This window comes from Triticum dicoccoides, chromosome 5A (assembly GCF_002162155.2).
Source record: "Triticum dicoccoides isolate Atlit2015 ecotype Zavitan chromosome 5A, WEW_v2.0, whole genome shotgun sequence".
Taxonomy (NCBI): Eukaryota; Viridiplantae; Streptophyta; class Magnoliopsida; order Poales; family Poaceae; genus Triticum; species Triticum dicoccoides.
The window spans coordinates 376,126,835-376,198,923 of NC_041388.1; the positions used below are offsets into that span (position 1 = coordinate 376,126,835).

At 47.3% G+C, this 72,089-nt stretch overlaps 1 protein-coding gene and 1 long non-coding RNA gene across 7 annotated transcripts; one reads left to right on the top strand and one right to left on the bottom strand.

Moving 5' to 3' along the window:
* The first annotated feature begins 11,225 nt into the window (after positions 1–11,225).
* On the top strand, positions 11,226–16,705 carry LOC119301619. Of its 5 annotated transcripts, none has more exons than XR_005147104.1 (8): positions 11,226–11,600; positions 11,702–11,742; positions 12,480–12,577; positions 12,644–12,740; positions 14,055–14,131; positions 15,087–15,130; positions 15,247–16,152; positions 16,252–16,705. It is a non-coding gene; the product is annotated as an uncharacterized LOC119301619 (long non-coding RNA). The 5 variants fall into 5 exon arrangements; XR_005147108.1 differs by having other exon boundaries at positions 14,055–14,103; XR_005147103.1 differs by having other exon boundaries at positions 15,087–16,152.
* An 18,086-nt stretch (positions 16,706–34,791) lies between these two features.
* LOC119301620 (putative serine protease HtrA) lies at positions 34,792–45,416 on the bottom strand. 2 transcript variants are annotated; one of them, XM_037578614.1, is made up of 14 exons: positions 45,072–45,416; positions 44,621–44,726; positions 44,499–44,519; positions 44,098–44,163; positions 43,862–43,993; positions 43,656–43,783; positions 43,280–43,564; positions 42,780–42,910; positions 41,843–41,960; positions 39,319–39,411; positions 35,833–35,898; positions 35,633–35,745; positions 35,461–35,561; positions 34,792–35,127 (listed from the first exon to the last, which is right to left on the bottom strand). In XM_037578614.1, the coding sequence occupies exons 1-14, from the start codon at positions 45,189–45,191 to the stop codon at positions 35,084–35,086; spliced, it is 1,524 nt and encodes a 507-aa protein (XP_037434511.1). In that variant the 5' UTR covers positions 45,192–45,416; the 3' UTR covers positions 34,792–35,083. The 2 variants fall into 2 exon arrangements, with proteins under 2 accessions (XP_037434511.1, XP_037434510.1); XM_037578613.1 differs by having other exon boundaries at positions 35,461–35,567.
* Positions 45,417–72,089: the final 26,673 nt, after the last annotated feature.

The following is a 72,089-nucleotide window of genomic DNA, read 5'->3' on the forward strand; positions in this document are numbered from 1 at the left end:
TCTAGTAGAATAAAGTTTTTAGTATGATCTAGTTTTGAGTTTTGCTTTATGATCCCTCTATGTAATCGAGTCCGTGAGCTATATAATAAAGACTAGTGTTGAGTCAAGGGCTTGATGATTTTGCTATGATCTTGAGGGAATAAAATAAAAGAGAAAGAAACAAAAAGAAATAAAAGAGATCATAAGGATCTTATGGAGAGTAATGAGCTCACATATAAAGAGTATTATGAATAAAAGTTGTTGAGAGTTGACAAACATAGTTTTGGTCATCGTTGCAATTAATTGGAAGTAATAAAGAAAGAGAGGTCTTCACATATAAATATACTATCTTGGACATCTTTTATGATTGTGAGCACTCATTAAAATATGATATGCTAAAGAGTTGAAGTTGGACAAGGAAGACAACGTAATGGGTTATGTTTTCTTACATCTAAGATAAATTATATTGCCATGGATCATCCAACATGGTTGAGCTTGCCTTTCCCCCTCATGCTAGCCAAACTCTTTGCACCAAGTAGAGATACTACTTGTGCTTCCAAATACCCTTAAACCCAGTTTTGCCATGAGAGTCCACCATATCTACCTATGGATTGAGTAAGATCCTTCAAGTAAGTTGTCATCGATGCAAGCAATAAAAATTGCTCTCTAAATATGTATGACTTATTAGTGTGGGAGAAAATAAGCTTTATACGATCTTGTGATGTGGAAGAAATAAAAGCGATGGACTGCATAATAAAGGTCCATATCATAAGTGGCAATATAAAGTGACGTTCTTTCGCATTAAGATTTTGTGCATCTAACCATAAAAGCGCATGACAACCTCTGCTTCCCTCTGTGAAGGGCCTATCTTTTACTTTTATCTCCCACCTTACATAAGAGTCATGGTGATCTTCACCTTTCCTTTTTACATTTTATCTTTTGGCAAGCACAATATGTTGGAAAGATCCTGGTATATATGGCTAATTGGATGTGAGTTTTCATGACTATTATTGTTGACATTACCCTTGAGGTAAAACGTTGGGAGGCAAAACTATAAGCCCCTATCTTTCTTTGTGTCCGATTAAGACTTCATACCCATAAATATTGTGTGAGTGTTAGCAATTGTGAAAGACTAAAAGATGGTTGACTATGTGGACTTGCTGAACAGCTCTTATATTGACTCTTTCCTATGTTATGATAAATTGCAATTGCTCCAATGACTGAGATTATAGTTTGTTAGTTTTCAATGAAGTTTATGATTCATACTTGAAATTGTGATTGAATTATTACTCTAGCATAAGAGATCATATGACAATAATTATATATGTTGCTGTTCTAAGAATGATCATGATGCCCTCATGTCCGTATTTTATTTTTATCGACACCTCTATCTCTAAACATGTGGACATATTTTTTGATTTCGGCTTTCGCTTGAGGACAAGCGAGGTCTAAGCTTGGAGGAGTTGATACGTCCATTTTGCATCATGCTTTTATATCGATATTTATTACATTATGGGTTGTTATTACACATTATGTCACAATACTTATGCCTATTCTCTCTTATTTTACAAGGTTAACATAAAGAGGGAGAATGCCAGCAGCTGGGATTCTGGGCTGGAAAATGAGCAAATATTAGAGACCTATTCTGCATAGCTCCAAAAGTCCTGAAACTTCACGGAAGTTATTTTCAGAATATATAAAAGATACTGAGCGCAAGAAGTACGAGAGGGGGCCACTCACCAGCCACGAGGGTGGGGGGCGCGCCCTACCCCTCTGGGCGCGCCCCCTGCCTCGTGGGCCCCCTGGTGGCCCTCCGATGCCCATCTTTTGCTATATGGAGTCTTTCATTGAGGAAAAAATCATAAGAAAGATTTCGGGACGAGACTCCGCCGCCACGAGGCGGAACCTTGGCGGAACCAATCTAGGGCTCTGGCGGAGCTGTTCTGTCGGGGAAACTTCCCTCCGGGAGGGGGAAATCATCACCAACGATCTTCTCGTCGGGAGGGGGTCAATCTCCATCAACATCTTCACCAGCACCATCTCCTCTCAAACCCTAGTTCATCTCTTGTATCCAATTCTTGTCTCTAAGTCTGGGATTGGTACATGTTGGTTGCTAGTAGTGTTGATTACTCCTTGTAGTTGATGCTAGTTGGTTTACTTGGTGGAAGATCATATGTTCAGATCCTATATGCATATTAATACCCCTCTTATTATGAACATGAATATGCTTTGTGAATAGTTACGTTTGTTCCTGAGGACATGGGAGAAGTCTTGCTATTAGTAGTCATGTGAATTTGGTATTCGTTCGATATTTTGATGAGATGTATGTTGTCTCTCCTCTAGTGGTGTTATGTGAACGTCGACTACATGACACTTCACCATTATTTGGGCCTAGAGGAAGGCATTGGGAAGTAATAAGTAGATGATGGGTTGCTAGAGTGACAGAAGCTTAAACCCTAGTTTATGCGTTGCTTCGTAAGGGGCTGATTTGGATCCATATGTTTCATGCTATGGTTAGGTTTACCTTAATACTTTTGTTGTAGTTGCGGATGCTTGCAATAGAGGTTAATCATAAGTGGGATGCTTGTCCAAGTAAGGACAGTATCCAAGCACCGGTCCACCCACATACCAAATTATCAAAGTACCGAACGCGAATCATATGAACGTGATGAAAACTAGCTTGACAATAATTCTCATGTGTCCTCGGGAGCGCTTTTCTCTATATAAGAGTTTGTCCAAGCTTGTCCTTTGCTACAAAAATGATTGGGCCACCTTGCTACACTTTATTTACTTTTGTTACTTGTTGCTCGTTATAAATTATCTTATCACAAAACTATCTATTACCTATAATTTCAATGCTTGCAGAGAATACCTTGCTGAAAACTGCTTATCATTTCCTTCTACTCCTCGTTGGGTTCGACACTCTTACTTATCGAAAGGACTACGATAGATCCCCTATACTTGTGGGTCATCATACATCACGTTCTGAAATACAAAGTACTCTGCAGAAATCAGTATTTAAGACAAATACTGGAAATAACAGAGTCTAAAAACATGTGAATATTAATAAATAGTACTACTGTTAATAAAAACCGAGAAAAAATATACAAAAAAATCCTGGCCGGCCCATAGCCGGGCGGAGGAGGCAGCCGGGTGCCTGGGCCTGGGCCGCCACGGCCTTTGGCCGGCCCACCCCAACCTGCACCACATAAGAGAGAGAGGGAGAGGGGCGGTTACGGGGTAAGGTAAGAGACCCGACCCGTACCACATCCGCTCGATCCCCACCTCTACCCAGCGGAGCGACGAAGGAGAGGTCGCCGGCGTTGGCGAGGCCGACGTCGCATCCCCATCTCGCGTCACCGGTGCACCACCTAGGAGATCGCCTCGTCCGACGAAGAGGCGACGATGACGGGGTCGCGAGGATCTCCCTGCAGCGGGGCGGCGGCAAATCCTAGGCGCGCCAGAGCCCACGAGCCGGAGCGGCGGTCGAGGGCGGCCACCGCGCGCCCGAACAGACGGTTGATACCGGAGGTGCCGGTGGGTACCGAGATGAAGCCGAGCGCGGCCTCCTCGTCCACAACAACGCACATCGGGACGGGCGCGTAGCCAGGAGGGCCATGGCTCGGGCCAACAGTTGCGGGCGTCGACGTCGTCGTCGCGAACCACCCAGCCAGCGGGGGTGGAGGCGGGGATCCAGGGAGCAGTGCAGGCGCGGCGGCGGCCTCCATCCTCGTACCGAGATGGAGGACACCGGAGGAGCCGGTTGTCACGGAGCGCATCTACATCAACGCGTAGCCAGGAGGGCCACGGCTGGGGCCAGCGGCCTTGGCATCGACGGCGCAAGCCAATCCTCAGACGGAGGAGAGGGTGGAGGCGGAGACCAGGGGCCGACCACAAGCCAGGGATCGAACCCCACGCATACTGGTGGTGCGTGTCCAGCGGCACCAAGGTTGTTGCTAGGGGCACGACGAGTACCGCGGGGGTCGCGCTCGGTGGTGCAGCCGCCGCCCTCCAGGGGCGTGGTGACTGCCATGCGTGCTTTTCCAAACGGCACGGTGACCGCCATGTCCAGCGGCGCGAGAGTTATTTACCCAAAACCACCACATTATGGGCTAGGGTAACAGATCAGTACCATATTTGAGTCAAAGCACAAAAAACCACCAACAGTGAGGCTAATCTGTAACGCCGAGCACTGATAGTCGAATTTACTCACGAAAACAGCGAAACCGACAGGTAGGGCCCACATGTCGGGACAATGTGGCACGCCTATCTGGACAATTTGCTGAGGTGGACGTAGGTCCCATCTGTCATCCTCACGCACCTCCTCCTTCCTCCTCTCTGTCTTTTTTCTCTCTTCAACCGGCGAACACAGAGGACCTCGCCAGTGGCCATGCTCAGGCTGGACCCATGCCTCCGCCGCCATGGTCGGCCGCCACGGTCGTCCCCGCCGGCAGCCCAACGCCTGACGAGACGCCGCGTCCCCCGCCATCAACCTCCTTCTCTCTTCCAGGCCGCTCCGGCGATGCGCGCCTCGCCCCGAGTAGCACCACTCGGGCCGGTTGCCTTGCCGGCCGCCGCTCGCTCCGGATGTGGACGCCCGCAACCCTGCTTCCATGGATCTGGTGCCCAGGACCCGTACGGCGTCCGCATCGGCCGCCGGAGTCCACACCCCCACGGAGCCCATAGCAGCTCCTCCCCGATCCGCGGTCGCCGCCGGCCACCATTCTCATGGCGAGAGACCACTCCAAGCCCCACCACCTTGTCTGGGAGCACCGGAATGCCTCCCTGAGCACCCCTACTGGAGTTCTTGGACCCGGACGTCCAAAATTGGCCACGCCGCGGTCGTCTTCTTCACGTCCGACCACCAACGTGCCCCAATCTCCTGCTCCGGTGAATCCCTGTGCCTCGCAACTAGTCCCTAGGCTTCGACACGTCCTCTTGATGCCTTCGCCGCCAACACCGGCAAGCTGCGAGTCCCCAAGCCGTCTTCCTCGCCTCACCATGCTTCGTCGGCCGCTGCCGCTCACAAGGATGTTGCTCCAGTGCTACCTCCCCGCGTCCGAGCACGCATACATGCTGAAGGTGAGCACCGCGCCCCTTCCCCGCGCCATGGCATGATGTGCCTTCGTCAGTGACCAGAGGATGAACGCACGGAAGGTGGTCGATGGAATGCCTGATAAAAAGAATGTTGTGAAGAAGATGACCCTCTAGTCATTGACAGGTGGGGCCCAAGTCTCATTTGCCACATCAGTCGGTCAAAGTTTTTGGTCTTCGCCACGTCAGCCCGACAAGTGGGGCCAACCTGTCAGTTTCACTGTTTTCGTGAGCTTATCGGAGAATTAGTGCTCGGAGTTATAGGTTAGGCGCAGAGTTGGTGGTTTTTTGTGCCTTGACTCAAATGTGGTACCAAGTTGTTACCCTAGCCCATAATGTGGTGGTTTTGGGTAAATAACTCGCGGCGCGACGACCGAAGTGGCGGCTGGCGTGCATGTGCCGGTGGAAGCGACAGAGTCCACCGACTCGATGGCGGCGATGAGCAACGAGGCGGCGACGACGGCGCCCTCGCGGATGAGGCGGAGGAGTAAGGAAATACGGCCGGTCGTCTCACCGTGGGCGAGTTGCTCGCTCCCTTTCTCTCGTTTCTCTGTTTCACTCTGGTAGTTCTACGTGCTGATAACATGTTGTGAGTCGACTTCTAGAGCGAGAGACAAAATGAATCGAACTCTTGATCTCTTTTATTAATGATTAGGCTTGTATATAATTTGAGAGGTCGCAACAGAGGGACACGTCCGTTCCCGAATAGCGCATCGAGGGATGCGGTTGTTGCGGAGGGACAGTTAGGACATTGGGAGATTTCCCTTCAATTAAGTGTCTTAATTAAATCCTAACAGATCTGCTGGTGTTGTGCTGTCAATATGTATTTAATTTTCTAGGATTTATTACCTGACCACTAAAAAGAGAAAATCCGTGTGGACAATTGCAGACCAAGTGGCTCTGCGTCTTCCTGTTTTTGTCCGCCCAAAGCGTGAGTTCAAGGAGAAGCACTCCTGCGAAGATGGGACTGCACCCTGATGAATCTATTAGCTGTGATGTGATGGGGTTTGACGATAAAATGAAGCGCTGCTCTAGCCTTGATAAATTAAGGTATGGACACAGAAAAAACGAGTATATTAGATTGTGCATTCACAAAATGTGAAAATGGTTATGCACATTAAATAGAAATGCCGTGGGTGTTTTTCATGAAATAGTATTGCCATACACAGTTCAGACTACCCACAATAAAAGTAACATAGGTGGTAATATCACATTTATCTAGGCAATATAGATGATGTGTCATGTAATTAATGAAGAAAGAGAGGCATGTAATAACATAGCTAGTTACTATAACATCACACATATCAAAAAAAGATGGATCTATAACCTAATAAATAAAGTGATGCATGACACAACACATATATTACTACCCACTGTGGAGTTAGTAATATAGACTAATAATATATGCATGTTACTACTTTAAGTTACTTCCCGCTGTGACTAGTCTTAGCTCACAGGCAGCCAAATCGAGGCGTGCTTTGATCGTGAGGGTGACCGAGAAGTGGACCATATGATTACAATGTGGCAATTGGTGTGGAAAGAGGAGGCAAAACTGTTTCGAGGAATGCTAGAATGCTTTAGGGTGATCCCGGACATCAGGCTTGGGGTTTGCAACATACTCCATTCATCTAGGTGTATAAGTTACCTTACGAAAATCAAATAGTCCCAAAACACATAGGCATGATGCATTAACCCTCACGTTGTTTCTTCTTTTTTGACACAAATAAAGGAATCAACCAATAATGCAGGCTGCAGAGGCTCAAGCGGCACGAGTTGCTGCCCTTGGTTGATAAGCTCTCGAACAAGATGAAGGGCTGGAAACCGAAGATGTTGGCAGATGCAGTCCGGCTCACGCTCACCTCTTCGGTCCTCATGGCACTGCCCATGCACATCATGGCAGCGCTCCCGCTGCCGGCCTGGGCTATCAAGACTATCAACCGCTGCTGCCGTGGATTTATTTGGAAGGGGGAGGAGGAGACTAGTGGTGGCCATTGTCTTATGCCTTGGAGCAGGGTGTGCATGCCGCGGGAGCTCGGAGGATTGGGTGTTTTGAATATCAAATGGTTTGGGTTCGCGCTGCGCTGCAGATGGCCTTGGTTGCGTTGGAGTGCAGAGGAGCGGCCGTGGCATGGTCTGACTGATACTACGGAGAAGGAGGTCCACGCAATCTTCAATGCAGCCTGCCGCATCACGCTCGGGTTAGGAGAGGTAGCCAAGTTATGGACTGATAAGTGGTTGGATACCGACTGCTCAATTGCTCAAACAGCACCGCAACTCTACTCCTTTGTCAAGGACAGGGGGAGATCTGTCAAGGAGGCGCTGACCGGGCAGGCTTGGGTACATGACATTGCGGGTGGGCTCTCCCTCCCTGCCATTGCTCAGTACCTCTCGGTCTGGGATATTGCACACGCCACTGTGTTAAATCCTGAGGCGAGAGACACGCCGCGATGGCTCCTGACGGAAAATCAGCAATTCTCTGTCCAAAGTGCATACCGCCTGTTCTTTCTGGGCAATGTTCGCTTCGACTGTTACAAGCCTATTTGGAAATCCAAGGCGCCCCCCCCCCCCTGCGGCAAATTCTTCATGTGGCTCGTGGTGCACCGTCGTTGCCTTACGGCGGACAATCTGCAGATAAGGAATTGGCCTTCCAACGGAGTCTGCCCCTTGTGTCTTCAAGCGCCGGAAGACTGCACCCACTTGTTTCTCCACTGCCGTTTTACACAACAAGTTTGGGCGCGCTTTAGATCTTGGACCGGCGCCGAATTCCTTATCCCCGATAACACCTTTGCCTCCACTCGGGAGTGGTGTTTACAGACTAGGGCTGTCATTCCCAAGCACATCCGAAGGAATTTTGACACAGTGGTGATCTTGATGCATTGGAGGATATGGAAAGAGAGAAACTCCAGGATCTTTGACCAGGTGGCAGCTTCACCGTCCGGCGTTCTGGAGCGGGTAGTAGAAGATGTGGCCATGTGGAGGGCCGCCGGATGCATCGTTGATCTGCCAACTTAGTTGTTGTGGGGGTGTTCATGTTTTGCAAGACCGGCCCTCACCTGGGTGGTCCGAGTTCGTTGCTGTAGCGGGAGCGCCTCTGTGGCAGGGCTGTTTGTAAACTCTGGGTTCAGTCTAAGTTTCCTAGACTGTCCTTGTTGTACTCTCTTTTCTATCTAATAAAGTTCGGCCAATGGCCTTTCGAAATAAAAGATGTGAGGCGTGTATGCTTTTAGTGACTTGAGACTATCAAACATGTTAATGCAGTGGTCAGTTCGTTGCATGTAATGATATTAATGGCAAATAAACATTAAATTCTCTCATTTTCCTCTCCATCTTGGCCGCGGTGCACAACCGAAGATAACTTAAAGCATCTCCAGCCATTGGCCCCCCAGACGGCGATTTTACGCGCCCCCTGGGGGCGAGCGGGTGCTAAAATCGGCGCGGGGGCAAGCGGGTTCTCAGCCGCTCGCCCCAGGGTTGCCCCCAGACGCCCCCAGACGCAGGGTTTCGTTTTAAAAATACTGAATTCGGCAAAGTTCGGCAAATTGGACAAAACGTTCGGCTAAATTCGGCAAACTTGACATATATTCGACATGTTCGACGTTACATAAGTTATTTTAAAAACCCAACTAAGGGATGAAGAAGTCGTTGAGCGCGGCAAAGTCGCCGACGTCACTGCCATCCTCGTCGTCGGCGGCGGCCTTCTCCTTCTTAATGGCGCGGCCGCCCCTGCTGGACCCCTACTCGGCGTCGCCATGGCGGACCGATGGTGACGACGCGTCGTCATCGCTGTCGTCGAGGACGAGGACGCCTCCCTCGTCCCGGCCACGCGCCGAGCTTCGAAGCGCTCGAAGGCGAGGCGCTGGCGCTCCAGCTCCGTGCGTGCCCAGTCATCGCGCGCCCATTTAAGGGCTGCCGCGTCGTCGAGGTCCTCCTCCTTGACGCCGCCGGCGAGCCCGGGCTCCTCTTCACGATGGGGAGCCTCGGCTCCGTCTTGATGGCGGCGATCCCTAACTCTGTTTTTGGCTTGACATAGCGCGGAGGAGCCGAGGAGGAGGCGCGCCTGCCGCCATCGTTGATGACGATGCCGGCGCTGCGGGTGCGCTGGCCGAGCGGCGTCTCCATGGCGGGCTCGGCCTTGACGGCGAACAGCGCCGGCGAGCCGGAAGAGTGGGAGGAGGAGCGGGAGGAAGACGAGGAAGAACCGAACCTCTTGGGCGCCCATGGCCCGGTGCTCCGGCGGGGGGTGTGGGCAGGACGGCCGCCGCGGCAGGGTATGCCAGCGGCGGGTCATTGCCGCCCTCAAGGTACACCAACACATCGTGGAGTGTGCGGCCGGGGACGCCCCACCAGACACAGCGCCCGTCGCTGTTCTTGATGCGCCCACCACCGGCACCCCGTTCGTGGACGCCAGCCGCTGCGCCTGTCGGCGCTGGAAGTACTCCACCCACGACGCGTGGTTGTCGGCGGCGTACTGGGGGTGGGCGCGCTGCTCCTTCGTCAGGGACGAACGCACGCGGTCGACCTTGGCGGCAAAGATGCCGGGGCGCGCGTCGACGTTGGACACCGGGGGGATGGGGACGCCCCTGTTGCTGAGCCTCCACCCCGTCGGCCCGGAGCGCATGTCCGGCGGCGCCGGGATGTTCGCCTCGAACAGGAGGTACGCCTCCCACTCCTGGAGCGAGCGGCGGCCGAAGCCGTTGGCCGCCGCAGCATCGCCGGGGAAACGTTCAGTATCGGGTGAATGGCCGGGTGCTGCGTATGGTGGCATCCACATTCATGATGATAAACTAAGTCAAATTCGTAGTGAAGTTAGTGCTGAATTGCGCGTGTGTATATTCAGGTTTAGTATGTGTTACAGTTGTCAAGTCATTCATGATGATGAACTGAATCAAATTCGTAGTGAAGTTAGTGCTTAATCGCATGTGTGTATATTCAGGTTCAGTACGTGTTATAGTTGTGAAGTCATGTGTAAGCTCTTGAGCAGTTTGATTTAGTAAGACAGGAAAATTACTTGAAAGAAATAGGTACAGCCACTGTGATAAATATCAGTAGCATTCACTATATATGTATGTAGAACATACCATAGTGATGATTTTGTATTGCTCGGGACAAGATTTGCATGCACCGATCATCGATTCAGTCTTTAAGGGTTACAGGAAAATGACATATTTCAGCCAGTAATAGTACAATCATATATTTGGAGAAAGAAAGCGCGTTAACCACTTAGTATTAGAGTAAGATGCTACATGTAGAAGTACCATCTAAAAAGGACAGCAGTTAGCTCGTCAGTTTGCTAGTGGCAATGAATTTCAGAGATGACTTCATTTTCCCAAAAAAATTGCTACACATTTGGATGACCTAATGATTTTATTTCTTTGCATTAGCTCATTCAGGTTGCGGGGTCTGAGATATTACGCATTCAGGTTGCAGAATCTGAAACAGATTGGCGAGTTTTCTTCTCACACATCAGAATCTATCTTAAATACACATGATCCTCTTCTCTCATTGGTTCGGATCAAATGTGGAGATCATTTTTTTGCTGTGACTATATATTATTTTCACCTTGGTGACAGCCAGATACATGCTATTTGCTTGCTTATGTCGATTTCTTGCCTTCCTATATATTGATAGATGCATGTCTTGGATGAGAGAAATATGATTGTCCCTATTTTTTGTGTCTTTCCTTATCATCCTTTTCGTAAAGATCCAAAATGTGTGTATAATCAGTAGACCAGATAGTGCATTCACTGAAAGTTATGAATGCATTTGTTTTCTTACTCGTCCTTGGGCCTTAAGATTGCAGCTCAAATTTCACGTGGGGCTGTAACACAGAAGATCCATGTTTTCTGTTACCTAAGAAATCTTTTCACCTAAATGTACTTATGGATCTCAACTGTGACTTGTGAAAATGTAATTTGAGAAAGAACTACTTGACAATCGTGCTTGATAGAAGGTAGGATAGACAAACTCCCAGTTGTTCTACTGGAATACATATTTTCATTTTTATTTCAGAGTGATGCATAGTTTACCATAAGATATTCCAGGTTTTGGACTTAGAATTGTTGTTGCATTTGAGTTTTTTTGCCAGATCTGCTTTCTCTCTTCCGGCCATCTCTTATGCACAGAATAACTAACACTATATATTCTTACATAGATTTGTTCATCACACCAAACAAGCAACTGAGACGGCAAGGCGTTTGGATGAAGCTCTCTGCTTGATATGGTTAACTGGATGGTTTAGTGATCTGCTGTGGAGGGCTTGCACCCGCCGCCTCTTCTTCCTCTCTCTGCTTCCTTGCCCACCCCTCGTGGCACACACGAGCGGCGGCGGCAGCGGATCTGCGAGAAACATGGGAAGGCAGGACGTGGGACGGAGCAGATTGGCGGCGGGAAGCTCCGGAAGGAGCACGAGGCAGAGCAGATTCGTGCGACATCACGTCGTGGAAGGAGGCGGGACGACTCGCCTCCTCGCCATAATCGCAGCTCCCGTCCGTCCTCTCCACGTCTCCGTCGGTTCCCCCAATTTTGAGGTACGATGTCCTCTCCGGTCCCACTGTTTTCGCCGTTTCGTATGATGATTCCCGCAGATCTGTGGGTTTCTCATGTGTGCATTTTCCCTTGATTCTTGCAGCCACCAAGGCCATGGACCGGGACCTGTGTGTTCATTTGAAGGTGAGCTCCCGGGTCTAATCCTGATAACCCTTTGCAGTGGATCTTGCAGTGAATGGCTTATCGTCAGAAGGATTAGTTGTTCTCCCATGTGGTGTGCATTTAACTGTTGTAGTCTTAACTTTACTGCATTAGTTCTTGTATAGGTTTTGGGCAATAAGCTTTAGCGTAGTACTTAAAGATTTGTTGGAAGCAAAAACTAACCTATTTGGCTGCAGCCATGAATTCACATAATCCTATTGTTTGCTATGTAATGAACTAGCTGGTGCTTGATAGGTTCAATTCTTTGAATGTACTACTTGGTACTGTTTTTTTCAGTGATTAATGCACCTAAGCAGGATGTTGTATCTTATATAAATAGTATCCTGTAGATTTTGGAAAATTTAAACATCTAAAGTTGAAAATAATTCAGCTTCTGTGGTAGTGGCAGTGTGTATCGGTTTTTCTGGGTGGAAATCTTTGTCCTGGCGTGTACAAATATAGATACTCCTATTTATTTGTATTGAGCTTAGTTGCATTTATAGTGCTGGAGCTTCTTTTATTTGCATCAGTGGTGAATCCATTGTGTTTCCTGCAGGTATTGTTTCCTTTTACTCAAGTGCCTTCATACAAGATACTAAGTATTTTTCAGTTTTACCTCATTCCTTCTTATTAAACCACAGCAGTACTATGAACTTGCATGTACCAGTGCTTCATATTGTTGTCTTTTGAATCTGACAAAATAACATCACGTAGTACAGACAAGAAAGTGAAAGGGGCGCTTACCTACTTGGCACTGCCGAGCTTCCGCCAGCAATGGAGGTGATTGTCTGCTCTCGGTTTCGTGGCGCCAATGGAGGTGATTGTCTCAGCGACCTTCTTGTTGTTCCTCTTCCTTCTGACATAATGTGACCCGTTCTTGTAGGTGGGTGTGAAGTGAGCACACAATTGTTCAATGTTGCTGGATAGGTTCTTCCTGGTCGTCTTCTTTTGTTGAGGCCTGACGTTACAATCGCGTTAAGGTATGTCTCCTGACGCGAACATCTATGGATGTGGTTTCTTGTTCCTGTTCGTTTGGTTGGTTTATTGTGTGCATGAGGTAGCGCCCATCAGGTGCTCGTGCTTATGTCATAAGAGCAATGAGTCATAGTTCAGGGAAACCCATCTGGATGTTTCATAGATATTCAGCCAAAGATCAACTAATATAAGTTCATAAATCAGAGGCAAAGAAATGCTTATCACTCATTTGTCGAACAGATACTAACAGAACAATGGTAAGGTGAATGAATAATAACCTTGGAGGTGAATAATAACAAGAAAGAAAAACGTGAAGGGTGAATAAATGAAGGTGTTTGTATGCAAATTTCACTGTCCATGTGCTTCCTTGGTGTGCCTTTGTCACATTGGCAGTACCAAGTCACTTCAAAGCACCGTGACGTGGCAAAGAACTTAATCAGGATTTATGCCAAACCACATGCTAGGGAACAATGATCAATTTGATTTGATTAATAAATTTAGTTACCCAAGATCATATTTACTCTGTTAGTAATATAATAGATTCCAGATTCCGGTTATGCAGGCCTTCCCTTCCATTCCTTTTGGAATCTGCTCTCTCTCCCTCTCCACATCCCACTCCCACTACCAAACATGCATCAGAAAACACATAAAGAATAATGAAGTAGTTGTATTCAGTGTAGTTCTGAACTTATGATCCTTCATAGGAAAAACGAAAACGGCTTCAGGTTTTAATCGCTCCAAATTCAGGGTTTAACTGCTGCAAATTCTTAGGTAAATGTCGGTTTTTAGCACACTTTTTCAGTTTTTTAACTTCTGCAAAATATAATATTAACTGTTACAGAACCAATTTGGAACTTCCTATTTCAATGCATAACTTCTGAGACTAACCGGGACACAAAAAATGTGGATTGAAGAGAAGGGGGGCCAAATCGTCGCCCTCTTGGTTCGATCTGAACGGCGGGTGCGCCGTATCTCCTAGGCTTTCGCGTCCGTGCGCTTATATCCCTGTTCCCGCCAGTCGCAAGGAAGACGGCGAGCTCTCCCCCGCCCTCCTCCACTAGAGACAGCTCACCGGCAGAGGAGGCGAGCGTCTTTGTTTGTTCAGTATTGTGTTGAGTCCCCAAGGGAACATGGTGCTGTGTAAACAATATTGGGAAGCACATGGCTGTTGAGATTTAGGATTTGTTGGTTTCAGTTTGTTTCAAGTTTTACTCCTGAATACTTTGAGATTAGTTTGTCTGCTGAGAACAATATAGGGTTAGTATAAAGTATGGAGATACATGGAGCCAATGGTGAAATGTGCAAAGCATTTTTCACAGGTAATTTCCCTCGGAAATCTTGCTTGCCGGCCTCGTCTTTTTCCTTCAGGTTGGTCGTTTGTTGTCTAAGTGGCAAGGTGAGCTAATTACTTTGTTCAATCTAGGGTCAAGATTCATCTCCCCTTCACCATTATTCACTTTCTATGCAATTATTCCATTGATCCATAAGTTTGGCATCCTCTGTTTGAGCATTTAGCTTGATTTTGCTGCCAATTACAAATTGTTTGCATCTGAACACACTGGCTCATTTCACCAAGGAAATTCCCTTGCTATGCTAAAGTAAACCTGTTATCAATTGCATTTTTTAACAAAACTTATCATTACTTACTATACTTAGTTTCTACTGATTTTCACTGAGAAATATTGGAGGCTAGGTAGTTGAATTCAAAATCGGTCCTATAAGCCCTATGTAGTTCCCATTCACTTTATAAAGGTAGGCGAAGCACGCACGAACCAATAGCAACTACATGATGCAGCCGCTCAACGCCCAATCCAATTTTTCTGCATCACAAACCTTTAAAAAGACACTTCATCGTTTAATCCGCATTTTTTGGTACTTGGTACATCCGGAAAATGATTGACTCCGGACTTCTTAAGAAGGCTATAGGAAGAGGGTTTAGAGATCCTTCTTCGCAAAACCGAGAAATTTCAGGGAGATTGTTTTAAAGGCACCTAGCTATTTCAGTACTCTCTCTAATAGTCGGTTCGGTGTCCTATTGCTCAGTCAATTTTGTGAACCCGCAGAAAAGCAGTACTTGTTTATCGAAACAGAATAATGTTATGATCATCCAGAAGTTCCTTTGGAGTTTCCATGATCAATTTAACTTATAAACCTTTTTTGTTATGTACTATTCATGTTTTTTTGGAAAACAGAATAATATTATGAGTATCCAAAAGTTCCTTTGGAGTTTCATGATCAAATGAACTTAAAACTTCTTTCATTATGCACACATGTTTTTTTGGTCAGTACATATAAGATCTTGCCAAATAATTTTCCGAAATTTTCACCAAGCAACTGTTTTTTTTCTTCAGGATTGTGGGAAATAGGAGCTCAGCTGCTAGGCCATTCTATTGGTGTACCAATTCTGGATTATTCATTATGTTCTCTTTATTTCTAATGATAAACGTCCTTCCAGTATGACAATCTTAAATTTCGCCATTCTATTGGTGATTTTTTGGTATTTCATTGCAGGAGACATCAAATGTAGAGTCGTCATATCTAACTTTTACTTTGACATGGCTGGGTGTTCGTCTTCTACATATCTGGTTTATGCTCTATTGTCTACTTACCAACAAGAAGATAAGTTGAATGCTTCACCTTGGCAAAGTGCAGCTGTCAACGTTTTGGTTCTTCTGGATCTTAATTTGTTAAATGGTTCTGTTGTGATATACTATACTTATTCAGACAGGGGGCACTAATTTATCTTCCAGCAGGTTAATAAAAAATTATTTAGAAGGTCTCTTATCTGATTTCCAAATTAGATCCTTGCAACTAAACTGTTTAATTTGCTTGCCATCTCTTTGTTTACCGCATCAAACCTTGAAGTCATCTTATTCTTATGGCGTTTCTAGGCCATGTTGTACTTCTGACCTATTGCATTACACATGATTCGGTGGTTGATCTTAGTTGACCATGAAAAACTGTAGAGCATGCACAGTATTTTCTAACCAGGAACTTTTCCCAACTTGAGTATTGAAACTTGAACTAAGATTTTGTTCATAAATTGGAAACAAGCAGGAATTAACCAATCTTGTTTGTAATTACCACTGTATAAAATAATGTAAAAATCTACATGCAGTCTAACACAATTGCCTGTAAGCAATGGAGCCAAATAAATTCATTTTCCCAGCACCAAGATGCTCATGTCAGCTTCTAAGCTTGATCTATTTTATGTATGTGCACTGCGTGTAACGGGGTTTTGTTGTTGTATCATCTGTGCTGCCTGTCTTCTCACTAAACTAAATCTATTGTCAGACAGACACGTTAACAAATACGACAGCAAGATTAGTGCGCACAAGCCCGCCTCAAGAGGCGCCACCGGGTGGCGCCCCAACCACTAGTTTGTACAAAGGATGGAAGGTTCTGACCCTATCGGATGTAAGTGTATCTACAAATCCTGATGTGTCGTTTTTTCATTTAAAAATTACTGTATGTTGGTAGTTGGACTGACAAAACCTGTGTGACCTTGTATTGCAGAGCCAGATGAAGTTCATGACCAAGTCGTTTGTCTATGAAACTGGTAACCAAGCAGGAGAACATGGCGGTCCTGTCGTACTGTATGATGGACGAAGCAGTAGAGGAGTCGAGCATCGTGCTAGCTGGACTAATCATTCCATTGCACGGGGATGGTAAGCAAAAAGTTGTTTTTTGCTTTCCTGTAATATTTATGTAGGGATCTATGCAAAGACCGATGACCGTATCGAGTTTGTTGATGAAGTTTGGCTCATAGCCTAACTGAGTCGGCATGCGTATGAATCAGTGTCGAGCTGAAAATGAAATAGAGGTTCAGATTGTGTTGCTCTTTTATTTTGAGAAGAATAAAAATGGTATCCCGGGTGCCTTGACGACATCTTGTGTAAATAGTGCCAGGGAACGATTGTGGAGTTGACAGACAGGCAAACGTGAATAAATGGCATCATCGATTAAATTAGAAGCATACGCACGCTTTGCCGCGTCGTTTTCTTCTTTATTTTTGTGTATGAAGCATCTTTTCCTATGATTGTTATATTATATGTATTGTTCTTATAAATTATTATGTCAATAGCATGAAAAATATAATGAGAATTTTGTTATCTAAAGAGAAATCATATTGGCTTGCTACCATTATCATTTTCATATTCGTATATTATTATGGGTGAGCTAATCTCTGGAACCATTCTAAGAAATTGAAAAGCAACGCAGGTCCTTACCATCGTCCTCACCGCGCCACAAGAACATCAACGACACAACCAAATCAAATAACCCCGCCCCCAAACAAAATAGTGCCACCAAAACTGACCACAAAAGGAACTGCGACACACACAAATGACCCGATCAACCACACTCACATCGACCAAGCACTCAACCAAGCATTCCCCGTCGCTCGAAATCAAAAACCACTCCCCCCTCCCACACAAAATCATAGCCCCTAATCCCCCACAACCATACCCTATCACACAATTAAACAGACCAATTAGAAAACCATGAAATAAAAACAAAGAAAAGCAAATCCAAACCTTTAGACGGAGCACACGAAGGCGAGCAGACCGACGCGGGCTATCAGCTGAAAGCCGCGCCGAACCCACCCATCCACCGGGCAGACCGGAGGAGACCAATGCAGAAGACGGGGACCACGGGGGCAAGCAGAGCCGCCTCCCAAGATGCCCCCAACTTAACCTGCTACTCACTCTCTCTCGGTTTACAGGGCATGCACGTATCCCTAGGTCATCAATTTAACCAACCTAATACAAGTCGTATATTACAAAAAAATATACCAATATAAACTTCAGATGTTTTATTTTTAAATGGTATAATTTTTGTGTTATATAGTTTATATTAGAGTGATAAAATTGACAATCTAGGTATAGGCGCAGGACTTGTAAACTGAAACGGAGGGAGTATGTATTACAGAACATAAGTAAATGCTCACGGTGATGCACACCTTTAGATGCAAAATTATGTGATTTAAGATATTGTGGATTGACTATTAGATTACCTTCATTGACATCGTGGCTGAAGGCTTAAAAGTTCATCCATGTCTTTGGTTTAGATTAGGTCTACCAACATAGAAATGCTTTCTAAATTCTACACTCAAGTGAAACATTCGAATATTCGAAGGGCGAATAATACTGAAGACATTCGAAGGGTGAATAATACTGAAGACACTCAACTGAAGGAACAGCATTTTTGCTTCACTAAACAACATTCATAAGAAATCATTCTAAGCAATTCTTCCTCCAACGATACTCCACACAGCGTTTTTATTTTGCAAATATGATTCAGATCCTAAAAAGAAAAATCACAAGAAAAACATACAGTAGCTGATAAGTAGGAAGAACTATAAGTACCTCTTTCCCCAACCCGCTCACAAGCACAGTACAAATCAAATACATTGGCTGACATGCATGGGTGCGAGAAGTGAAAAAAGGAAATACATCTAAATCTAGTGCACTCAATTTGAGCTGACAAAGATCGCTCATCTCCTTCTGATTGTGAGGGAGTGGCTGATTGTGGTGGCTGGTTGTAGATCGTCAGTGGTCTGGCAGGAGGTGCGATCGATCGGCAAGGGCTACAAGACGAAAGGAGCAGGGGTATGGTAAATAGGAAATCTGGAGGGAAGTCCTCCCGGACAACGATGTACACGGAGGTAGCGACACTGCACGGCCTGAGTAGCCGGCGTCTCCATTGCCTGAGCATGCAGCTCCGGAGGGTGGAAGAGTGAGGCGCTGCTGCTGGGCCGGCAAGAGAAGAAGGCGCTGACATGGTGAGCATGGAGCTAGGGGAAACCAGAAGGCTAGGGATGGGGGGCAGCGCCTCGGAAGCAGAGCGGGCTGACGACATGCAAGATCCAACTCGACAACCGGACTGCCACCAGCGTCGGTGTGCGGTGCCAAACCCTCTAACAACCGGAAACATGGGGAACAACTCAGCGGAACCTTTGACCCCCTCCGCGGCCGCCTATACCCCAAATACCACCTAATTGTGCAAGGTCGCACAACTCCAGTCATGAACGATTGAGCCACGCTACTTTTACCGAGCCGAACACTAAAAAAATTTCGTGCCGCAGGGAACCAACAGGGAAAAGAAGCAAACTTGGAACTTGCAGCTTCTCACGTCGTAGCATTTTTTGGGAGCTTAGTAATGTTGGAACACAAACACGAGGCTACACACGCGAGCTCAGTAGAGAGGAACGAAGGAGGGAGGAAGACGAACACAGGAATTTTTAAGGCCCAACTGCTTGCCTCTTTTCTTGCTTTCTTCTCTCCTTATTCTCCTCGGGAGCCAAGCTCACCGTTACATGCATAACAAGCCCACCTAGCGCAGCTCGATCTGATCATGCCATCCCACAATCCGAGTCTGACGGGTGACCAAAACAACCATCAGGAGAAGATGCCTCGACATGAACTCGCACGTCTCAGGCTCTACATGCAAACAGACCTCAGCATGCATGACTCTACTTGAGCACTATGACCCAACATGCACACGTCCATCCCCATGCGCAGCTAGCCCACTAGTACTTTGCTAACTTACTTCCATGATAAACGTAACACCATGTGCATGACACGAGTAAACAAACCACTGACTAAACCTATAACAAGATTAGAACTAACATTCACCTCCCTAATCTTGTTACTCAACTTGCTTTCTTACGCACTGATCTTCATGGCTCGGCGTCGGCGGCGCCGTCTCGTGCTGGATGAGCCTCCACGCCTGGTCTTTGTTTCATCCGCCACCATGGGAGCTCCCTCATGCAGCTTCTCCATATTACACAACATGCTCATGGATTTCTTCAGATTCAGAGGATAGAGCCGATTCTTGGATCTGGGTGCTCTGGCTACTAGCTTTCGGGAGCCATCAAACACGCTCAAGATCCCTCGGTGTAGTACTGACTTGTACCCTTCTTCATCAAGCTGGCCCAGACTTACTATATTGCTTCTGAGCTTTGGAATGAAATACACATTCTTGAGCACATGTTGCTTGCCAGCACAACAACTGAACAAAAAACTTCCACGGCCACAAACTTCAACAATAGACCCATCTCTAAACCGCACAGTCCCCTTAATGCCAGTGTCAAGATAGCTGAACATCTTCACATTACCAGACATGTGATTACTTCCACCTGTGTCAAGATACCAAAGCTCACCGTTGTACTCCTGTCGGGCACCTAGTTTAGGACTGATTTTTTCTTCATTCAGCTCGACGACACCAGTGTGGTTCTCCTTGCAGTTCAATGCTGGCAGCTTCATGGCCAGTTTTCACACATCCGGTGAGTTCACGTCCGTCATCGCAGCTACCGACACCGTTGCCGCTGTCACTGCACTGGCTTGCATGGCTCTTGTCGTTGCCTTCTTCATGAGATCACGCAATCTGCTGTTCTCTTCAGGAGCACACACTGCACCTCCAGCAGCTTTGCATTGTCCTCATGTGCTAGCTTGGCAGCTTCCTCTGACACACGCATATTCTCAAGCAGGAGCACGTCACCACTTGCAGCTGATCTCTCCTCCGCCTCTGTCCTGTACTCGTCAAACACGGGGCACAGCTTTCCATTGGCCGCAGCTAGCTCGCTGCGCAGCTGCTCAACCTCCGCCTTTGCAGCTTCCAAGTCAGCCTCGACGGCCAAGGGGCGAAGCACCTCCTTCACCTCCATATCTTCTGCGGCGCGCTCCACCATTGGCGGGAGCTCACATGCCACATCCATCAGCAGCCCCGGCTCATCGTCAAAATCGGCAGCAGGTAGGAGTGCCTTCTCTTTCTTCAGCACCTCGCACTCGGACTTGAAGTGGCCTTTCTCCCCGCACTCGAGACAGATAATCTTCGACTTGTCGAACTGGCAACGCTCCTTCTTCTTGCCGTCATCTTGGCCACGGCCAGCGCCATTCCCGTCGCCGTCCTGCTTGCTGCTGCTAGAGCCCTCTCCCTTCTTCTTCTCTTTCAGGATCAGTGCCTCCAGATGTGCTCGCGAGACCAACAGCAGCTTCTCACCATCATCGCCACGGTCCTGGCGCCGACCAGACTCATTCTCCTCGAACGCGCGCAGGCGGCCCACGGCTTCAGCCATGGACATGGTCTTCATGTCGCCCCACTGCTCGATGGTCCCAATTATCTGGGAGAAGCAATCTGGAACAACGGCGAACAGCCGCTTGACAATCGCCTTCTCCTTCAAGTCTTCACCAAGCGCCCGGATCTCGCCGACAAGTGATGTCAGCCGGCGAGAGAACGTGGCGATCGTCTCGCTGTCCTCCATGAGCATGCAATCGAACCGCCGCATCGGCTGGTTTATGCGTGGCTCCGTAACACGCGCCTCGCCAACCCGCATTGTGCGGATCGCAGACCAAGCCTCCCTCGCCGTGTCGTACTCGACGATGGCCATCATCACATCATCCGGCACAGCTTGCGAGATCGCCATCATGGCGCCTTGGTCTTTCTCTTCGTCGAACTCGGCGTCTCCATCAACCGCCGGCCACACACCGAGGGGGCGCATGATGATCTTCATCTTCGCTGTTCAAAGATGATAGTTCGTCTCTGTCAGCTGCGGGTACTGAACAGGGACGGATGCCCTCGACATGGTCCTCACCATGACGGCGCCCTCATCAGAGACACCGGCTCCGAGCCTCTTGCTCGGCGACGTGTACTTTCTGCCGCCGCTGCCGCCGCCCTTGCCAGCATCGTTGTTCTTCGTGGGCGACGTGTCCCCCATCTCACCGCTGCCAAACGCCTCGCGAGCTAGCTCTGTATAGCAATTGTTGGAACACAAACGCGAGGCTACACACGCGAGCTCGGTGGAGAGGAACGAATGAGGGAGGAAGACGAACACAGGAATTTTCGAGGCCCAACTGCTTGCCTCTTTTCTTGCTTTCTTCTCTCCTTATTCTCCTCAGGAGCCAAGCTCACCGTTACATGCATAACAAACCCACCTAGCGCAGCTCGATCTGATCGTGCCATCCCACGATCCGAGTCTGGCAGGTGACCAAAACAACCATCAGGAAAAGATGCCTCGACGTGAACTCGCACGTCTCAGGCTCTACATGCAAACAGACCTCAACATGCATGACTCCACTTGAGCACTATGACCTAACATGCACACGTCCATCCCCATGCGCAGCTAGCCCACTAGTACTTTGCTAACTTACTTCCATGCTAAACGTAACACCATGTGCATGATTCGACTAAACAAACCACTCACTAAACCTACAACAAAATTAGAACTAACATTCACCTCCCTAATCTTGTTACTCAACTTGCTTTCTTACGCATTGATCTTCATGGCTCGGCGTCAGCCGCGCCGTCTCGTGTTGGATGAGCCTCCACGCCTGGTCTTTGTTTCATCCGCCACCATGGGAGCTGCCTCATGCAGCTTCTCCATATTACACAACAGGCTCATGGATTTCTTCAGATTCAGAGGATAGAGCCGATTCTTGGATCTTGGTGCTCTGGCTACTAGCTTCCTTTTTACTTATTCTTCCTTTACTGTTTTCTATTTATTTTAGCTGCCAAATGATTTTTGTTAACTATGAAACTTTGCACATAATTCCTAGCCAACACTATAAGGTTGCATAAAAAGTTTGAGGCCAATTGGAACGGTTCAAATTTATAGTTGAATTAAAATGCTTTTATTTAATCTTGTTGTTCCACTAAATTAATTCCATGGGCAAATTGGGAAACCAAATGAGGTTAGTTCCAACATGTTCATTACTTGGTGAATATTTGCCGCCCATCGAACATTTTTATTTGATAGTTTGAAGAAATAATAATTTGGCTTGTTATTTGAAATTTGAATTTGACTCGGTTTTGGACTAACACGAGATTAATCAACAGTGACAACGGTGACTTGGCATCATTAGTAAGTGATTACTGTAGCCCAATTATCCGGGCGTGACACCAGGAAAGTACTCTGCGCAAGAAGAAAAAATAAGCATGAAGTCAGAAGCCGGCTTGTAGGACAAGTCGGCAAACAGGAGAAAGGAAAGAGCGACATACCATCGAGCATGTCCTCGATCTCGCCGTACCCGTCGGTCAGAGCTTTCTCCTTGTCCGCCCATTTCGAGCGCTCAGTCTCAAATTCGGCCTCAAGGGCCTCCTCCGCCTCCTTGGGCTTTTGGAGCTCCGCCTTGTGCTTGTCCGCCTGTCGGAAAGCTCCTTGGCCAGACGGTCGCGCTTGATACGTCTCCAACGTATCTATAATTTTTGATTGTTCCATGCTATTATATTATCTGTTTTGGATGTTTATGGGCTTAATTATACACTTTTATATTATTTTTGGGACTAACATATTAACCGCTGGCCCAGCCCAAATTGATGTTTTCTTGCCTATTTCAGTGTTTCGAAGAAAAGGAATATCAAACGGAGTCCAAACAGAATGAAACCTTCGAGAAAGTTATTTTTGGAACGAAAACAATCCAGGGGACCTGGAGTTTACGTCAGGGAAGCTTCGAGGTGGCCACGAGGCAGGGAGGCGCGCCCCCCACCCTCGTGGGCCCCTCGTGGCTCCCTTGACCGACTTCTTTCGCCTATATATGTCCATATATCATAAAAACATCAAGGAACAGAATAGATCGGGAGTTCCGCCGCCAGAAGCCTCCGTAGCCACCGAAAACCAATCTAGACCCGTTCTGGCACCCTGCCGGAGGGGGGGAATCCCTCTCCGGTGGCCATCTTCATCATCCCGACGCTCTCCATGACAAGGAGGGAGTAGTTCTCCCTCGGGACTGAGGGTATGTACCAGTAGCTATGTGTTTGATCTCTCTCTCTCGTGTTCTTAAGGTGGTACGATCTTGATGTATCGCGAGCTTTGCTATTATAGTTGGATCTTATGATGTTTCTCCCCCTCTACTCTCTTGTGATGAATTGAGTTTTCCCTTCGAAGTTATCTTATCGGATTGAGTCTTTAAGGATTTGAGAACACTTGATGTATGTCTTGCATGTGCTTATCTGTGGTGACAATGGGATATCACGTGATCCACTTGATGTATGTTTTGGTGATCAACTTGCAAGTTCCGTGAACTTATGCATAGGGGTTGGCACACGTTTTCGTCTTGACTCTCCGGTAGAAACTTTGGGGCACTCTTTGAAGTTCTTTGTGTTGGTTGAATAGATGAATCTGAGATTGTGTGATGCATATCGTATAATCATACCCACGGATACGTGAGGTGACATTGGAGTATTTAGGTGACATTAGGGTTTTTGGTTGATTTGTGTCTTAAGGTGTTATTCTAGTACGAACTCTATGACAGATTGAACGGAAAGAATAGCTTCGTGTTATTTTACTATGGACTCTTGAATAGATCGATCAGAAAGAATAACTTTGAGGTGGTTTCGTACCCTATCATAATCTCTTCGTTTGTTCTCCGCTATTAGTGACTTTGGAGTGACTCTTTATTGCATGTTGAGGGATAGTTATATGATCCAATTATGTTATTATTGTTGAGAGAACTTGCACTAGTGAAATTATGAACCCTAGGCCTTGTTTCAAAGCATTGCAATACCGTTTACGCTCACTTTTATCATTAGTTACCTTGCTATTTTTATATTTTTAGATTACAAAAACCTTTATCGATCATCCGTATTACACTTGTATCACCATCTCTTCACCGAACTAGTGCACCTATACAATTTACCATTGTATTGCATGTGTTGGGGATACAAGAGACTCTTTGTTATTTGGTTGCAGGGTTGTTTGAGAGAGACCATCTTCATCCTACGCCTCCCATGGATTGATAAACCTTAGGTCATCCACTTGAGGGAAATTTGCTACTGTCCTACAAACCTCTCTACTTGGAGGCCCAACAACGTCTACAAGAAGAAGGTTATGTAGTAGACATCAAGCTCTTTTCTGGCGCCGTTTCCGGGGAGGTTAGTGCATGAAGGTATATCTTTAGATCTTGCAATTGAATCTTTTAGTTTCTTGTTTTATCACTAGTTTAGTTTATAAAAGAAAACTACAAAAAATGGAATTAAGAATACCTCATATGCTTCATCTTTTTAATGCATGAAAATAAGGATTCCGATAATTGTGCCAAATTGTTAGAAGAAGAATGCATTAGAATGTTTGGCACTAAATCTTTGTATGATGAGCCTGATTGCAATGTTGTTAGTATTAATTCTTTGAATACCCATGATGCTAATGATATGCAAAGCCACAAGCTTGGCGATGCTATGTTTGATGAAGATGATATTTGATGAGCAAATTTATTATGATGAAAGCATCCCTCCTATCTATGATGATTATTGCAATGACACGTATGCTATAAAGAATAATGATATCCATGAAACTTGTCATCTTGATTTCAATTTTCAATCACACGATAGTTATTTTGTTGATTTTACTCCCACTATTCCCAATGAGAAGAATTTTGCTTATATGGAGAGTAATAAGATTTATATGCTTGGGGATCATGAAAATAATGCTTTATGTGATGGTTATATTGTTGAATTCATTCATGATGCTACTGAAAATTATTATGAGGGAGGAATATATGCTTGTAGGGATTGCAATAATATCAAGTTAACTCTCTATGTGCTTAAAGTTTTAAAGTTATCCTTGTTTTACCTTCCTATGCAAGTTGATTCTTGTTCCCACAAGTTGTTTGCTCGCAAAATCCCTATGCATAGGAAGTGGGTTAGACTTAAATGTGCTAGTCATATTCTTCATGTTGCTCTCTTTATGATTGTTATTTGATCTTGCTGTAAAAAACAGAAAATATGCGCTCACGAGAATAATTTTCATTTCTTACCAGAGAGCGATAAAATACCAATTACACTTGCAGTAGATTAATAAACAAATTTACTAGGACTTCCTAATTTCTCAGGATTTTTGGAGTTACAGAAGTATTCGAATGATACAGATTACTACAGACTGTTCTGTTTTTGACAGATTCTATTTTCATTGTGTTGTTTGCTTATTTTGATGAATCTATTAGTAGTATCGGAGGGTATGAACCATAGAGAAGTTGGAATACAGTAGATATTACACCAATATGAATTTAGAATGAGTTCACAACAGTACGTAAGTGGTGATTTGTTTTCTTAGACTAACGGAGCTTACGAGTTTTCTGTTAAGTTTTGTGTTGTGAAGTTTTCAAGTTTTGGGTAAAGATTCGATGGACTATGGAATAAGGAGTGGCAAGAGCCTAAGATTGGGGATGCCCAAGGCACCCCAAGGTAATATTCAAGGACAACCAAGATCCTAAGCTTGGGGATGTCCCAGAAGGCATCCCCTCTTTCGTCTTCGTTCATCGGTAACTTTACTTGGAGCTATATTTTTATTCGCCACATGATATGTGTTTTGCTTGGAGCGTCATTTTATTTTATTTTGTTTTGCTTGCTGTTTGAATAAAATACCAAGATCTGAAATTCTTAAATGTTAAAGAGTCTTCACATAGTTGCATAATTATTCGACTACTCATTGATCTTCACTTATATCTTTTGGAGTAGTTTTTTATTTGCTCTAGTGTTTCACTTATATCTTTTTAGAGCACGGCAGTGGTTTTATTTTGAAGAAATTGTTGAACTCTCATGCTTCACTTATATTATTTTGGGAGTCTTTTAGAACAGCATGGTACTTTGCTTTGGTTATGAATTTAGTCCTAATATGATAGGCATCCAAGAGGGATATAATAAAAACTTTCATATAAAGTGCATTGAATACTATGAGAAGTTTGATACATGATGATTGTTTTGAGATATGGAGATGGTGATATTAGAGTCATGCTAGTTGAGTAGTTGTGAATTTGAGAGATATGTGTGTTAAAGTATGTGATTCCCATAGCATGCACGTATGGTGAACCGTTATGTGACGAAGTCGGAGTATGATTTATTTATTGATTTGTCTTCCTTATGAGTGGCGGTCGAGGACGAGCGATGGTCTTTTCCTACCAATCTGTCCCCCTAGGAGCATGCGCGTAATACTTTGTTTTGATAACTAATAGATTTTTGCAATAAGTATATGAGTTCTTTATGACTAATGTTGAGTCCATGGATTATACACACTTTCATCCTTCCACCATTGCTAGCCTCTCTAATACCGCGCACTTTTCGCCAGTATCATACACCCATCATATACCTTCCTCAAAACAGTCACCATACCTACCTATTATGGCATTTCCATAGCCATTCCGAGATATATTGCCATGCAACTTTCCACCGTTCCGTTTATTATGACACGCTCCATCTTTGTCATGTCGCTTTGCATGATCATGTAGTTGACATCGTATTTGTGGCAAAGCCACCGTTCATAATTATTTCATACATGTCACTCTTGATTCATCGCTCATCCCGGTACACTGCCGGAGGCATTCATATAGAGTCATATTTTGTTCTAAGTATCGAGTTATAATTCTTGAGTTGTAAGTAAATAAAAGTGTGATGATCATCATTATTAGAGCATTGTCCCAGTGAGGAAATGATGATGGAGACTATGATTCCCCCACAAGTCGGGATGAGACTATGGACGAAAAAAGAGAAAAAAGAGGCCGTAAAAAAAGAAGGCCCAAAAAAAACAAAAAAATGAGAGAAAAAGAGAGAAGGGGCAATGCTACTATCCTTTTACCACACTTGTGCTTCAAAGTAGCACCATGATCTTCATGATAAAGAGTCTCCTATGTTGTCACTTTCATATACTAGTGGGAATTTTTCATTATAGAACTTGGCTTGTATATTCCAATGATGGGTTTTCTCAAAATGCCTTAGGTCTTTGTGAGCAAGCGAGTTGGATGCACACCCACTAGTTTCTTTTGTTGAGCTTTCATACAGTTATAGCTCTAGTGCATCCGTTGCATGGCAATCCCTACTCACTCACATTGATATCTATTGATGGGCATCTCCATAGCCTGTTGATACGCCTAGTTGATGTGAGACTATCTTCTTCCTTTTTGTCTTCTCCATAACCACCATTCTATTCCACCATAGTGCTACATCCATGGCTCACGCTCATATAATGCGTGAAGATTGAAAAAGTTTGAGAACACCAAAAGTATGAAACAATTGCTTGGCTTCTCATTGGGGTTGTGCATGATTTAAATATTTTGTGCGATGAAGATAGAGCATAGCCAGACTATATGATTTTGTAGGGATAGCTTTCTTTGGCCATGTTATTTTGACAAGACATAATTGCTTGGTTAGTATGCTTGAAGTATTATTATTTTTATGTCAATATTAAACTTTTGTCTTGAATCTTATGGATCTGAATATTCTTGCCACAATAAAGAGAATTACATGGATAAATATGTTAGGTAGCATTCCACATCAAAAATTCTGTTTTTATCATTTACCTACTCGAGGACGAGCAGGAATTAAGCTTGGGGATGTTGATACGTCTCCAACGTATCTCTAATTTTTTGATTGTTCTGTGCTACTATATTATCTGTTTTGGATGTTTATGAGCTTTATTATACACTTTTATAATATTTTTGGGACTAACCTATTAACCGGAGGCCCAGCCCAAATTGTTGTTTTCTTGCCTATTTTAGTGTTTCGAAGAAAAGGAATATCAAACGGAGTCCAAACGGAATGAAACCTTCGGGAAAGTTATTTTTGGAACGGAAGCAATCCAGGAGACTTGGAGTTTACGTTAGGGAAGCTTCGAGGTGGCCACGAGGCAGGGAGGCGCGCATGCCCCCCTGGGCGCGCCCCCCACCCTCATGGGCCCCTCGTGGCTCCCTTGACCGACTTCTTTCGCCTATATATGTCTATATACCATAAAAACATCAGGGAACAGAATAGATCGGGAGTTCCGCTGCCAGAAGCCTTCGTAGCCACCCAAAACCAATCTAGACCCGTTCTGACACCCTGCCGAAGGGGGGAATCCCTCTCCGGTGGCCATCTTCATCATCCCGGCGCTCTCCATGACAAGGAGGGAGTAGTTCTCCCTTGGGGCTGAGGGTATGTACTAGTAGCTATGTGTTTGATCTCTCTCTCTCTCGTGTTCTTGAGGTGGTACGATCTTGATGTATCGCGAGCTTTGCTATTATAGTTGGATCTTATGATGTTTCTCCCCCTCTACTCTCTTGTGATGAATTGAGTTTTTCCTTCGAAGTTATCTTATCGGATTGAGTCTTTAAGGATTTGAGAACACTCGATGTATGTCTTGCATGTGCTTATCTGTGGTGACAATGGGATATCACGTGATCCACTTGATGTATGTTTTGGTGATCAACTTGCGAGTTTCGTGAACTTATGCATAGGGGTTGGCACACGTTTTCGTCTTGACTCTCCGGTAGAAACTTTGGGGCACTCTTTGAAGTTCTTTGTGTTGGTTGAATAGATGAATCTGAGATTGTGTGATGCATATCGTATAATCATACCCACGGATACTTGAGGTGACATTGGAGTATTTAGGTGACATTAGGGTTTTTGTTGATTTGTGTCTTACGGTATTATTCTAGTATGAACTCTATGATAGATTGAATGGAAAGAATAGCTTCGTGTTATTTTACTAGACTCTTGAATAGATCGATCAGAAAGAATAACTTTGTGATGGTTTCGTACCCTACCATAATCTCTTCGTTTGTTCTCCGCTATTAGTGACTTTGGAGTGACTCTTTGTTGCATGTTGAGGGATAGTTATATGATCCAATTATTTTATTATTATTGAGAGAACTTGCACTAGTGAAAGTATGAACCCTAGGCCTTGTTTCAAAGCATTGCAATACCGTTTACGCTTACTTTTATCATTAGTTACCTTACTATTTTTATATTTTCATATTGCAAAAACCTTTATCTACCATCCATATTACACTTGTATCACCATCTCTTCGCCGAACTAGTGCACCTATACAATTTATTATTGTATTGGGTGTGTTGAGGACACAAGAGACTCTTTGTTATTTGGTTGCAGGGTTGTTTGAGAGAGACCATCTTCATCCTACGCCTCCCATGGATTGATAAACCTTAGGTCATCCACTTGAGGGAAATTTGCTACTGTCCTACAAACCTCTGCACTTTGAGGCCCAACAACATCTACAAGAAGAAGGTTGTGTAGTAGACATCAGCGCTCCTCCTCCTTGGCGCGCAGCGCAGTCTGAGCTTCGCCCAGCTGCTGCTGCAAGGCAGCGTTGGCTCCTGCGGAGGGCAAAGAAGAGAAGATGGTCAAGAAGACATCAAAGGAAAAGCGTAGCTGCTGGAGCTACATCCCGCGGGTGCGCTGGCGCGCCCCCGCGTGAATAAGGAACGAGGTACTTACTCCGGCTTTCGGACAGCTCAGTATTCCGCCTGGCCAGCTCCCGGACCTGGGAGTTGTGGGTGGCCGCGCAGATATTGTGATAGTCCTGCAATGGAGACCACAAAAGAAAGAAGGTTAGCACTCAGAACTTGCTTTTAAGTTCTGAGCCGCCTGCTCAGCAGTCGGCCCGGAACTCGGGGGCTACACCCAGTAGGGACGCTGGCGTGCCCCCACGAAAGATTTTCAAAGAAGGTTTTCGAAGAAGATTACAAGAGTCAAAGCAAGCGGTCAGCAGACGTACCCGGATGGTCGCGCGCGTCGACACGAATGCCTTTGTGTACTGCTGAAGAGCTTCACCCTGGGCTTGGAGCTGGGCCTGGATGTCTTGCGACGCCATGTTCAGCACGCCAGACCCGCCTCCTAGCGTCCACTCCGGCGGAACGGCGTTGGTGGCTTCTGCTTCTAGGGCTGACGAGCTCGCGGCCTCGATCATCTGCGGCCATGGCACCGATGTTGCCTTCGCCACGCGTCGGCGCATCGGAGTATGGGCCGCGGGGGTGGATCCCACCACCAGCTCATTGCCGGCTGGCGACTCCTGCGACGCGTCCGACTGGCGGCTTTGTGACGGGGCAGCCGGCGCTGGCTGAGGCGCCTCCGCTCTCAGCATGACATCGCCGCCTTCTCTGCTCCCATGGGCCGACTGGTCGTCGTCGGCTCCTCCAGCTGGCACCTGGACCTCGGTGCCGGTAAAGCGGCGCGCAGAGGGATGATAAGTTGTGGCGCCTGGCTGTGCGTGGCCTTTTCTGCCCGGGCCTTGGCGATCGCCTCTGCCCGCTCCCTAGCTACGACGTCAGCCTAGGCCTTAGCGACCGCATCGGCTTCTTTTCGCGTTGCCTCGGCCGCTGCCGCCTTCTGCCGCTCCGTCTCCTCCCGCTCCTCACGCGTCTCCTGTGCGTTTCGCTCCATCGCCGCCTGGAGTTCGGCGAGCGGGTCCACGCGGCGGGGTTCGGCCGAGCCCTTCGTCCCCCTGACGATGGAGGCGGAGGCCGACCTCTCAAGAGAGAGCAGGGCTCTGCTCAAGCAAGATGAATTTAGAAGGAGTTTTGCAAAAAGAAGTTCGGAAGAAAATTTGTAAGAAAAGAGACAAAGAAGAAACTCGATGGGGGATTGAGCACTTACGCGGACACCACTGGGGGCTGCTTCGGGGCCCTTTGAAATTGGGCCGCCTTCATGGCGGCCTCTCGCCTCTTGGTCGCAGTAGCCGGGTTCTTCGGCTTCTTGGGCCGGCTGCCCAAAAGTGGCACGACGGCCCGAAGCTTCTGTGCACCACCTGGCGCGGCTGGCACAGCTGACGAGCTCGCGCCCGCCTTGTCAGCTCCGCGGGGACGGCGCGCTTCGGGCTCCACATCGTCATCGTCTGGCCACGTCTCGATGCCGCCTCCTCCAGACCCGCCTGCTCCACTGCCGCCGCCTGCGGTGTCGTCCTCCAGGGGGGCCGCTCCCAAATCAGGGTCGTCCACGTCGCTCTCGGACCTTTCCGGCAGGTACTCCTGGCCTTCTTCCAGGGCATCGGCCACTTGTTGGGACGAGAGAATCTACACAAGTGGCCGGCTGATCAGCCGGCGAAAGCAGAACCCTGCAAAGGAGAAAGAAGAAGAAAGAAAGAGAAAGACTTACAGCAAGCGAAGGGTCTGCTCAAGAGTACGGTCGTTTTCCGAACTGTGACTCCCCCTCCGAGAGCTTGCAGTTTGAAATGTAGTTGACCAGACGGGCCACCTTCGCGTCTGGCATCTCCTTTGTGCACATCTGGCACGGATCTCGGTGCCTGCTCATCCGGCTGATCAGATGAGGCCGGCTTTGAAGGGGGAGAACCCGGCGCGCCACGAAGGCGGTCAGCAGATCCGAGGCCTGTAGGCCTTCTGACTCTGTCATCTCCTCAAGCCAGGCGATGGCGGCTGCGGAGGCGGCCGACAGCTTCTTCGGCTTGAAAGTCCAGTTGTGGCGGGGCTCAGCCGGCGGGCCGGCTCGATAGGCCGGCAGGTTGACGAAGTCGTGCTCCGGGTGCACGTTCTTCACATAGAAGTAGGATTTTTGCCACAGCTTGACAGACGATGGCAAGCTGATGGTTGGGAAGGAGCCGCCGGTCCCCGGGCGCCTTACCGTGATGAAGGCGCCGCACTGGGCCGCCTCGTTCTTGGTTGTGATTCCAAGCTTGGTGTAGAAGAATTTCCCCCACAGCTCAATGGTGGGGGAATGCCAAGATATCCCTCGCAGAGGGTGACAAATGCCGACAGCAGCACCACCGTATTCGGCGTCAGGTGGTGCGGCTGGAGGCGGTAGAAGCGAAGGAAGGAGCGGAAGAAATCGCTCGCAGGCAAGCCGAGGCCACGGATGAAGTGCGAGCGGAAGACGACCTGCCCGCCTTCCCGCGGCGACGGCGAGATCTCCGTCTCGGGCGGAGGACGCGCCTCAACGAAGCCTTTGCCGGGCAGAGGCCGCATCTGGCAAAGGAACGCGATGTGGTCCTCATGGACGTTGGAGCCGTCCCAAGCCCCGGCTAGCGCCATGAGGATTCGCGACGACGATGAGTTGGCAAGCCTACGGCGGAGCAGCGACGCTGTGGGAAGGATGCACTAGACGGCGGTGGGCTGCTGCAGCACTCAGGCGAGAGGCAAGGGTGCGGCGACAGCAGCAAGGAGAGAAAGGAAGAAGGGAGAGGGCGCGCGTGCGTCTGCCACTCCCCTCCTCCCCCTACCTATAGCCCCAGGCGGCGAAGCCGAGGGGGCAAGAACGTGGGGGTCGTGGGATTAACTACGCCCACGACCCCGCGTTTACCGTGCAATAACTACGTATAGTTACTGTGCCTTGGAATAGCAACCGACTGCCTAGGCCGCACCGGATCCGCACGCGTGCCGAGGCCCAGTAGTGGCGGGCCCAGCCTGCAGCGATGTCCCGTCGCGCACATGGGATGGCAGGCAGGCCTAGAATGATGCCGCCGCGTGGCGCACGTGCAGCAGGCGGCCATCCTGGTGCCCGGCTGGCGCGCCATCCGGCTCCTCCCATGACGCTTCAAATTTTCCGGATGGTCTGCCCGGTCGCAGTTGGCACTTCAGAAGCCGGACGAAGTAAGACGACCACATCACTCGGAGTAGGAAGCTGCTGCGGCTTCTCGTCTTCCCAGCAGCGACGCCCCACTAGCTTCGGGGACTATCGTCGGAGTAAATGACCACGGGTAGTGTCGGTGTCAAAACCGGCGGATCTCGGGTAGGGGGTCCCGAACTGCGCGTCTAAGGTGGATGGTAACAGGAGGCAGGGGACACGATGTTTTACCCAGGTTCGGGCCCTCTTGATGGAGGTAAAACCCTACGTCCTGCTTGATTTTTTTTAATGATATAAGTATTACAAGAGTTGATCTACCACGAGATCGGAGAGGCTAAACCCTAGAAGCTAGCCTATGGTCTGATTGTATGTTGTCCTACGGACTAAAACCCTCCGATTTATATAGACACCGGAGAGGGTTAGGGTTACACAAGGTCGGTTACAAAGGAGATATCCATATCCGTACTGCCTAGCTTGCCTTCCACGCCAAGTAGAGTCCTATCCGGACACGGGACGAAGTCTTCAATCTTGTATCTTTATAGTCCAACAGTCCGGCCAAAGGATATAGTCTGGCTGTCCGGAGACCCCTAATCCCGGACTCCCTCAGGTAGCCTCATCAGCCTCCCATGATGTTTCAAGACATCAGGGTCGGCTGTGCCCCTCAAGAATCAAAGACCCAAGCGCCGCTCTCTTTACGGTCGACTGGTCCAAGCGGCCGGCCACCAGAAGATGGCAAGGCTCAGAATGCGGCCCCGCAGTGGGCCGGCTCCTAGCAGACGGCCTTCAGAGTTGACGATCCTAGCAGGCGGCCTCCAAAAAAAGGCTGGCTCCTAGCAGGCAGCCACAATCGCCCTCAAAGTTTGCGCCACATTATGACGACAAGACGAGGCATGGCTACAACGACGCCTGCCACCCCCAAATCCAGGGCAGAGCGTGGCTACAGTGCGGCGTACTGGGCGAACATCCCTCGCCCGGCGCATCACTATTGCCACGCCTCCCATGACATCACCCATGGCAAAGAAGGCCATGCTCCCACTATGAGCTGTCGATACAACCCCAGGCGGCAGGCCCTACCTGTCAGTGAGAAGCCAGAAGGCGGCGTGATCCGCCAGCCGGCAGATGGGATGCCGACTCCCAGCAGCCGGCCTTCCCCCTTCCCTCAGAGTTTGTGCGCCATTAATCAAAAGAGACGGAGGGTGGTGGGTACTATAGCCACGCTTCCCTCGACAAAGCACATATCATCAGCAACATCGCCACAATAATGAGCAACCGACAACACTCACAAGCGGCGGACGCGGCCTGTCAACAAAGTACGAGACAGCCGGCAGGACCCACCAAGCGGCAGGCCCCAGTGGTCGACAGAGAAGCCGGCATCTACAAACACTGACAGCCAGGTCCTACACCCGATCGAATTACCATTGTACCCCTGAGGTAGGCCTATATAAACCCCCAGGGCGCCCATGCAAAGGGTTCATCCTCACTAAGACCTCAACACACCCACACACATATAAAGGGAGTAAGCTAGGGCTAGCCTTGCTCTTCTTCCCCCTCTAGAGAAACAGCTCAAGGAGCAAGCTTGTAGCCACCATTGTTGCTTAGTGATCATGCAGAGACCCCGGAGAGCAGAAATAGGGGTGTTATCTCCTAAAAGAGCCCCAAACCTGGATAAGATTCGCTAGCGAACATGTTTGCGCCTTATTCCATTTCCTGGCACCGACGACGTATTATTAGCCCCCTTCATGATAAGTCATCCGTTGGCATATGTCACACGACACCCCCGACAATGAGCTCATTGGGGCCATTTCGCCATCCCATAAGGTATGCATTACATATACCACAACATGCTGACAACAAGCGCTTTCTCGTTACATCCCACGACCCCGTCTTAGTATTTTTCATACACGCATTAATAAAACAATCAAACCAAACAAAATATCTCCGGGCCAACTTAGCATAGGGGTAGATAACATGCAGTTTAGTTGCCAAATATGGATCAGAAAACCGAAACGTTCACATCTGGCTCCCTAACAAGCTCCTCTTTAGTAACCCTACGAGATTGCTCAACTTGATTATTCATTAGACCCTTGTGTATCTAGATACGTCAGTCATCAAGGGGGCCTCTGAAACAAAAGCGGTGTCACGTCCATGAGAGAAACTTAGCAAGTAACAGTATTACAAGTGAAACAACCTAACCAAGACAGAGAGATAATGCAGCATTGCACATAGAATGCATCTACAAAGTGGTAACAGGAACTTTACACTAATACAACTTTAAAAATGCAGAGATCTAAATGTCACGGGTCTATATGAAATTACATACACATCAGCAACGACACCAAATTTAACAGATCAAAAAAAAACTCAACAGAGGATGAAACTAAGACAGTAGTGGTTACTGCTTGAAACATCACCATCAAATAGGAGAGAGAAAGAATAAGAGGCAAGATCCTCACCATATACATAGCCAGGTCGACGACACTTTCGAACAAGGGGCATCATATCAGCATCACGTTCGTCATCTGGATATAGCCACTTCGTCTTGGGTACCGGCCATCTAACACTGAAAGAATTGACTTCACAAAATATATTGACATAAAAGCAATAATTTTGTGTCAGAAAAAGAACCTGTTTTGCTTGCTCTTGTTTTGACTGCTCATGTTTTGTTCGCTCATGTCAATAACTTCAGCACTGATAGTTGCACAGAACTCAGAGCCACTGCTTGGCCTTAGGAAAGATACCTTTTTCAATGCAATGGCACAATATGGAGAACAATTAAAGCATAAATGTTGACGCACAAATGCAGAATACAAACTTCTGCAACTAACCGTAAGATGCATTCCTTCACCATGTCGAAAAGCACTCTCTGCCTTCTCCAAAATCAGCTCATGGAACTGGTAGGAATAAATAAAATCCATATGAGTAGCAGATTTTGCATGAACATGTATGTTATGTACTAATACAACGAATAAAACTATCATACTCTCCAATAGGGATACAGGGCTTCTCGATCCATATCAGATGTCATGCAAAATGCACTTCTCGTTAACAATACATCATATATTGTGCAAATATTGTGCAAGCTAAAAGCATAGCTCTACTTAAATTAGAACATAACCATGATGACCTGTATATTTATTCATTTTCAGGAAACAAGGAGCAGTGGGGGAGAATATACTGAAATAATATAGTTTAAGAATATAATATTTTTTAATTGATAATATGAAAATCCAAGGGTCCATAAGAACAAAACCACAACAAAATGAGCTCTAACATGAAACAAGAGGTTACATGCATGTTCTTCTAGCAAACAAGACACTTAGCCCACTCAGTTCTCAATTTGAATTACTATTCCTATATTCCAAATATGAATTCAAATGTTTACCCTCTATTTTGAGCATGCTAAGTTGCTAAGATGCAAATTAACAAATATATTGCCATGTTGCGAGCAATTATTTGGAACTTTTGAACTGATTAAAGTATACCAGCGTGATTAAATTAACATGCAAATTAACAAACATAGTCATTATGCTTGACCTTAAGAATGCTGAAGGAATCTCAATAAGTTTTGTAAATATACCATGAATAAGTCAAAATCAAATCATATTGTTTACTTATTTCTTGACCACTTTCGGCAATAAAACATGATTAATATAAGCATTGAAATAAGGAGAAAATCCAAGTGCTCAACTAAAATTAAATAACTCTACCAACAGAAAGTACTTCTGAACAGATATATGCAATTTGCACTGAGCATGCAACAAACTGCAGGTGTTAATTTGTCAGGTTCTGGTCTCTGGTCACAATTAGAAAGTAGCTTGCCTGATGAAAACAATTTATGATTCAATTATTCACCACATTACTGCAGAGTTCACATTGTAGAATTGATGTGTTCTTACCAATTATTATTCCAACAGAATGGAAAATGTGGAAGGTGATTGCTCAAAAGCACAACCCAGTAAAATATGGCAGCTATGGAAATAATAAATGTCTGCCTGATCATTTTTTATATAACTAACTCTAACTTTCTTGTAGGAATGGGGTTCTCTTAGGTGGGGGTGAGTCAGGCGGTATGGAAGGTCCTGGCTTGCCTACTACATTGTTTCTAGAGCTGGATTTATTTCGGGTGTGTTTGGTTGGGGAACGAAGTGGAATGGAATGTCATGATTACATTCCATCGGAATGGGTCGGTTCCGTTCCGGTGTTTGGTTGAGGACGACAGATGGAATGGAATGGCGATGTATCAGTGTTTGGTTGCAGACAGAATGTAATGGGTTTGTTTGTCCTCACCCCTCAAATGCATATATACAATACGAACAATTATAGCTGCATTTTCTCAGACATTACATTTGTTTCAATCTGCATTTTCTCAGACGTCTATAGTGAATTGAGGATGAAACAAACACTTGTTATGATTACACAACTATCTCCTCTTGCGCCAAAACATATCTTACAAATAAAAAAGAGTAACTAGCTAACTCTTAGCACTAAAGAAAGGGTTAATGCTAATGAACTACTTGGCTCGTTGTCATGGAATGGAGTTGCAGATTAGAGGAAGAAACAGGAAGTGGCTGATGCGAATCCTGTATTAAGGAAGAACCGAAAGACCCCGTTGTCCTCCTGCTTGCAATTGAGGTCAGGTCGAGCAAGGTCGCCACCACCCCTCCGGCACATCAGGCCGCTGACGCCCTCTAGCAGATCCGTAGCCCCCAGCAGGCCTGGTCGCCGCCACCTCTTCTGTGGATCAGGTAGTCGTCCGCCGGCCCTCCGGCCAATCAGATCATCGCCACCAGCAAAAGTCCAGCCGCTGCCACCCACAGGTCAAGCCGACGTCTAGAGTGTGATTGCCTCCAGCAACCTCCGCCCCCCATCGGCTGCTACCCGGTCCGCTGCCCAGATGGGGGAGTGGTGGCTGTGAGAGAGAAGGAGAGCAACGCCGGCTTGAGGGAGAGACGAGAGGTGAGGGGAGGTTGGCCTGGTCTTTGGGGAGAGGGGCAGAGATGCGAGGTGTTCCGGGTCGTTCGCTCGATTTGGAGGTACGAGCACATTCCCGAAATAAGGGGAATATGCCGTCCCAAGAACGAGTGGGTTCTGATTCCTCGACCAAACCAAACACGAGAACCATCCCTGGGTGCGGGGCGGACCCATTACATTCCACCCAATGACACGAACCAAACGCACCCTTCATCTTCTCCCAGAGCCCATGCTCCTCCTACTACCTATGCCGATATTCAACCTTCCATGGATGCCAATGGTGCTTCCCGAGCTGTTGTTCCTACTCCATTGGTTGCTCGCAGAAACGATGTAACCATGCTAGTAGAGTGGTAGTACTATGGCGCAGATGTATCTGTCCCTAGGAACATGATGCTTACGTATGAGGTGAAACACAAGCAGGAGATTCTTAATCATACATAAAATGCAATGGCTTAGGTTAGTTTAACTGGCATCCTGGGTGCATGGCAACTGGACTGGGGCCTCCCAGGAAGCTACCTGCACATTGCTTGGTTGGTATCCTGGAGAGTAAGACCGGCCCTGGTGTCATATCTTGAGCACCTAGACATGCTGGCAGCAGCCTGAAACTACTGGCAGACATTAATCAGAAGAATAAAAGAAACAGGGCGGAGATGTATGAAGTAGCTGCCACGGCTGCCCTTGGCAAACAGGCAGCATTACGGCCACCAACGTGAGCTCGGCAGGAGGTAAGACAGAGGACAGACAGGAGAACTCGATCCAGGTGGTGAGTAGATTGATTGGATCCAAAAAAATCACATAATGGAACAGGAATTTGTGATTTCTCTGTTAATTAGGATTTTTCAATGGGTTATGCGCAGTTCTAAAAAGAAAAATTTGGGTCTGTGATTCCAAGAGAGAGAGAGAGAGAAAGTAGGAAGGTTTTCTGTTGGCCTTTATTAGGAGAGTACTTTAGTATTTATAAATCAAAGCATGCTGTTACCAAACACTTCTATCCCAGGCTAGCCTACCCAGGCAAACAAAAAGAACAGTTACTTCTCAGGCTCAAGGCAGGCATCACTTTCCAGGCATGGTGTCCAGGGAACCAACCAAACTAACCCATATTGAGACTACCAGGACAGGTCACCAACCAAACACTCTATATCTCAGGCAGTGCAGGCAAAAAAAATTATTTGTTCAGGCTCATTGCAAGCATCACTATCCAGACATCGTGTCCAGGGCACCAACCAAACTAACCTATAATGTCAGATTCGCAGGAAACCAAACCAAATAAATGGAGGTCTGATTTCACAGCACAGTTTAGAAACCAAAAAAAAAAGTAGAATGGCACAAAAGAACAGAACCTCTTGTGCATTGGATAGCGCAAAGTCATCAAGCTTGGTAATTACATCACCCGCTTTGATTCCAGAATCTGCTGATGGGGATCCACTCACAACCTATGAAGCAAACAAGGATCTGTCAAAAAAAATCAAGCAAGTCACAGCAATAAGTGATCATCACAATGTAAATATCCAAATATATGTTCACATCCAATCTCAAAAGATTAGTTTTGTCCAAATCTGCTAATGTCCCTTTTCCTTGTTCTCACTTTCACTCAAGAAAATTGGCATACCACAGCGTACAGCAAAACATAGAATCTAGCCTGGATACCTGATTGCGATTGTTCAAATAATGAAATGAAGTTGAAAACAAACCTCACAGATGTTTACTACTGTGCAAGGGAATTACACCATTCCATTTAAAGCAACAAAAAATTTATGCCTGCTTAACACCTCTCTAAACTTCACGATTGAGGCACCCAGACTGAACCGAACTACCTCGTCAACAAAATATGGATGGTCTCCTATTCATGATCTGGGCACGCCGGATAATGCTGTTACTCCGGTTTGGCATGACATTTTCGAAGGCTTAGACTTCTTTTGCTCAATCACCATGGTCAATCTTGGCGATGGTGCCATCACCTCCTTTTGGGCTGACCTTTGGCTTCCGAACGCCACTACCACTTTGGCTCAACAATTCCAGGCTCTTTTCTCCCACTTAAATAGGCAGGCATCCTTTGTTGCCTGGGTTCTTGCTTCTCCAGAGCTACACCTCGATCTTGCTCCAAGATTATCTCATGCGGTTGAATGTGAACTAGCTAACTTGCGCGCTATTATGACTTTGGTAAACTTGAACCTGCAGGTCCCGAACAAAAGAATTTGCAGGCAAGACGGCAAGCTTCTAACAACCAAACTGGCCTACAAGGAGATCTGGTCCACCAGACCAACTGATTAGCTGGCTACTGCTATCTGGAAGAATTATGCTCCGACGATTCTATTGCCACCTCCAACGCCTGCCCCCTTTGTGGAGGAAGTGAGAATAATGACCATCTATTGTTTTGCTGTCCTCTCCTCCTGCCACTCCGGAGCGAACTCAATAGCTTGCATGATGGCAGGCCCACCAATCTTCTTGATGTATAGCAAGGTGCTCTATCCAACAAAGTTCATTCTACTGTGGTCATTGCTCTTCTATGGAATATTTGGAGACGTCAAACGCTAAAGTTTTTCGAGATGACTATCAGAGCCTCCATCACATTGCTCGGGCGGCTGCAGATGACCTATTGCTCTGGTCCAACCGTTGTAAAAATACCAGAAGCAAATTCTACTCTGGGACTGGGGCTCCATGTTGTTCCACCTAGCTGCGAGATTATAGTCTTGTTTTAATTCCGGCTGGTACGCCTTTTTCCGTTTTCTTTCAAATGTGTGCTCTTATACGTTATAAGTGACATTGATGCGAAAATGCCAAACGGAGACCGAGCTCCATGGAGGCCTTTATTTGAAAACTTCAAAATTTAAACTTTACAGTTTCAAAAAATTCGGACAATAAATACACTTATACCTAGATACATAATCTACATGTGAGCTACAATAAAAAGACAAATCTGGGGCTTTTTAGTATCTGTACTGTTCATCCTCAAAGCCTATGATTTGGTTTTTTTTGTGCAGCTCACAATTCAAGGTATTTCATCCTGAAATTTTTCACACATTACATCCTTGCATACATGCGTTTGTTTTCAGAATTTTTTGAAACTGAAATTTTGAATTTTCCAAAATAAAGGGCTCCATGGAGCTCGGTCTCCAAAATGCCCTACTCACATTGATGTGGATTTATTTGTAATATTCCTCATTTCTCATTATGCTGACTTAGGTGGTAGAGAAGGGTGTACAAGATGAAACTGCTCAAAAGATTGGCATTTTAGTGAAGACAAGAGGGCCACCAAAGTTCTGCTAGATTTGAGAAAGGAAGGTAGCATGTTCATGGAGAATGATGGGTCTATTGCTGCATTGAATGAGCTGGAGATATTATTCAAAGCTCTAGAAAAAACAAATATGATAAGACATGATAAGTTTTGGTTTAAGCAATGCTACAGACCTTAATTACCAAGTTGTGTTCAAGGGGGGCACGGTTTGGATCTTCTATTCGTACTTCCGTGTAAGTGTTTCCAATTAGTCATATATCATGTCCTATCGCCGGATGGGTTGGTGGCTTGGATACATGGCTGTCAGGGAAATTTCATCGATGGAAAGAAGTAACAAATGGAATAGGTTGTTAGCAATGCTCAATTTGATAATTTTCTTTGATCAGATTTGTTTGTTTATGTATGGGGAAAAATCATAAATGGGGAGGAAATTATGTTTTCTTAGTAATGAAATGGGGAGTGTGTATTTCTTAAGATGTTCAATTCAACTGCTTACGCCTGAAACATGTTATTTATTTTGTAATTGATACCACGTGCATTGCACATGCACTATTACTAGTACACATATAAACAGCATAGCAACACAATGAAAGAAAAGACTACATCAAATGCATGAGGTGGATAGTCACCTTCTGTACGTAAATGCCATGTGCATGGGGTAAGATGTCATGTACTTCTTCACGGACACGCAATTTTTCAGCTTGAAGTGATCCAATCCTCAGACCATGCCATGGCTGCAGAACTCTCCTACACATATCACATCATTGATCATTCGATATATTTACTAACAATAGACCAGTTAGCAATATAAAAAAAAGGGCAGCCCGGTGCACGTAGCTCCCGCTTGCGCAGGGTCCGGGGAAGGGTCAGACCACTTTGGGTCTATAGTACGCAGCCTTTCCCTACATTTCTGCAAGAGGCTGTTTCCGAGACTCGAACCCGTGACCTACGCAGACTTTCCCTACATTTCTGCAAGAGGCTGTTTCCGAGACTCGAACCCGTGACCTCGTGGTCACAAGGCAACAGCTTTACCAGTTAGCAATATAGATGACCTAAAACTACACAGAAAAAATGAGCCAAGTAACATCAGCTACACAGAACCCAGGATAGTGAAAGCAAGTTTGGTAACATCCAGAGAACAGTGACCAGCACATATTAAGGGGACTGGAACTGCTTACTCACAGCTAGTGGCTACGGGCTACAGCAAATACCTGGTTTCTGGTGGCTCAGATGAACAGGAAGTGACTAGCAACTATGATTATCACCACCCTCCTATCAGCAATTAATACTCGAGCCAATCATGCAGCCATCATGGCTGCCACTGATCAGCTAGGTGGTGGCAGCATAATTTTAGCATCTCCCAAGTATTCATCCAATAAACTTATCAATCTAAGAACCATTAAATGTTAGCTACGATATCCTAATTTTAATCTCAAAGTCCTGACCTAATGTCTCCACAATCAAGCAAATGATAAGAGAGTGGTAAAAAATTGTTTAGTATCTTGACAACATGCGACTGAACTAAATATATCCGAAGCACATACAAGTAAGAACTTCAAAACATACCCAAATTCATTGAAGTGCTTTAAGCATTTCTGGAGGATAGTGATTGGTAAGAAAGGAGCTCCATCCTTATAATAAAAGCTCATGCCTATGAATTTTCCATCAGCATCAATAATGGGGCCCCCAATTCCAGCCTAGCACAGAATACAATGGCTGTGAACATGCTTTGTTTAGAATGTATTTCATATTTAGGTACGCTACATAATATTGTTCGATATGAACAATTTCTTAGATATTACTCCCTCCGTTTCTAAATATAAGCCCTTTTAGAGATTTCAATACGGACTACAAACAGATGTATATAGGCATACTTTAGAGTGTAGATTCACTCATTATACTCCTATGTAGTCTATGTTGGAATCTCTAAAAGGTCTTATATTTAGGAACGGAGGGAGTATGTATGAATATCTTCCTAATGCGAACAAAAAAGTCCTACTCTAGTCATATTACCAGTTTCTTTTTATTAATCTATCTACAGAGCGATAAAAGATTAGGGGAAGTACCTTTGTGGTCTTACATGTAGATGCCATGAGTTGCTGGCAATCGAATTTGCAAGTTTTGTACAGCAGTGTCCCACCTGTAGCCATTAGTTCTCCAGATTCAAAAACTCGTCCAATAGCTACCAGTTTACTTTGGGAGAATTTGACATTAGCTGGCACTTCATTATGAAAGCATGCTGCATGAAATTCTGGAAAAGCCTTGGTGTTCACAACAGCAATATTATAATAAAAATCATATTTCCACAGTTTTCCTACAACGAGCTTGCCATTGGGCAGGCGCACCTTAATCTGCATGCAAGTACAAACTGTATCATCTTCATCTCATGAGCACATAATCATAACAAACCAATGGGATGGAAAATTGACTAGTAGCACTAACCTCCAGTTTATCAAGTATCTTACTTTCATCTTCAGAGGATCTAATCAAGCTAGCAGAGGTTAGAATGCTCATGCTGGATGCTGTGTGCTGGATGATTGTGCCTGTGCATGTAAACCGTCTATTTTGACCTACACAGGATCGAATTTTTAGTTACTGATTAACCTAAAAAACTTGGAATCCCAATAACAAAGTGATTGCATTGTTACCCTTAAAAGCAGCAAGTGAGACAATGGACTGACATAGGCTCAAAGCAAGTAACTTAATGCTGGTGTGCTCTTCACTGTAGCCATCTAAATTTCCAAAGCAGAGCTCAAATGTATTCACCAAGCGCATGCCCCCTAATCGAAAAAACATACCATACCATGAGGGCTAGAATAAATATCTTGAAACACATGAAAAAAATGGGAGGGGAGAATCAGAAAAATGGAAAATAATAACTTGCCAGTAATCTTAGATGGCATAGGATAACCACGGGGAAGTAGGCTCTTGCGTAATATGCGTGAAAGGTCTGGTTCAATAGGTGAAAATGTGTACCAATTAGCATTTGAAGCCAATATGCAAGATAAAACTGGCACATGCCAAAACAAAAGGAATAGCTTTTGGTCGGACAAGTTTCAACCAAACAAAAAAACAATAAGCACATGAGTAACATGTTTCTGTCGAACAAGACTTTGAACATTGAACGAACCTAGGAAGCAATCTTTCATTTCATTAGTACTTTTTTATGATGCATATGTTTAAACATGATGTTTTCGTTTAGAGGTAGAAATAATTTCAGGGATGTACGATCCAATACTACGATCAAACGCTTCCAATCCCTAGGTGTCCTCAAAACAAACTAACCATCCCTCGGAGGCGGAGAATCTGCAGGTAATGAACAATTAATAGCATTAGTAATATATTTTAACTAGTTCCTTTATAATTAACAATTCAACAGAGACTAGAAATTGTTGCACTTGGTTCACCTTCTCGGTTGGAGTTGGACTGTAAAGAAGCCTTTCTCTTCTTACTTGTGCTTGCTCCTCCTCCCATGCGTGTACATTCTTGATTCTTTCTAGGCATCTCCTGGACCTATGGTTAAAGAAAGCGCTAATTATTGACAAAGTTACATAACTAAAAGCCATCTGAACCAGCATTTTTAAACCAACAAAAGCACTCAAATGAAAGTTGAGCTATATCTACTGAAGATCCTGACAGCATGGTATACTTTCAGGACAAAAATTCCATGCAAATATAGGATGTATTAATCAGTAGACTATATCGATGTTTAAGTTTCTCGTCACGAAATCTCAGGTCATGCTAGGACAAAAGCACAAGGTACTATCCACCGGAAGTGTGACTGGCCCGCATCGGGCTATGCATGCAAGAAGACGAATAGAGTATGAGGCAGGGAACCAGTTTCCGCAAAAGACTCACCAGAGAGGTGGAAGGGAAATCAGGGATTGCCGCCGGCGCAGATTGGAGAAGCCGTTCCTGCTCGAGTGGGATGGCAGAGGCGCGGCGACAGGGTGCGGCGGGGAGCTGCGCCCCTCGCATGGTAGTGCTCGCGGCAGATCGCCGCCGATAGGGCGGAGGGGGGCGGCGGATTTGGGGACGGGGGGCGGCGACGGGGAGTGGGCTAGGGCTATGAAGAGGACAGCAATCCTTCTCGGACGGCAAATTTTGGGAGTGGGAGGGGGGCTATACCTCCAGAGGCGTTCCCGCAACCTGGCGCACACCCAACCTCGATCGATTCTCCGTGACCGGGTGGGAGTGGGACGGGGAGCTGCGCCTCACGCCCGGTATTTGGGTGGTGTTCGGTCGTGACAAGATCCAACTAAGAGCATGCATTACTAGTAGAGCCTTCAAACTCTCAAATCCCTAAAAATAACCGTTTATTTTACAGTTTTCGCTGAAAAAACACTGTAAACTAGAACCTCTAAACCCTCAAACCCGTAAAAAAATTTAGAGGTTCAACCCTCAAACCACTTTGCAATCTGTAGAAGTAGGGATTGAGAGGAAAATCTCCCCCCAACCCGCACTCCTCCTCGTCGCTCGCTCCTCGCTCGCGCGGGAGCCAACCCTCCTCCTCCCGGCCTCTTCCTCCCGCCGCCTCCTGCCGCGCCGGCCATGGAAGGCCCCGCCGCCGCCGCGCCCCCGCCCGCCGCTCCCGCCCCGCCCGTCCCGTCCCGTCCGCCTCGCCCGCCCCGGCGCCCGCCCAACCGACCGTGGCCGACGTGGTGGCGGTGACCCACGTCGGGGCCAAGCAGCGGCGGGCGGGCCTCGCACCACCTCCTGCCGCCCCGACCACCGTCACCGCCCCGCCCGCCTCGCCCGCACCGGCGCCCGCCCTCGCCGCCTACCCGCCGCCCGCTCCGGCTACCAAGAAGAGCCAGCCGAAGGCGGCCTCTCATGGGCCGCGAGGGGCGGCCTCCAAGGTCGCCGGCTCATCCCCGGCCGTGACCAAGCCGCGGAAGAAGCCTGCGGCGGCCGCCGTCGCCGAACCTCCTCCCGCCGCGCACGAGGTGTTCGAGGAAATGGCAAACCCATCCTCGTTCATGGACCTCCTTCAAAACGCGGAGGTGGACCTCGGAGCTCCGCCTCTAAACCCCTTTAGGGTTGGTGACGACTTGGAGGAGAAGGAGGAAGATGAGGAGGATGTAGGGGATGACGAGGAGGAGGTGGCCGAGATAGGGGAGGAGGCATTCACCGCCGCTTCCCGCCCACACGCGCGGTCGACAAACTACACCGAGGCGGAAGATGTCCTCTTGGTTCGTGCTTGGGCAGCTGTGGAAATGGATGCAACCACCGGCACCGATCAAACCGGTAAACGGTATTGGCAAAGGATCAAGGACGCCTATTGTAAGATCAAGCCGAAGAATAGTGGGTTCATCCATCGCTCTTTCCGGTCGCTTCAAGGCCGGTGGGAGTTGATCAAGCCCGCTTGTTCTCGTTGGAGTGCGGCCATGGACCAAGTGATAGATGCACCACCTAGTGGAACCGTGGAGAGTGACTATGTGAGTACATATTTCTTCACTATTTTGATTATGTGTGTGCACTATGCTATTGGTGGGTTCTTATGTGATTTATGTGTGGTTGATAGGAGATAATTGCCGGCATGAGGTACAAGGAGATGGCCGCTTCCAAGGGCAAGGCATTCCCATTTAAGCATGTTTGGTTAATTCTTCAAACTTTTGACAAGTGGAAGTTGAGGGATCAAGAGACCGCACCCAAGAAGTCGGCAATGCTAAGGATGGATGATAGTGAAGATGAGGAGGAGAGGAACTTGGGCAAGCCCGAGGGAACCAAGAAGGGCAAGCTAAGGGTGAAGATGGAAGAAGAGGCGTCAAGCCTAAGGGAGAAGATGGGCCACAAGATGAAGGCAAGAGAGGAATTGACGACGAAGACACTGGAGACGAAGCTTCTTATCACCGAGAAGAAGAAAGAGGTCAAGCTTGCACAAGTTGAAGCAAAGCGTGAAGAAGCAAAGCGCAAGGCCGAGTTGGAGGAGAGGATGATCAAGCTCAAAGAGGCAAAGGTATGGAAAGAACTCATGGTGGAAGAGAAAGAGCACATGATGATGTCCAAGAAGGACATGGATGAAGACCAATTGCAATGGTGGAAGGACTACAAGGAGGACATTGCGGAGAGGAAGAAGATGTTCCGTGTTGCGTCCTCTACTTTTCGAGGTGACACTCCGATGAGTAGTAGCGGTGATGGCGGTGTGTACGACTCCACCGGTGCCGATGGAGATGCTTGATGGAGCCCGCTTGTGGTCTAGGAGATGGCACCGAGGTGCAACTTTTGGGTGATGATGCCGATGAGAGGAGGAAGATGATGATTTTGTGATGTAAACTATTAAACCATGCATCAATGATTGTCATTTGATAGTTTGTTTGGAAGTTGATTGTGTTGTTATTGTCATAAATTGTGAGATGTCAAATGATAGATTTAAAGGTTGGGGTCGAGGCAAAGACTAGAACCCTCAAATCCAATCCTTAAAGCAGTTTACGGGTTGGGTTTGAGGGTTCTAGTATTTGCCCCTGTTTTTCAACTCTTAAAAGTGTCAAAAAGTGGCACAACTCAACCCTTAAAACTGCTTTTAAGATTTGAGGGTTTGAGGGTTCTATTAGTAATGCTCTAACCCTCAAACATCACACAAGTGGATTCAGACAATCCGTAAAAAAAAGGTGGATTCAGACAAGAACTAAGCCCCGAATTCGAAGGGATCTGGCTAGGATTTCTATTGGAGGGGAAAGTAGAGGCCAACCACTTCACTCACAATTAGGGTTTACAATTCGCGTTACATTGATGCCAGTCTAGAATGGATATGAGGTTTTCATAAACCAAAAAAGTTTATTGAAAGTAAAAGGAGCTCCACAGCGACATTAGCAGATACAGTAAAAGCACATGCAATAGTGATTTAATCATAGCCGATGGATGGAGATCGGACGATGCTCTGTTGACGGCTTAAGTTGCTCAGCGTACCGCTTGTTGGTTCGTCTCAGCCGCACGATGGAGATCCAAAGATCCAAAGGCCAGTGGCGGCGCCAGGGGTATTCACGTGTATTCATGTGAATACCAAAGATTTGGCCCAAAAAATTATTATTTGTATTATTCGGCGACCCACAGGCCTACAGCCCACCAGTACTGTAGCCCACACAGCGAGTCCAACACGGCTGACCACCTCGGCACCTCGTTTCGCTGATTCGTTTGACCTCGACCCGAATCCATTCCCCAGTCCCCACTCGGTCGTTCGTTCCCCAACCTAACCTAGCGCCTGCTGCGGCGGCGGCGGCGGCAAGCGGAGCCGCCGTTGGCCGGCGTCCGATGAGCGTCCAGGTGCTATTCTCCTTGTCCATGTCTTCTCTCTCTAGTTCTCTTGATCTCTTCCCCTAAGAAAGTAAGAAGGCCAGCCCCCAGCCAGTTCGGCAGTTCCTATAGCGTACAAAACTAGATTAAAACGAGTACTAGTACTAGTTTGCTGGCATTTAGTATCCGGATAAATAGCAAATTTGCAATCGTTCTTAAGGCCATCCAGTTCCTAATTTAGTATCCAGTATCTGGGCACTAGTTTGCTAGACTGCAGTTTTGCTATTTTAATGTAGTTTGCTGGATCGACCAGCAAAGTAGGTTGCTTGCTTCTTCCTAGTACACATTACTGCTAGTATATCTAGTTTGGTGGAACGACCAGGTTGCTAGATTGAAATTTTGATATTTTAATTTTTAACCTACCAATTTTCAGAGTGTATATTTTGGTAGATTGCTAATCTATCTTTTTCTAATCTTGTATCATAGATGAAGAAGAATAGTGTTAGCATTGTTGCATTGTGGGAAAGAGCTTCAAAGGCAGATAAAAGAACTTCCACATCTACACCAAATCCTCCTGATGTTGAAGTTGAGAGCAGTAGCATTCCTCCGGATGTTGAGAGCAATCTGCAACTGGCACTAGTGTAAGCACATGAACCGGATGATAGTCACATAGAACCTGAGAGTGGCTCCCCAGCCCCAATTATAGAAGATGGTGAAGCAAATGATGAAGTTCAACTTGAAGTAGATTTGGAAGCACTTGAGCTAGATCCCGGGAAACAGATCCCCATCTCTAGGTACAATGTCAATGAGCAGGATAAAGTTAGAAGGAGATACATCGAGTTGGGGGCATGTCAACCAAAGAAACATAATTTTGAGTAAAGAGACATAAGTGGATTACAACGCCGCTTTTGTCCTTCTTGGTTTAAGGATTACAAGTGGCTTGAGTATAGTGTGGACAAAGAGGCTGCTTTCTGCTTTGTTTGCTATTTGTTCAAGGATAAAACAAAAAGCCCCGATGGAGATTCATTTGTTAAGGGTGGGTTTAGAAACTGGAACATGAAAGCAAGATTGACAAGGCATGTTGGTGATGTAAGTAGTGCTCACGTTGAAGCTCAAGAGAAGTATGATATGTTCACTACACCACAAACATCAATTCGGGAGTCTGTTGCTTCCAACACCTCACAATACAAGGCTTTGTATAAACAACGTTTGACATGGACACTCAAGTGTGTGAGATTTCTGTTGCGCCAAGGCTTGGAATTTAGAGGACATGATGAAAGTGAAGACTCACTAAATAAAGGAAATTTCCTTGAGCTTCTAAATTGGCTAGCAGGAAATTTTGAAGAGGTTGACAGGGTTATTCTCAAGAATGCTCCACGAAACTACAAGATGACTCGCCATGATATACAACAAGAGGTGATAAAATGTTATGCACAAGAGACTACTAAACTAGTCATTGAAGAACTTGATGGTGGTCATTTTGCAATACTTGCAGATGAGTCTAGTGATGTGTATCAGAATGGACAGTTGGTTGTTTGCTTGCGTTATGTTGATAAGAAAGGAAGGGCGGTTGTAAGTTTTCTTGGTCTTGCTCATGTTGAAGATAGTACCTCTCAGACACTAAAAGCTGCAATTCAGAAAATGCTTATGGACTACAATTTGACCTTTGCAATGGTTCGTGTGCAAGGATATGATGGAGCTAGTAACACGAGAGGTAATGCTAATGGCCTGAAAAAACTGATTATGGATGAGTCCCCTTCTGCCTACTATGTTCATTGTTTTGCCCATCAACTACAGTTAATAACTCTTGTTGTTGTTGCTAAGGAGAGTGGTGATTGTACCTGATTCTTTCAGCAGCTTGTACACTTGTTAAATGCTCTTGGCATGTCTTGTAAAAAGATGAGAATGCTTCGGATAGCTCAGGCTGAAGAACTCATTGATGCATTGGAATTGGAAGAAGTAGAAACATGGAGTGGGCTGAATTAGGAAATGGGTTTGGGAAGGCCATGTGATACACATTGGGGCTCTCACTTCAAAACTGTGAACCATGTCATCTCTATGTATGGTGCACTACAACGAGTCCTTCACAAGATTGGAGACGAGTACCATGGTGCAGAGGCACAAGCGACTCTATCCATCGATACAATATTTCGATCATTTGAGTTTGTTTTCATGGCACACTTGATGCAAGAAATATTTGGATACACCGATCAGTTGTGTAGAGCTTTGCAAAAGCAAGACGAAGATATTGTTCATGCTATTGAGCTTGTTGGTGACACAAAGTATTACTTGGAGGCTTTGAGGACCGATGTTGGATGGGATGATTTTCTCACAAAGGTCACATCTTTTTGTACAAAGCATAAGATCAAAGTTGTTGATATGGAGGCAGTGGTAGCGCCAGGGAATGAAGGCTGGGTATTCATCCAATTTTTTTGCTCTAAATGTAGTGCATGAACCAAACAACACAACACTAGCAATATATGAACAAAACAACACTAGCATAACAGCAATAGCAATATTCAATGTATTAGACCATAATGACATGAATACATAAGTACCTTTTGATTGGTAAAGTGATGATATCCTTCTTACAATATAACTTTGTGGTCGCCTTTTTGGAAGAGATTGATGACATCTTCATCCATCACTTGATTAAAAAATTCTCTCTCAACAAATGTAACCAAACAATTGTTCAAATATTCATCACCCATTTTGTTCCTTAGCTTATTCTTCACATGGCTCATTGAAGAGAAACACCCTTTCAACACTAGCAGTAGCTACTGGCAGAATCAATACCAACTTAAGAAGCTTGTAAACAATATGATATTGTTCATGCTTGTTTGTCTCAACAAGCATAACTGAAAGCGGACACAGATTTTTCAGGTTTTGAAACCTTTCATCTCTACGCACATTAATAACATACATGTTTAGTTGCCATGGAAGTCTTTCCAGTTCATCACTTGTAAAATCAGAAGCATAAAACTTTGTAGCAAGCCTAACCAACTTATGTTGGTCATAAGCAGCAAATAGATGAAGTGGACAGAATGCTGTTGTCGGCGTTCTGGGAACGGGGGTCCCCAGACTTGCCTGCCTGCGACGTGGCTCAAGCGGGGGCCCAGCGCGGCCCGTCTTCATCAGCTCAAGCTCAAGACCCTCGCAAGGGGCCAAGCCTCGCGGGGCGGATGACAGGAAGCTTCCTCAGAGACAGCCTCATCAGGCAGGCTCGCGAGGAGGCGGAGAGATCAAGGCAAGGGTACCTCGCGAGGAACCCGTGACGCAAGCCATGACGATCGAGACCAGGCGGGCGCTGGCCTGCGCGGTGTCCTTGTTTCCCCTTTGGTGCAAAGGGGGCAAGCACAGGCCAAGGCATCAGGCAAAGGTTACCATTCCGGTGCAACAGACCAAGACCAGCCGGACGGCAGGACGGAGGTCACCGTGGAGCCCAAGACGGCGTCATCGCCAGTGATTTTGGCAGCCGAAGACCACCTTTGGTCAGGATAACTTGTACTAGATGTTCCCCTTCGAAATGGCCAATTGTTGGCGCCCTTCCCGCTCATTATTTGGGGAGAGGCCTAGGGCCTCTATAAATAGAGCTAGCCACCACAGAGTGAGAGGAGGAACACCCGGAGAGACCTAGTAGAACCATAGCACAGAGAGAGAGGCGACCGAACCCACCCTAGCAGTTCATCGCACCAGCTCAAGAACACCTCTCGCGAGGCTGTTCTTCCCTTGTACTGTCCATCATCAGCCTCAGAGGCAATCCACCACACCACACACTGGAGTAGGGTATTACACCACAACGATGGCCTGAACCAGTATAAACATCGTGTCTCTTGTGTTGTTCATCATTTTCATCTTAGTTCGCACGAGAGGATCGGACGTAGAATGGTAGGGGAGAGATCTCCGTGTGCACCCCAATGTTCAAACCTCAAGGGTCTGCCGAAACCCGACATTTGGCGCGCTAGGTAGGGGTGCGCCGGAATCTTCCTTCCGCTGTTCGCGTGTGATCTTCCGTCGTGTCCATGGCTGACACTCGTCGGGCTCGCGCCGAGCGCCGGGCTGCTCATGCCGCTCGCGTCGCCCAAACGGCGCCTGTCGGCGGCCCCCCTCGTCGTTCCCCGTCGCCCGCCGCCAACGCCGCCACCGGCCCGGCAGGGAACGAGCAGCAGGCCTCGTCCCAGCACCCCTCGGTGCGGCGGGATGGCCGCACTGCCACCATGTCGCTGGCTCCAGCTGGCTCATCGTCCCACGCCCGTCGCGCACCCATGGATGTGCACGCCTCACTACTCTTGGCGCGGGAGCTCCTGCACTATCGCCTCGTCGACGACCTCTACGAGGACTGGCTCGCCTGCATCACTGAGCTCGTCAGTGCCACAGCGGGCTCCCCCTTGCGGTCTCTCTCGCTGCCTCGCCCTCCGTCCCGTGCAGGGGGCGAGGATCAGGAGGCGCCTCCGCCGCCTCCTCCCCAAGAAGGTGCCTTGGCTCCAAGGCGCGCAGCCCCAGGGCGAGACCCTCCACGCCCGGCACCTGCGCAGCAAGAAGGGAGCTGCCAAGAGATCCCACGTCCCCGGGAAGGTGCTCGCGCGCTCCCAGCGCCGGCGCGCCAAGATCGCACCCCAGCGCCTCCACGACAAAACCCCGCGCTGCTCCCAGTGGCGGCGCGTGGTGACCCGCAAGAACGAGTCCAGCACCAGCAAAGGGCGCCGGTGGCCACGGCGGGCTGCCTCGCCTTCACCCCCGAGCTGCGTGGTGTCGCATGGTCAGACAAGTTCAAGCCTGACCTCCCTCCCCGCTACGATAGCACAACGGACCCCACGGAGTTCCTGCAGCTCTACAAGCTGGGCATCGTAGCTGCCAACGGAGACGAGAAGGTCATGGCGAATTGGTTCCCCATGGCGCTCAAGGACGGCGCCCGCACCTGGCTCCTGAACCTGGCGCCCGACACGATCTCCTCCTGGAGCGAGATGCGCACCCGCTTCATCTCCAACTTCCAGGGCACTCGCGACCGGCCCCCGGCCATGAGCGACCTGCGCCGCATCAAGCAGCAGCCAGGAGAAACCCTGCAGAAGTACATCCAGCGCTTCAACTACGCTCACCTCAAGATCCCCAAGGTGACTGAAGAAGCCATCATCTCAGCCTTCTCCGACGGCGTGCGCGACGTCAAGATGAAGGAAGAGATTGCAATCCATGAAGACCTATGCACATCCCTGGAGCTGTTCAACTTGGCGACCAAGTGCGCCAGGGCTGAGGAAGGGCGTCTCTCCCTCCTCGAGCTCCCGGCAGCCGACCCGGAAGGAAAGAAGCTCAAGGCCAAGGACGTGAAGCGCAAGGGGGCTGCCGTGCTAGCAGCGGAACCGGACACCAAGCGAGGCAGGGATCAGCCTGAGTCATCCAAGGGCGGACGGTACTATGTGTACCACGACCTCCACACCCACAACACCAATGAATGTCAAGAGCTCAGAGCCGTGCAAGATGGGCGAATCGGCCGACGCCAAGAGCGCAACGACATGGGCTATGGCCGAGGAGGAGGAAGAGGCGGTGGACGATGGGAAGACCGTGGCCTTCGCCAGGGATGGCGTGACCGCCCTCGTGAGGACCACTGGCAGGACCAGCCTCGCGAGGGAGGCTGGAGGGACCAGCCTCATGAGGACCGTCCCCACGGCAACGCAGACCTCCCTCCTTTGTCGCCTCCACCAAGGAGGAACGAAGACCAACACCAAGACGATGGGGCTGGGGGCTTCCAAGAGCCGCGTGTAATTGCTTGCATATTGGGCGGCGCCCAGGCCCCAGTCTCACGGTGCATCTTCAAGCAGTTTGCTCGCGAGGTGAATGCAGTCCTTCCCAAGCTTGAGGCCACGCGCCCTCTCAGATGGTCTTCGTGCGCGATCACATTCAGTTCCGCAGACCAGCTCAAGTGTGCGGCAACGGCCGGAGTCCTCCCGATGCTTTGCTCCCCAGTCATCAGCAACATGCAAGTCACCAGGACCCTCATCGACGGCGGAGCAGGACTCAACGTCTTGTCCGTCGAGACATTCGACAATCTCCAAGTGCCATACGACCAGCTTCAGCCGACCAAGCCTTTCTCAGGAGTCACCGATGGTTCCACTGTTCCAATTGGGCAGGTTCGCCTTCTGGTCACCTTCGGGCAACGCAACAACTACCGCACTGAGCTCATCGACTTCGACGTCGCTCACATCCGACTGCCGTACAACGCCATCCTCGGGTACCCAGCCCTAGCCAAGTTTATGGCAGTGACTCACCATGGTTACAATGTCCTCAAGATGCCAGGAAGCAGTGGAGTCATCACTGTACCCTATGAAGAAAGGGACGCAGTGTGCTCGCTCGAGCGTGTGTTCCAAGCAGCAGCAATCGAAGACCCAGATCGCAGGAGCGGGAGGCCTCCCGAGGCGATCCTCAATAAGAAGAAGACCTCACCTGGCCAGAGCCACAAGGAAGTAGGCACCTCCGAAGGTATCGCATCAGGATTCGCGCCCGATCAGGGAGCACCGCCCCCTCGCACATAGGAAGGCGCGCCCGGCGCCCTCCTCAGGCAGGGCTCGGGGGCTCTCTCTTGGAGAGCCACCGACCTTGCCAAGTTCGCGGGGGAGGCGCTCGGGCACCACTTGGAGGGGTGCTTTCAGGCACGCTTCCCTCAGAAAGGTACAAGTCAAAGGAGACCAAACCCTCAGGAGTTCATCGCAAGGAACACCCAAGAGCTACAAGAGTCCAGAGTCATGCGCGGCAGCCGCCGCTTACCTACCATGGCCCCACATCCAGGCGAGGATGGAGGACTGCGCGTCTGCGTCGACGTACCAGGGCTCAACCGAGCTGCGTCCCAGGAGTGCTTATGGCCTTCGGTCGTAGGGCGCTGCGTGGGACCACCCCACAGCTACGTTCGCATGCCCTTCGACCTGCCGAGCGTGGTCGCCGCACATCAGCGCCTGTTGAGGAGCATTCTGGAGGCTCAGGAGGTCAGGCATCGCGCGGTCCTGGCGGAGGTGGCGATGATCCCCGAAGACCTGCACGTGCCACCAGAGCCTCCCGAGGCCCCTGGGCCTGGGGGCTCATGAGGGCCGACGTCTTCACCGCGCATCGCTCACTTCCTCAGCATCACTTCGTCTTCAACAGCACCAGGTGACATCTTTCAGAGTTCTACTTTCAACTGGGAGCACCCACAGGGCTGCACCATTCCCAGGCCGCGTGGGTCCGTCCCCGCGGCATGTATCCATTTTGTTTATGCTCTTCATTTACCTTGATTGGGGGCGCCCCTCGGGCCGCATCATCCCCACACCGCTCGGGCCCGAGCCAGCAGCAGTTGCTTTTCCAGCATTTACCCTAGGATGAAGTTGTTCTTTCACGCTTAATCTGATTCCCATAATTATCACCTACTGCTTGTCGTCGTGCAAAGCGCTTGCACGTTAAAAGGGGGGCGCCTGAGCATCGCGACTCATGGGCTCTTACTGGCTCTCCAGCCCTTACCCCCTGGCCTTGACCCACGGCATCGCGACCTGTCATACCAGCGGCGGCAAAGCTCGCTCGAGGGCCGGGACCTGAGGACGTAGAGCATTTGCATTCTAACAACCCTGTAGGAACGCACCAATTGATAAATGCCCAGAGCCAGGCGCAACCCGCCTCGAGGTAGGGCCTCATGAGTCCCGCGCTGGCTCACGGGTGCCCAGATACACCTCTCCTAGCCCTACCATGCCGGCCACGTGTCAGGGCGGGGCTGTACACGCCCCGGGGGCTCCTCCCGGAGGGGAGCCCCCTCCCACGCACCAGTGGAAGCACCATGCTCCGCGCTGGCTGACGACACTGCCGAGGAGCGGCTATGCCCGCACACATACGAAAGCGCTATGCTCCGCGCTGGTGATAAACAACTGAGGGCGGCCCATGGCCGTACCAACCTCAGGGAGCCCAGAGCTCAGTGTCCGGCACCATCGCAACGCCTCCCCTCGGGATTGCCGCGCGAGGGGGCTGGAGACGGGGGCTACGCCCGGGCCTCGCCCGAGCGCATGCCACCCAGCCAGGTCCCTTGGACCTGGTCGTCACGCGCCACTCCCCGAGCGGAGCCAATGTACGAAACCCGTTTGAGCGTCTAGGGGGACTCCTGAGTATCGCGACTTAGGAGCCTAACTTGCCACGTAGCCCCTCACTCCTTAGTCCCGTCCTTGGTTTCTGGTCGGGGCTAACATTGGGTGAGGTACGCGCGGGGCCGGGCCTTGCCGACGTAGAACGATCAATCCACTCCTCGCTCCATCCTTCCCTACTTGTTGCTCGCGCGTCAAGGGGGACTCCTGAGCATCACGCTCAGGAGCCTAACTTGCCACGTAGCCCCTCACTCCTTAGTCCCGTCCTTGGTTTCCGGTCGGGGTTAACGTTGGGTGAGGTACGCGCGGGGCCGGGCCCTGCCGACGTAGAGCATAAGCAAATAAGAGAGGAAAATGCAAATTCCGGGAAATTCAAAGCAAATATTACAAGCCATAAGATTGTTCCACAACGCCAAACACAAGTTTTAACGCCTCTACGAGGCATGATGCATGTGCAGGAATAAAACAGGATGAAAGTCGCGAAGGAATCACTCCCCAGTAACGCCGTCACCGGTGGTGGAGTCACGCTGGACGGCTTCGCCTCTCGAGGTCGCAAGGCCGGCGGCAGCGCGCCCAGGTAGGACGCTGGGGGAGCGGAACTTCCCCAGCAAAACCTCGGCTCGGCCCCTCACGGCCTCAGCGGTGGCAGCGGCACGGTCGCCGCTCACGGGCTCTAGCAGTCTGTCGAAGTCGACGTCGGGGTCGCGCAGGTAGACATGGCTGAGGACATGCGTCAGCGCCGCAGAAGACAGGGCATGCGCCTCGGCCTCGACCATGGGGCCAAGGCCATCCGCGACGTCCTCAAGCACATCAACCAGGAAGGGGAGAAGCTTGGCGGAGCCGTCCTCCTCACCAGCCAACGGCTCCTCCAGGCCGCTCTCATACAGCGTCTTCAGTATGCCTCGAGCCTTCTTCTCCAGCTCCGTGAAGGCCGCCCGGTCCTCCGTCAGGACCTTTGCCTTGGCGTCCAGCTCGGTCCTCTCCACCTTCAGCGACCGCTCCAGCGTCTCCAGTCGGCTGTGGCAGACATCAAGCTTGGCATCCCGGTCCTTGGCGGCGGCCTCCCTAGCCTTCATCTCCTTCTCCTTCTCCTGGCGGCTGCGCACCTCCTTGGCGAGCTCGTCGCGCAGGCCCTGCAGCTCGGCCTCAAGCGTCTTGCAGCGGCCCCGGGCATTTGCGACGTCGCCCAGGGCAGCATCACGAGCAGCCTTGGCTTGGTTGGTGGCCCGCCTCTCCTCGTCGGAGGACAACACGGCCTGGCTCAACACTGCTCGGACAGAGGCAGCAGAACTGGCCCAGCTAGAGGCCAACTCCAGGCGCCCGGCCACCAGACAGGGGTCCGCGCTCAGGAGATCCTCCCGCAATTGGCTCAGCTCGTTGGCAACCTGGTCCAGGACAGCGGCGGAGGGAGCAGAAGAGACAAGAACCTAAGGAGCAGGCGGAGAAGATGGCAGCGTGGCCATGGCTTGGCAGGAAGGGACCTCCTGAGCCTTGGCCGCCACGGCCGCAGCATCGGGCCTAGTCGACTCCAAGTCCAGCGGGGCCATGGGGGCTGAATCCTTGCCGGGGTGCCCCAGTTGGACTTGCGAGGGCGGTTGGGTCGGAGAGGCGCAGGCCTTGCCGTCCTCTCCCCCAACAGCCGAAGGCGTCGCCCCGGCAGACGGATTCGCCCCAAGCGGGGCCGCAGAAGCCTCCTTCAACCTCTTGGCAGCAGGTGTCAGCCTGGTAAAAGAGCGCAAACGTCAAGCCTCAGTGGCAGAAACCAAGCAGAGCACGAATCGAGCACTTACTGGACGTCATCCTGGAATCAAGCAACTTCCGGCCAAACTTGAAGCCCGAGAGCCTGCAGCGGGGTCCAGCCTTGGGGGCCCGGAAGCAGAAGGCGCGTCAGGAGGGATGGAGCTGGCCTTGGACCCCCCAGGGACCAGAGCAGACCCTGGGGGAACCAGGCTCGACCTGCCCTTCCTCGTGACCGAGGAAGAGCCCTCCTTTCCTCGCCTGGCGCCGGCCTCGTCGTCGTCCGGCATGGAGCGGAGGGCCTGGGACCTACGCCGAGGGAAGGACTCCCCCCAATCCTCGTCAGTCTCCTCCGAGTCGGACGCTTCCTCCTCCGACTCTTCTTCCTCCTCTTCCCCGCTGGAGCTGCCGGAAGACAAGTTCACCATCGCCAAGACCGCCAGATCTTCGGGAGCTGCCGCGGGCACCAGCCCCTCACCGTTGAAGGTGGGCATGGCGTTCACCACCAGCTCCCGGTCGTTACGAAGGAACAGGGGGACGGAGGCGCCCACCGGGCTCGCCACGTCTCCCCCAACCAAGGAATGGAGGGCCGCAGTCAGATCCTCGTCGGTCAGGGCCTCGGAGCTCAGGCGCAGGGCAGTGTCTCCTCCTCCGAGCCCCCACAGTGCGAGTGAGTGCTCCTGGAGCGGAGCCACCCGGTGCTCCAAGAACTCCCCCTAGCAGAGAGAGAGAGAGAGGCGACCGAACCCACCCTAGAAGCTCATCGCACCAGATCAAGAACACCTCTCGCGAGGCTGTTCTTCCCTTGTACTGTCCATCATCAGCCCCAGAGGCAATCCACCACACCACACACTGGAGTAGGGTATTGCACCACAACGGTGGCCCGAACCAGTATAAACATCGTGTCTCTTGTGTTGTTCATCATTTTCATCTTAGTTCGCACGAGAGGATCGGACGTAGAACGGTAGGGGAGAGATCTCCGCGCGCACCCCAGTGTTCGAACCTCAAGGGTCTGCCGGAACCCAAAACCCGACAGCTGCCATGCAAGAAAGTAGCTCCGTGTTTACCTCATCAAATCTGCCATTCAGCTCACTGATTTGCCTATCAATGACACCCACAAACATATCAACCTTGAAGCGGTGGTAATTGATCACACCATTACATAAACCCCTTCTAGGATGGCCAACGGGAAAGTAAGGACCCTCCATATCAACAACTTTCATCTTATGCTTTGTACAAAAATATGTGACCTTTGTGAGAAAATCATCCCATCCAGCATCGATCCTCAAAGCCTCCAAGTAATACTTTGTGTCACCAACAAGCTCAATAGCATGAACAATATCTTCGTCTTGCTTTTGCAAAGCTCTACACAACTCATCGGTGTATCCAAATATTTCTTGCATCAAGTGTGCCATGAAAACAAACTCAAATGATTGAAATATTGTCTCTATGGATAGAGCCGCTTGTGCCTCCACACCATGGTACTCGTCTCCAATCTTGCGAAGGACTCGTTGTAGTGCACCATACATAGAGATGACATGGTTCACAGTTTTGAAGTGAGAGCCCCAACGTGTATCACATGGCCTTCCCAAACCCATTTCCTGATTCAGCCCACTCCATGTTTCTACTTCTTCCAGTTCCAATGCATCAATGAGTTCTTCAGCCTGAGCTATCCGAAGCATTCTCATCTTTTTACAAGACATGCCAAGAGCATTTAACAAGTGTGCAAGCTGCTGAAAGAACCAAGTACAATCACCACTCTCCTTAGCAACAGCAACAAGAGTTAATTGTAGTTGATGGGCAAAACAATGAACATAGTAGGCAGAAGGGGACTCATCCATAATCAGTTCTTTTAGGCAATTAGCATTACCTCTCATGTTACTAGCTCCATCATATCCTTGCGCATGAACCATTGCAAAGGTCAAATTGTAGTCCATAAGCATTTTCTGAATTGCGGCTTTTAGTGTCTGAGAGGTAGTATCTTTAACATGAGCAAGACTAAGAAAACTTACAACCGCCCTTCCTTTCTTATCAACATAACACAAGCAAAAAACCAACTGTTCATTCTGATACACATCACTAGACTCATCTGCAAGTATTGCAAAATGACCACCATCAAGTTCTTCAATGACTAGTTTAGTAGTCTCTTGTGCATAACATTCTATCACATCTTGTTGTCATGGTGAGTCATCTTACAGTTTCGTGGAGCATTCTTGAGAACAACCCTGTCAACCTCTTCAAAATTTCCTGCTAGCCAATTTAGAAGCTAAAGGAATTTTTCTTTATTTAGTGAGTCATCACTTTCATCATGTCCTCTAAATGCCAAGCCTTGGCGCAACAGAAATCTCACACACTTGAGTGTCCATGTCAAACGTTGTTTATACAAAGCCTTGTATTGTGAGGTGTTGGAAGCAACAGACTCCCGAATTGATATTTGTGGTGTAGTGAACATATCATACTTCTCTTCAGCGTGAGCACTACTTACATCACCAAGATGCCTTGTCAATCTTGCTTTCATGTTCCAGTTTCTAAACCCACCTTAACAGATGAATCTCCACCGGGGCTTTTTTGTTTTATCCTTGAACAAATAGCAAACAAAGCAGAAAGCAGGCTCTTTGTCCACACTATACTCAAGCCACTTGTAATCCTTAAACCAAGAAGGACAAAAGCGGTGTTGTAATCCACTTATGTCTCCGTACTCAAAATTATGTTTCTTTGGTTGACATGCCCCCAACTTGATGTATGTCCTTCTAACTTTATCCTGGTCATTGACATTGTACCTAGAGATGGGGATCCGTTTCCTAGGATCTGGCTCAAGTGCTTCCAAATCTACTTCAAATTGAACTTCATAATTTGCTTCACCATCTTCTATAATTGGGGCTAGGGAGCCACTCTCAGGTTCTGTGTGACTATCATCCGGTTCATGTGCTTGCACTAGTGCCAGTTGCAGATTGCTCTCAACATCAGGAGGAATGCTACTGCTCTCAACTTAAACATCAGGAGGATTTGGTGTAGATGTGGAAGTTCTTTTATTTGCCTTTGAAGCTCTTTCCCACAATGCAACAATGCTAACACCCTTCTTCTTCATCTATGATACAAGATCAGAAAATGATAGATTAGCAATCTACCAAAATATACACTCTGAAAATTGGTAGGTTAAAAATTAAAATATCAAAATTTCAATCTAGCAACTTGGTCGTTCCACCAAACTAGATGTACTAGTAGTAATGTGTACTAGGAAGAAGCAAGCAACCTGCTCTGTTGATCGCTCCAGCAAACTACATTAAAATAGCAAAACTGCAGTCTAGCAAACTAGTGCCCAGATACTAAATTAGGAACTGGCTAGACTTAAGAACGATTGCAGATTTGCTATTTATCCGGATACTAAACGCCAGCAAACTAGTACTAGTACTCATTTTAATCTGTAGTTTTGTACGCTATAGGAACTGCCGAACTGGCTGGGGGCTGGCCTTCTTACTTTCTTAGGGGAAGAGATCAAGAGAACTAGAGAGAGAAGACATGGACAAGGAGAATAGGACCTGGACGCTCGTCGGACGCCGGCCGCCGGCGGCTCCGCTTGCCGCTGCTCGCCGCCGCCGCCGCAGCAGGCGCTAGGTTAGGTTGGGGAACGAACGACCGAGTGGGGACTGGGGAATGGATTCGGATCGAGGTAAAATGAATCAACGAAACGAGGTGCGCGGTGGTCAGCCGTGTTGGACTCGCTGTGTGGGCTACAGTACTGGTGGGCTGTAGGCTTGTGGGTCGCCGAATAATACATATAATATTTTATTGGGCCAAATCTTTGGTATTCACATGAATACACATGAATACCCCTGGCGCCGCCACTGTATGGAGGGTCCTTACTTTCCCGTTGGCTGGCCTAGAAGGGGTTTATGTAATGGTGTGATCAATTACCACCGCTTCAAGGTTGGGTGTCATTGATAGGAAAATCAGTGAGTTGAATGGCAGATTTGATGAGGTAAACACAGAGCTACTTTCTTGCATGGCAGCATTCTGTCCACTTCATCTATTTGCTGCTTATGTCCAACATAAGTTGGTTAGGCTTGCTACAAAGTTTTATGCTTCTGATTTTACAAGTGATGAACTGGCAAGACTTCCATGGCAACTAAACATGTATGTTATTAATGTGCGTAGAGATGAAAGGTTTCAAAACCTGAAAAAACCGTGTCAACTTCAGTTATGCTTGTTGAGACAAACAAGCATGAACAATATCATATTGTTTACAAGCTTCTTAAGTTGGTATTGATTCTGCCAGTAGCTACTGCTAGTGCTGAAAGGGTCTTTCTCTTCAATGAGCCATGTGAAGAATAAGCTAAGGAACAAAATGGGTAATGAATATTTGAACAATTGTTTGGTTACATTTGTTGAGAGAGAATTTTTCAATCAAGTGAAGGATGAAGATGTCATCAATCTCTTCCAAAAAGGCGACCGCAAAGTTATATTGTAAGAAGGATATCATCACTTTATCAATCAAAAGGTACTTATGTATTCATGTCGTTATGGTCTGATACATTGAATATTGCTATTGCCGTTATGCTAGTGTTGTTTTGTTCATATATTGCTAGTGTTGTGTTGTTTGGTTCATACACTACATTTAGAGCAAAAAAATTTGGATGAATACCCAGCCTTCATTCCCTGGCGCCGCCACTGCCAAAGGACAAAGGCTATTGCCGGATGAGGAACAACTACCGGAAAGGAACATAACAAAGAGAAGCGTGACAATACCCCCTAAGAAGACCAGACTCGTCCTCAAGACTGGAAATCAGGACAAAAAACTAGATGAATGTCAAGTCCTCCCAAGTAGCTTCTTCCACATGCAGATTTACCCATTTGACCAACCATCTGGCTACAGGAATATAGATGTCTTCTTGAGGTCTTGGGATTAACTTCCTTTATAGGATAGCTTCTGGTTGTAGTTTTATCTAGCCTTCATCATTCATCAATGGCATATGTTTAGTGGAAATGGCATGAGTGCCAATGCGTTGTTTGAGCTGGCTCACATGAAAGGTGTTGTGCATCTTGCATCCTTTAGGTAGAATTAATTGATATGCATGATTGCCCACCTTCTTGAGAATTCTGAAAGGGCCATAATATTTGGAATGTAACTTCAAATGCCTATGAATACTGAGAGAAGTGTGCATGTATGCTTGGATCTTCAAATAGACCATGTCTTCCTTTTGGAATATTCTTTCTTTTCTCTTTTTCGGCAATGTGTTTCATCCTTTCTTCGGCTTTCTGCAAGTTTTGTTTAATCACATGGTGAGTCAGGTCCTTGTTGAGCAGCGAGTCAGGAGAGTCTTCACTTAAAAAGTCAGGTAAACCATATTCTGCAACCAGGGGGGGCATAAAGACTTTGAAAAGGGGTAATTTTCAGGGAAGTATGAAAGGTGATGTTTGTTAAGACTAAGAGTATATCGACCAGAGGGGTGATACGTCTCCAACGTATCTATAATTTTTAATTGTTCCATGTTGTTATATTATCATTCTTGGATGTTTTACAATCATTTTATAGCAACTTTATATCATTTTTTGGGACTAACCTATTGACATAGTGCCTAGTGTCAGTTGTTGTTTTCTGCTTGTTTTTTACATCGCAGGAAATCAATATCAAACGGAGTCCAAACGCAGCGAAACTTTTTGTGCATTTTTTCTGGACCAAAAGACACCAGATGGGCCAAGAAAGTACCTGAGGGGTGCTCTGAGGGAGCACAACCCACCAGGGCGCGCCTGGGGGGCCCAGGCGCACCCAGGTGGGTTGTGCTCACCTTAGTGGCCCCCTGCACCGTCTCTTTGCTCTATAAATACCCTAATATTCTAGAAACCCTAGGGGAGTCGACGAAAATCAATTCCAACCGCCACAAGTTCCAGAACCACCAGATCCAATCTAGACACCATCACAGAGGGGTTCATCATCCTCATTGGTGCCTCTCCGATGATGCGTGAGTAGTTCATTATAGACCTATGGGTCCGTAGATAGTAGTGATGTCTACTACACAACCTTCTTCTTGTAGACATTGTTGGTCCTCCAAGTGCAGAGGTTTGTAGGACAGTAGCAAAATTCCCTCAAGTGGATGACCTAAATTTTATCAATCCGTGGGAGGCGTAGGATGAAGATGGTCTCTCTCAAACAACCCAGAAACCAAATAAAAAAGAGTCCCTTGTGTCCCCAACACACCCAATACAATGGTAAATTGTATAGGTGCACTAGTTCGGCGAAGAGATGGTGATACAAGTGCAATATGGATACTAGATAAAGGTTTTTGTAATCTGAAAATATAAAAACAGCAAGGTAGCAAGTGGTAAAAGTGAGCACAAACGGTATTGCAATGCTAGGAAACAAGGCCTAGGGTTCATACTTTCACTAGTGCAAGTTCTCTCAACAATAATAACATAATTGGATCATATAACTATCCCTCAACATGCAACAAAGAGTCACTCCAAAGTCACTAAAGCAGAGAACAAACGAAGAGATTATTGTAGGGTACGAAACCACCTCAAAGTTATCCTTTCTGATCGATCTATTCAAGAGTCCGTAGTAAAATAACATGAAGCTATTCTTTCCGTTCAATCTACCATAGAGTTCGTACTAGAATAACACCTTAAGACACAAATCAACAAAAACCCTAATGTCACCTAGATACTCCAATGTCACCTCAAGTATCCATGGGTATGATTATACGATATGCATCACACAATCTCAGATTCATCTATTCAACCAACACAAAGAACTTCAAAAAGTGCCCCAAAGTTTCTACCAGAGAGTTAAGACGAAAACGTGTGCCAACCCCTATGCATAAATTCATGAGGTCACGGAACTCGCAAGTTGATCACCAAAACATACATCAAGTGGATCACATGATATCCCATTGTCACCACAGATAAGCACGTGCAAGACATACATCAAGTGTTCTCAAATCCTTAAAGACTCAATCCGATAAGATAACTTCAAAGGGAAAACTCAATTCATCACAAGAGAGTAGAGGGGGAGAAACATCATAAGATCCAACTATAATAGCAAAGCTCATGATACATCAAGATCGTACCACCTCAAGAACACGAGAGAGAGAGAGAGATCAAACACATAGCTACTGGTACATACCCTCAGCCCCGAGGGAGAACTACTCCCTCCTCGTCATGGGGAGCACCGGGATGATGAAGATGGCCACCGGAGAGGGATTCCCCCTTCGGCAGGGTGCCGGAACGGGTCTAGATTGGTTTTCGGTGGCTACGGAGGCTTCTGGCGGCAGAACTCCCGATCTATCCCGCTCCCCGATGTTTCTAGGGTATATGGATATATAGGCGAAAGAAGTCGGTCAGGGGAGCCACGAGGGGCCCACGAGGGTGGGGGGCGCGCCTCCCTTCCTCGTGCCTCCCTCGAAGCTTCCCTGACGTCTACTCCAAGTCTCTTGGATTGCTTCCGTTCCAAAAATAAGTTTCGTGAAGTTTTAGGTCAATTGGACTCCGTTTGATTTTCCTTTTCTGCGATACTCTAAAACAAGGAAAAAACTGAAACTGGCACTAGGCTCTAGGTTAATAGGTTAGTCCCAAAAATCATATAAAATAGCATATAAATGCATATAAAACATCCAAGGTTGATAATATATTAGCATGGAACAATCAAAAATTATAGATACGTTGGAGACGTATCAAGTAGCTAGATGGCTTCGTCTCTCTCTCTCTCTCTCTCTCTCTCTCTCTCTCTCTTTCTTTCTTCTTCGAATCTTTGGTTTAGTTAGGCCAACTAGATCGATTTTTCTTGCCATGGGAAGAGGTTCTTTGTGATGGGTTCGATCTTACGGTGCTTGATCCCAGTGACAGAAGGGGAACCGACACGTATGTATCATTGCTATTAAGGATAACAAGATGAGGTATATTTCTACATAAATAGATCTTGTCTACATCATGTCATCGTTCTTATTGCATTACTCCATTTCTTCATGAACTTAATACACTAGATGCATGCTGGATAGCGGTCGATGTGTGGAGTAATAGTAGTAGATGCAGGCAGGAGTCGGTCTACTAATCTTGGACGTGATGCCTATATAATGGTCATTGCCTGGATATCGTCATGATTATTTGAAGTTCTATCAATTTCCCAACAGTAATTTGTTTACCCACCGTATGCTATTTTTCTCGAGAGAAGTCACTAGTGAAACCTACGGGCCCCGGATATCTTCTTTATTATATTTGCCTTCGCGGTCTATTTTTATTTGCTTTTTATTTTCAGATCTATTAATCCAAAAATACCTTGCTGCAATTTTTATTTATTTATTTAACTGGCGTTCCCGCGAGATCTATTTATCCAATCTATCACAATTTTTTATGTAACACCCACAATGCGTCCATATCTCCCACCTGTCAGGGAACGACTTAGAGGCATAGCCGCATGGTAGGCTTGTCGCAAGAGGGGTAATCTTCACACATCCCATGTACTGAATAAGAAAGGGATAAAGAGTTGGCTTACAATCGCCACTTCACACAATACATAAATAATCCATACATCATCCAAAGTACAATCAAAGGTCCGACTGCGGAACCAAAATAAAGGAAGACAACCCCAAATGCTAGATCCCCAATCGTCCCAACTGGGCTCCACTACTGATCATCAGGAAAAGAATCATAATAACGACCCAAGTCTTCATCGAACTCCCACTTGAGTTCGGTAGCATCGCCCGCACTGGTATCGTCGGCACCTGCAACTGTTTGGAAGTATCGGTGAGTCACGAGGACTCAGCAATCTCACACCCGCGAGATCAAGACTATTTAAGCTTATGGGTAGGAAAAGGTAGTGAGGTGGAGCTGCAGCAAGCACTAAGCATATATGGTGGCTAACATAAGCAAATAAGAGCGAGAAGCGAAGCAACGCACGGTTGAGAAGCTATAAGTGATCAAGAAGTGATCTTGAAGCTACTTACATTCAAGCATAACACGAGACCGCGTTCTCTTCCCGGACTCTGAAAAGAGACCATCATGGCTACACACGTGGTTGATTCATTTTAATTAAGTTAAGTGTCAAGTTCTCTACAATCGAATATTAACAAATTCCCATCAGCCACATAACCGTGGGCACGGCTCTCGAAATTTTATACCCTACAGGGGTGTCCCAACTTAGCCCATCACAAGCTCTCACGGTCAACGAAGGATATTCCTTCTCCCGGAAAGACCCGATCAGTCTTGGAATCCCGGTTACAAGACATTTCGACGATGGTAAAACAAGACCAGCAAGACCACCCGACTGTGCCGACAAATCCCGATAGGAGCTGCACATATCTCGTTCTCAGGGTACAATTGGATGAGCAATCCGTACAACTAAAACCAACCCTCAAGTTTCCCCGAGGTGGCGCTGCAAGGGGCTCTAGTTTGGACCAACACTCAAAGGAGCACTGGCCTGGGGGGGTTAACTAAAGATGACCCTCGGGCTCGCGAAAACCCAAGGGAAAAGTCTTAGGTGGAAAATGTTAAAACCAAGGTTGGGGCTTGTTGGAGGAGTTTTTATTCAAAGCGAACTGTCAAGCGGTTCCCATAACTGAAGGAAATATGCCCTAGAGGCAATAATAAAGTTATTACTTATTTCCTTATTTCATGATAAATGTTTATTATTCATGCTAGAATTGTATTCACCGGAAACATAATACATGTGTGAATACATAAACAAACAGAGTGTCACTAGTATGCCTCTACTTGACTAGCTCGTTGATCAAAGATGGTTAAGTTTCCTAACCATAGACATGAGTTGTCATTTGATTAACGGGATCACATCATTAGGAGAATGATGTGATTGACTTGACCCATTCCGTTAGCTTAGCACTTTATCGTTTAGTTTGTTGCTATTGCTTTCTTTATGACTTATACATGTTCCTATGACTATGAGATTATGCAACTCCCGTTTACCGGAGGAACACTTTGTGTGCCACCAAACATCACAACGTAACTGGGTGATTATAAAGGTGCTCTACAGGTGTCTCCGAAGGTACTTGTTGGGTTGGCGTATTTGGAGATTAGGATTTGTCACTCTGATTGTCGGAGAGGTATCTCTGGGCCCACTCGGTAATGCATATCACTATAAGCCTTGCAAGCATTGCAACTAATGAGTTAGTTGAGGGATGATGTATTACAGAACGAGTAAGGAGACTTGCCGGTAATGAGATTGAACTAGGTATTGAGATACTGACGATCGAATCTCGGGCAAGTAACATACCGATGACAAAGGGAACAACATATGTTGTTATGCGGTCTGACCGATAAAGATCTTCGTAGAATATGTAGGAGACAATATGGGCATCCAGGTCCTGCTATTGGTTATTGACCAGAGAGGTGTCTCGGTCATGTCTACATAGTTCTCGAACCCGTAGGGTCCGCACGCTTAACGTTCATTGACGATATAGTACTATGAGTTATGTATGTTGGTGACCGAATGTTGTTTGGAGTTTCGGATGAGATCACGGATATGACGAGGAACTCCGGAATGGTCTGGTAGTAAAGATTGATATGTGGATAGTAGTGTTTGATCTCCGGAAGGGTTCCGGAATTCACCGGAAGGGGTTCCGGATGTTTCCCGAAATGTTTGGGCATGAGAACACTTTATCTGGGCCAAAGGGGAAAGCCCACGAGGTTTCTGGAAAGCGCAAAAGGAAGTTTTGCAGAGTCTAGGGGCCAGACGCCAGGGTCCCTGGCGTCTGGGTCCAGACGCCGGGAACCCTGGCGTCTGGCCCTGGAGTTCGACAAGGACTCTTGCCTTTCGGGTGAAACTGACTTTGTGGAGGCTTTTACTCCAAGTTTCGACCCCAAGGCTCAACATATAAATAGAGGGGCAGGGCTAGCACCCAAGACACATCAAGAAACACCAAGCCATGTGCAGGCAACCCTGTCCTCTCTAGTTTATCCTCCGTCATAGTTTTCGTAGTGCTTAGGCGAAGCCCTGGGGAGATTGTTCTTCACCAACACTGTCACCACGCCGTCGTGCTGCCGGAACTCATCTACTACTTCGCCCCTCTTGCTGGATCGAGAAGGCGAGGACGTCATCGAGCCGAACGTGTGCGGAACTCGGAGGTGCCATGCTTTCGTTACTTGGATCGGTCGGATCGTGAAGACGTACGACTACATCAACCGCATTGATATAACGCTTCCGTTTTCGGTCTACGAGGGTACGTAGACAACACTCTCCCCTCTCATTGCTATGCATCACCATGATCCTGTGTGTGCGTAGGAAAATTTTGAAATTACTACGTTCCCCAACAGTGGCATCCGAGCCTGGTTTTATGCGTAGATGTTATATGCACTAGTAGAACACAAGTGAGTTGTGGGCGATATAAGCCATACTGCTTACCATCATGTCATACTTTGGTTCGGCGGTATTGTTGGATGAAGCGGCCCGGACCGACATTACGCGTACGCTTACGCGAGACTAGTTCTACTGACGTGCTTTGCACACAGGTGGCTGGCGGGTGTCAGTTTCTACAACTTTAGTTGAACCGAGTGTGGCTACGCCCGGTCTTTGAGAAGGTTAAAACAACACTAACTTGACGAACTATCGTTGTGGTTTTGATGCGTAGATAGCAGCCACGTAAAACTTGCAACAACAAAGTAGAGGACGTCTAACTTGTTTTTGTAGGGCATCTTGTGATGTGATATGGTCAAGGCATGATGCTAAATTTTATTGTATGAGATGATCATATTTTGTAACCGAGTTATCGGCAACTAGCAGGAGCCACATGGTTGTCGCTTTATTGTATGCAATGCAAATGCCCTGTAATGCTTTACTTTATCACTAAGCGGTAGCGATAGTCGTAGAAGCATAAGTTGGCAGTACGACAACGATGCTACGATTGAGATCAAGGTGTCGCGCCGGTGACAATGGTGATCATGACGGTGCTTCGAAGATGGAGATCACAAGCACAAGATGATGATGGCCATATCATATCACTTATATTGATTGCATGTGATGTCTATCTTTTATGCATCTTATCTTGCTTTGATTGACAGTGGCATTATAAGATGATCTCTTACTAAATTATCAAGGTATAAGTGTTCTCCCTGAGTATGCACCGTTGCAAAAGTTCTTCGTGCTGAGACACCACGTGATGATCGGGTGTGATAGGCTCTATGTTCAAATACAATGGGTGCAAAACAGTTGCACATGTGGAATACTCAGGTTAAACTTGACGAGTCTAGCATATAACAGATATGGCCTCAAAACCCTGATACCGAAAGGTCGAGCGTGAATTATATAGTAGATATGATCAACATAGTGATGTTCACCATTGAAACTACTCCATCTCACGTGATGATCGGACATGGTTTAGTTGATATGGATCACATGATCACTTAGAGGATTAGAGGGATGTCTATCTAAGTGGGAGTTCTTAAGTAATATGATTAATTGAACTTAAATTTATCATGAACTTAGTCCTGGTAGTATTAGCATATCTATGTTGTAGATCAATAGCTCGCGTTTAGCTCCCCTGTTTTATTTTTGATATGTTCCTAGAGAAAACTAAGTTGAAAGATGTTAGTAGCAATGATGCGGATTGGATCCGTGATCTGAGGTTTATCCTCATTGCTGCACAGAAGAATTATGTCCTTGATGCACCGCTAGGTGACAAACCTATTGCAGGAGCAGATGCAGATGTTATGAACGTTTGGCTAGCTCAATATGATGACTACTTGATAGTTTAGTGCACCATGCTTAAACAACTTAGAATCGGGACTTCAAAGACGTTTTGAACGTCATGGACCATATGAGATGTTCCAGGAGTTGAAGTTAATATTTCAAGCAAATACCCGAGTTGAGAGATATGAAGTCTCCAACAAGTTCTATAGCTAAAAGATGGAGGAGAATAGCTCAAGCAATGAGCATGTGCTCAGATTGTCTGGGTACTACAATCGCTTGAATCAAGTGGGAGTTAATCTTCCAGATAAAATAGTGATTGACAGAATTCTCTAGTCACCATCACCAATTTAGTAGAACTTCATGATGAACTATAATATGCAAGGGATAACGGAAATGATTCCCAAGCTCTTCGTGATGCTGAAATCGACGAAGGTAGAAATCAAGAAAAGCATCAAGTGTTGATGGTAAAAAAAACCACTAGTTTCAAGTAAAGGGACAAAGGGAAGAAAGGGGAACTTCAAGAAGAACGGCAAGCAAGTTGCTGCTCAAGTGAAAAAACCCAAGTCTGAACCTAAGCCTGAAACTGAGTGCTTCTACCTTGGACAAAGGGAAGAAAGGGACTGGTCACTAGAAGCGGAACTACCCCAAGTAATTGGCGGATAAGAAGGATGTCAAAGTGAACATAGGTATATTTGATATACATGTTATTGATGTGGACTTTACTAGCGTTTATAGCAACCCCTCGGTGTTTGATACTAGTTCAGTTGCTAAGAATAGTAACTCGAAACGGGAGTTGCAGAATGAACAGAGAATAGTTAAGGGTGAAGTGACGATGTGTATTGGAAATGGTTCCAAGATTGATATGATCATCATCGCACACTCCCTATACTTTTGGGATTAGTGTTAAACCTAAAATAAATGTTATTTAGTGTTTGCGTTGAGTATGAATATGATTGGATCATGTTTATTGCAATATAGTTATTCATGTAAGTTAGAGAATAATTGTTATTTTGTTTACATGAATAAAACCTTCTATGGTCATACACCCAATGAAAATGGTTTGTTGGATCTCAATCGTGGTGATACACATTTTCATAATATTGAAGCCAAAAGATGCAAAGTTAATAATGATAGTGCAACTTATTTGTGGCACTTCCGTTTAGGTCATATTGGTGTAAAGCGCATGAA

Bases quoted from the DNA above. Each gene is read 5' to 3' on its own strand.
- LOC119301620 (XM_037578613.1), bottom strand. From the start codon at position 45,191: ATGCGAGGGGCGCAGCTCCCCGCCGCACCCTGTCGCCGCGCCTCTGCC. The intron at 43,994-44,097 runs GCAAGTTATTAT...TTTTTCGATTAG, and splicing joins TATGCCATCTAAGATTACTG to GGGGCATGCGCTTGGTGAAT. The intron at 35,746-35,832 runs GTTAGTTGCAGA...GCATTGAAAAAG, and splicing joins GTGAAGGAATGCATCTTACG to GTATCTTTCCTAAGGCCAAG.